Source organism: Eschscholzia californica, unplaced genomic scaffold (genome assembly GCF_041429995.1).
Source record: "Eschscholzia californica isolate CP2 unplaced genomic scaffold, dmEscCali1.0.p SCAF_5, whole genome shotgun sequence".
NCBI classification, from domain to species: domain Eukaryota; kingdom Viridiplantae; phylum Streptophyta; class Magnoliopsida; order Ranunculales; family Papaveraceae; genus Eschscholzia; species Eschscholzia californica.
In genome coordinates, this window is record NW_028238472.1 from 38,673,407 (window position 1) to 38,741,056 (window position 67,650).

Sequence of the window (67,650 nt, forward strand, 5' to 3'; positions counted from 1 at the left end):
TCTGTTTGTCTTGAGCATTGGAGAGGTTTCCGAGCTCATTGTAGGTTTTCCCCCAGGTTTCCAGGAGCTGGAGCTGGAGTAGGACTGATCGTAGCGGGAATCAACGGAGCAGATTCATTCATCACAACATAATCTAGCATTAGGTCATCTTTATTCTGACTGATATATACCGAAGTGACAAATTTTGACATCAGCACTTTCAAAATCCATATCTATGTATTTCGAATATATGAATAAAGATTAATTAGTCATTAAGAAATCTTCGTGATGACAATTACAAAACCGCTTCGAGGCATTGAAACAATGTAACAGGGTAAGCCTTGCCAGACAGGCACTAAATAAACGACATAAACCCTGATAATTAGGCAACGTATTAAGCCCTCCAAAGGCAGGCACAAACTCAAAAGTGCAGATAATTGAGCAGAAAAATATTCTCAATTATTTAGGCAATTCAAAAATGTAAGCCCGGATAGCCTAAGCAATAACCCAACAACCTAAAAAACTGTTAGTCGGGATAGCCCAAGCAATAACCTGACAGTCTCAAAGAAAATAAGTCCGGCTTGTCAGGCTTCCTAAAGTCCTGGTAACCCATGCTACAATTACGCACAAGGAGAAGTCCTTTCGAAACTTAAAAAGGAGAAGTCCTAGTTGAAGCTTAACAAAAAGAAGTAGCAGTCGAAACTTAACAAGGAAATCCTAGTCGAAACTTGAGGACGAGAAGTCCTAGTCGAAACTTAATAGGGGAGGTCCTAGTCGAAACTTAACAAGATCCTGGTCAAAACTCAGCAAGTTACATCCTCAACGTGTTAAGTCCTGAAAATAGGCAGCGTCTTAAGTCCCGCTTGTGGGGCGCCTAATATGAATCCAGGCATTCTCAAGCTGCGATCAAACAAAATCTAAGGCAAAAAGCCTCCCAAAAATAAAACCAAGACTCGTCGCTCAGGTCCTTAATAAGCTGTACTTCACAGGCTCCCCAAAATAAACAAACCCTGAGTAGCCCAAGCTATGATCAGGTTATAGAAAGAAAAAAAACAAGTCCCGCTTTTGCAGGACAATCATTGGACCATTACCTATGAGCCAAGGTGACAACCAAATAAAACCAAATCAATCAAATAAAACCATATGATTGAAATTCAAATAGAGCCCTGCCTTGTAGGACCAAGTCAAGGCAAAAGCCTTGGTAACCCAAGGTTTGACCAACCACGAAAAAAGTAACTACATCGAAAATCAAGCCCTACCTTGGCGAGCACCACTATGAAATATTATGAAAAAATTACAGGTTAATACAAAAAAACAAGAACTATCCCTTTTTTCCTTTTTGTAGGAATACAGGTAGAAAACTTCTTCACACCTTAGTTACTTATAACTTAAGACATATATCTTAGTAAGCTTAGGTCATGTTTAGTCACACTAACTCACTAATGTTTTCTCTCTAAGTATGAATATTGTACAGGAAGTAAATTTTATAAAAATGCTCAAACGACATTGAAATAAGATTTTTATTCATCATAAAGAGAATTTACATATCCAGAGAAGCAGAAGAGGAAGAAGAAGATAAAGTGGGGACGAGAAAGCGTCTTTGAAGGGTTAATTGAGCCACCAACGCTATAGATCTATTCGCTCCTCGCGGTCACAATAAATATCCCAAGACCCTGAATGTAACTTCCCACAAATCACTGGGAGTTTCTCGAACCGTGTGCTCAAGAAGATATACAAGATAAGCACGAAGTACCAGTTCTAGATTAGAAAAAACAATCAGGTGACCAAGGCGAAGGACCCTGATAAACCCAAAATCCTCTGCTTCAACTTGAAATTCGTGAACAAATAAATTTGGGCCCAAAACGACCGCGTAAAAGGTAATTCAATGTTAGATGATAAATAGATGATAGTTTTCGGATTTTCAATTTGGACCCAAATAAATTCAGAAAGAACGACATGAACCACGAGAATATCAATGATAAATAGATGATAGTTTTCGGATTTTCTGACGAATTGATTGAAAGGTACATTTGAGTAATCAAAGCTAATAAATGCCATGACCCAAAGAAGTAAAGGTTCATTAAAAGTTGAGCGAACCTCAAGAAAGAAAGCATGGAAAACCGAAACAAAAAGATGTAAACGAAACGACGTCAGTAACAGAGCAATTCGGGAGCTTTAACTACCGTCGAAGGCGCTTCGAAGCACACATTGTAACTACTTAACAGTTGAGTCAATGAAAGATGGCTCAGGTTTAATGTGCCAAATAAAAGAAAAGGGCTAAAAAGAAGCTCGATGGAGCAAAACATAAAATAAATTTTCAATTATAAAAAACATTGGAGAAAATTAGACAAAGATCCAAGAAAATAAATTCAACAAGCATAATACAAGACAAAGGAGGAAGGAAGAATTTAGTTTATAATTGAGACATCTATAGAAAAATTGCAAACAAGATAAACAGGTTCAAATATTCGAGTCCATGACAGTCGAAGTTCAAAAGGTCAAAATAAGACTTGATCGGATACGGATGCCAAACTTCATAAAAAGATGAATTCGAAATCAATGGTCTCAAACTCCTACTAAGAGTAGGAACGACAAAGAGAGAAGAAGTTTCCCAAAGTCTTGTCAAGCGGGGACCTAAAGAATGGAAGATGTGAATCAGATTCGTCACCCAAAGAATATAAGAGATAATAAAAGCTCAAAGGACCAAGTGGAACCCCCGAAGAAAAGAAAGGCATCTAAAACTCGATATCTAATATCCATTTAACATGAAACAGATAGTGAAAGAGATGCAATCTCGGATTAGCTCTTCCGCCTTACTTCATTTCAAAAGTCGGAAGAGATAACGGCAAAAGATCGGTTGCACATCAACCATCTCACCACCGTCTCCTTGGACGATGATGATCTACGGGGCTAATATGGTTTCCTTGAATGGCTTCCTCATTTAGCATGGCTTCCTTGAATTGAACATAGAACGAAAAATTTCAAGACTAAATTCAAATAAAAGTATCTTCTTAAACTTAGAGAAATCAGAAGGTATTAGAAAACTCTCAATGAAGAAAAACAACTTAGGAAAAGTTGTTTATGAAGAAAACCCAAACATTATTTGTAGAAGAATAAAGAATACCGCAAAAACATGTGAAGCCATCAATGATAATAAATAAATCGCGATGAATCTCTGACTAATTCAGACATGGCGTTAATGTAACAAGAAATGACTAAGGCTTTGAGGAAATGGAAGAGAGATGCGTGTCCCACGCATGCTAGAAAATGTACCATAAGCAGTTACTGAAAAGGTAACTTAGAAAGCACGATCAGAAGATCAACCGGTTGAAGTCACAAGATAAAAAAAGGGGTAAGAAGGAAGCTCGTTCTTCGAAAAAATTAAAGGAATTCAAAAATTTTAGAAATCAAGGAGTCGTAAGCAATCCTTGGAACCAACCCTGGAGGCAGCACCTCGAAGCATCTTGCTACACAAAATAACTAGGCTTCACGAACAGCTCTAGTTCAAGTATATTCTAAACCGTCAAAGATTTACCTATTTAGACTAATCATGCATCTTCTTAGTTACATGTGAATTACTTGCATGCAATTATATGTAAAAATAAAGGAACGACTTTTAAGTTCTACTCCTTAGTTTTTCTACTTTCGACTAAGGAGTGGTAGGACTCGTGATGATCAAAAAAATGGTTATCAGTTGACTACGGCCAATAAATAAAAAAAAATACCAAAAGCCCAAACGGGTGAACCCGTATCAAGTCAACATGAAGGTTGAATCCGAAAGAGGTCTTCCACTCAAGCCCAGAACTAAGGGGTCAGTACGATAGTCCTTGGAGCCTAAGTCATGCCTTGGCTCAAACACAACTAGTCTGCTCTGGGATTTAAGAGAAGACTAAGGGGTTTGCGTAAGTGGGGTCTATACCTGAATCCCGAAACATGGAGGTAGAAGTGTGCCTAATGCTTTACCAACTTAATCACGAAATCTTATCAAAGATCCCAGTGGGTGAGGATTTCAAGTATTTATCAAATTTGGGCCTCAAGAGTCCCACAAGGAGGAAACTTCTCCTAAAGAACCTATAAGCTCGGAAACACAATATATCAAGTATCCTTGAGCAAGGTAACTTCTATAAACCAAAGATACTGGATAATCCTATATCTCAAACCTACAAACTAGTAGTTTTGATCCAACACAGTCAATCTCAACCATCTACAATTGGACAAAGCAGCCTATAAAAGGTAACCAAACCGCCTTGAAGAATGCACAAACGAAATTGACGAGTAAGTCATAACTTTATAAACTCTGATTTACTCAACATTGAATATTATAACAGCAAGGGCAATCTGATTGTCTTGAACATTAGAGAGGATTCCGAATTTTTTACAGGCTCCGTCCCCCGGATCGAGAAGAACAAAGTGGGGTTCAACGCAACAGTCTCAACCCCTTAACTAATTTCAGAAAGACAAATTTTAACATCTGTATTTTCGGTCATTACAAAAATTTTTAGGTTTGTGATTAATAACAAAGAGCAGAAGTTAGCCTAAATAATCAAAACAATCCCAGCCCCATCACATGCAACCATGTGATAAGAAACCCTTCTTTTTTATTTTATTCAAAACTAAAGGTAAGGGGATGAGTGAAGTTTATGGTCCCCTACACCCCTTTACTTGTATTGTTTACCCCACTATTCAAACTTCTATTCTCTCTCTATATATATATTATGTATACAGAGAAATACACCAACAACAATGATAATATGGTGCACCATTCCACTATTAAATTTAGCATTCCTCCTACCATTGCTCAATTATTTTCATTTATCTTTTTGTTAGTTCATAAGATGATCTTGACCGTTGGATGTTAAACTATAATTTGTAGCTTTTTGAAACTAACCAATTAAAAATGACGCCCGTGTTTGTTGGTGTTGTGATTGGTAGCTAGTGATGGAGTGGGAGTCCAGATGTGAAGTTTGAAGTAGACCCACTTGACTGACTATCTTCACCACCTCAGATCCCACCTATTCTGTTGCAGATTGACATAATTCGGTTGGTGTTTTTTGGAAGTTTATTGGGATCACCAAGTGGATCAATTCATTAAAAATTAAAATAAATGAGATGAGTTCTGGTAACCACATTTGGATTGCTGCTTCACTATAACCATACCACCTTGCCTAGTTGCCTTTAGGCTTTTTATTATTTTTCTTTTACCATTACATTGATGGGAAATCCCACCGAGTTTTTTTTTTTTTGGTGAAATTCAACCCACTGAGTTAGGCAGATAAAACTGGACCACAATTGACAAAGAAAATGAAAATTTAGATAAAATCTGAGTCGTTTATTTTATGGTCCAATTGTATTTGTCTACTTTGTGAGTTGAATATGTTTTCTTTTTGAAGTTAAACTTGCATTCAAAAATAGAAATACATAAACAACCCAATTAGTTTATATAGGGACTGAAAAGTAAAAGAAGTTAAGAGAAGGCTATAAGTAGCATTTCGCTAATTATAAGGACTAAATGATGAAGCCAAGACATGTGCCAACTCGTCGCGTGATCTTTGGAAATATTTGATCGACATGTGCCGTTGAGATATCTTATCACGTACGTCCAGGATTTCATCTAGCAATCTCCAAGGGATGTGATCCAATCCGTCCGTTAAATATCGAACGATCAGAAGTGAATCCCCTTCCACTATATATCCGTTCAACCCCAATTCTTCGCCTAATTCAACGCTCAACCTAAACGCCTCCAGTTCACCGTTAAGAGGAGAGAGGAGTGATAATTTTGATTCTTTGAGCTACAATCTCTCCTGTTATAAATCTTGCTACTGCGTTTGCTGTAGCTTTATTTATTGAGAATGCTCCATCGACATTTATTTTCGTTGTTCTTGTTGGAGGTGGTTCCCAGTATCTTACCTGCACTAAATCGTTAGTGTAATGGGGGTTATAAGTTTGAAAGAGACAATACCTTATAGAGATGGATGTTTGGTGGAGAATCGTGGAGATCTCTATCTGTTTAGAATTAAAATGTCTCTCATTCCTAGACTTCCACCAGAACCAGAGGAGACAAGTATATTCTAACAAAATCTCTTTTTTATCATCTCCTAAATCTAGTAAAAGATGTAGAGTTGCAATAAGATCTGTAGTAGCATGAGTTCTGATATCGCTTGCCTGTTGAATTAATAATCTGAATTTATTACATTCCCCAAATAGATGAATAATAGTTTCATCTTCATTCTGGCATAAAATACATGTCTGATTTATAGAATGAATTCGTTTAGCTATATTATGAAGTACTGCCAATTCATCTTGTATGAGACGCCAAATAAAGAGTTCAATTTTCGGTTCCATATCTTTTTTATTCCAATTTTTTTGCATGGAAAGCTGCTATAGTTGTGATTGATAGTATGGTTGGAAAGCATAGTAGTGTAAAAGGATTTAGTGGAAAACTTACCAGTTAGAGTATTTTTCATTGTCACTATTACGAACATAAGGTATATTTATCTCTGAAACAACCTGAGAGGTTGGTTGATCAAAGAACTGATTGATTAATTCTGATTTTCAAGTCTTTGTATCTTGGTTGATCAAGTATGAAACCCTTTGAATATGTGAAGGAAGATTGAATATTAAATTTGGTATTTGATTGGTAATGTTGGGAACCCATGGTCTGATTTGATATTAATACTTTTACCATCTCCTACCAACCATAAACTGTTCTTATGAATAACTTCCTTTACCTGTAGAATAGAATTCTAGAAAGATGTATGAGGTTTTGTTATTGTTGCTTGACCAAAAATCTTCTTTATTGTAGTACTTACCCTTCATAATTTGGACCCACATAGCATTTGGGTTATTAATGAGTCTCCACACTGTTTTAGCCAGAAGAGAGTCGTTAACATATTCTAATTTTCTAATACCTATTTCAACTTGGTCTTTAGGACAGCTGATTAAGTCCCAATGTAAGAAATGGATTTTATGATCTTCTGAATGATGACCCCACCAATAATCACGTTCTAATTTTTCGAGTTTGTTAATGACATGTTTTGAAATTTTCTGAATGTGAAAAGGATACGAACAATAAGAATTAAGAACTGATTTTATGAGCACCGTTCAACCTTATTGAGATGCCAATTTTTGCTTTCAGCCCGATAAAGTCTTATTGAATTTGTCTATGATCCAATTATATGAATTGATTCTGTTCCCTGATTTGAGGATCAATGTCCCTAAATATTTTGCTTGATCTTTCATTATAGGTGTTTGGAGAGTAGAAGTGAATAAGTTGATCATGTCTTGAGGCACATGCTTACCAAAATAAATAGATGACTTGTTGAAGTCGATTCCTGACTCGAGAAGGAAGATTAAGTACCAAGGAGATCTTTGATTGAATCAATAGAGGAGACCGTCGAATAGCCGAATATTGTGAGTTGAATATGTTGTGTTATCACCACTTTTGTATATCTATAAACATTTTATCCAGCTTTAATCTTTTTTTAACGGCGACTGCTTAATTTGAAGAATATTATGTTGTAAAAGTACTTCTTCTCGGCATGACGTTGCTGGTCATAGATAGAAAAAATTTCTCCCATCAAAATCTAGTGACGTGCTCAATCAAGAATGTCAGTGATAGTATTTGCTTCTCTCCTTTATAATAAAAGGCATAGACCATCCCTTACAATTTCGTGATAAGAATAACTTGCTCTGCTATAAAGATTAGTTAGTAACATTTGCTAATCAGATATATTAAAACAGGTGAGTCCTTTTTTATTAAGAACTTGATAAAGGTTGAATTTAACGGAAGAGAACTTTTAAAAAAATACACTTCGGAATTTTTTAAGTAATTTTAGAAACACCCAAAGCGTGTTACAAGCATCTCCAATGGGACACTCAATCTCTAACACTTAGAGTGTCACATATGACTTTTTTGAGTTTTTGTTAAAAAATCATCTCCAATGAACACTTTGTTACACACTCTATTATGAGTTGGACACATTTATTATAGAGTGTCTAGAGAGAGAATCTCTAAAATGAGAGTGTCTACTTGAGACTCTCTAAGTGTTACTTTATTATTTCAACCAATAGAAAACTTTGCTTTTCAACTACTTTTTATCTATTGAATTGAAGAGGGACATGTGTATTAAGTAAGAGATTTTAGAGATCTCCATTGGAGACCAAACAAATGTAGAGTGTCTCTATATTGACACTAGGAAAGAGAATCTTTATTTGACACTTGACAACTAGATTTTTAGAGTGTTTATTAGAGTGTCCCATTGGAGATGCTCTTACAATGATATAGAAATATGAGAGAAAAGGAGGAAATGGTTGCAATAACTACCTATTTCCAACTATTTCTCTCTTAATTTTCTCTTCTAATTAATCAAAGAAAACAATATGATTGAAGATGGGAACCTAGTAAGAATTACAAGAGAATGTTATAGTGTCAAAAACAGAAGCTAAGAAAACGATCATGATATTATGCCTAGGCACTGCCTTAACATAAACTCTGCTTCATATTCAACACTACTTTGGACTCAGCCCTTCCAACAGGTCCAAAATTTCGCGGGCCGCAAATCGATTAGATATCAACTAATATTCAAGACACTTTTAACAGTCGACAATAGTCGCCTAAGCATCTGCGCCATGCTCTACCTTACAAAAGTCAAGTGAAGAAACTAGGTCATCACTAGTAAGAGATCTGAACTACGTCTCCGAGTAGTAAGTGAGATCTGCAGAAATCAGCTCGTCACCTCGAACTCCATTTGCCTCGAGACATGAGAATGTGGACCTTTCTTTTATTGGAGGAGAGAATACAAAACCTTTTAGAGAGAAAGTAAATGTGAGAGTAACAATGTACAAAGAGAAAAAATAGAGGGAGGGGAGAGGAAAAAAGATAAACAAGAAGAAAAACTTACATTGGAGGAACAAATGGTTTGGCTTTTTACAGAAACTACTTTCTATCAACTTCAATTTTTTGTTCTCAACAAAAAAAAAAACTTCAATTTCTTGTTGGCTGAAAAAATACTCCCTCCTTCTCATATTAAGAGTCTCACTTTGGAAGTCCAACTTTTTTTCACATATTTTGTTCTTCCATTTGTACCGTTAATTATTGTAGAAAAAAGTCTTAAATTTAAGAGAGTCACATTTTCCCACCTCACTAAACATCAAAGTGTCTTTATTGCAAATACTAATTCCAACAAATATAGTTGAGTGAAGGTAAGGGCATTGTGGGTAAGTAGATGGATTTTATATGATAAAAAAGGAAGTGGGACTAGCATCTCCAATGGGACACTTAACAAACACTCTAAAAATCCCAAGTGTCAAGGGTCAAAAGAGATTCTCTTTCCTAAATGTCAATATAAAGACATTCGAATTTTTGTTAGTCTCCAATGGAGATCTCTAAAGTCTTTGTACTTAATACACATGTCCCTCTTCAATCCAATAGATAAAAAGTAGTTGAAAAACAAAGTTTTCTATTGGTTGAAATTTTAAAGTAACACTTAGAGAGTCTCAAGTAGACACTCTCATTTTAGAGTTTCTCTCTCAAGACACTCTATAATAAATGTGTCCACCTCATATTAGAGTGTCTAACAAAGTTCCATTGGAGATGGTTTTTTAACAAAATCTCCAAAAAGTCATATGTGGCACTCCAAGTGCTATAGATTGAGTGTCCCATTGGAGATGCTCTTAATATGAGACATCTCTAAGAGGAAAGTGATATTCTTAATATGATACAGAAGGAATATGTCATTATTTTTGTTTAATATTGGGGCAAGCTATGCTAACCTCAAAAACCCGTGTAACTTTATGTAAATTTATGAAAACCCATGTAAACTCGTGTATTCGTCAACAAAAAAAAATGTTGTGTAGCCATTTTCTAAAAGGTTATTGGACGAAGGTTTCTTATAGGCCGCGACTTTGGGGCATAAAGAATAAACTCCGGGGAATAAATTCTCTAGGGAATCCATGTTTTTATGTACATTCTCGAGGGAATATTATTTTTTAACCAAAAAATTAACTTAATCAAATATTGCCTTCTAATCTTCATCCTCTCCATCACCATCACCACCACAACTTTTCACTACCACCGTTTTGACTACCATTTCCTCTTTTTCTCTCTCTTTTCTTCTCCTCTCTCACTTACTGTTACCCTCTCTCTCTCTCAGTCTCTCCCTCTCCCTCTCTATTGATCTCCCTATCTATGTCTCTCGATCTCTCATTGTTTCTATCTCAATCTTTCATTGTTTCTTGATCGATCTCTCATTGTTTTTTTTTTCTCTCTCTCTCACATAAAGACACTGTTCCGGTGAAGGGAATACAGCCACTATTCCGGCGAAGGGAATACAAACACTGTTCCGGCGAAGGGAAGTGTTCCCTTCGCCAGAACCAGACCTCGAGGAGGATTTTTGGGAAACCCTTCGAGTATTTCGTGGCCACGAAACATTTCGTGGACACAAAACGTTTTGTGACCCTGGCCATTTCGTGGCTGCAAAACGTTTCGTGGCTACAAAATGTTTCCTGATCACGAATTATCTGATCTCCACAGACAGATCTATACATACTGCAAGAGAGAGAGAGAGAACAAGATAGAGGCTGCGAGAAAGAGAGATATAGACTGCGACAGAAAAAAAATAATCTACAAAGAGATATATCTACAACGAGAGGGATGGGAGTGATCTACAATGAAAGAGAGAAAGATTTAGGGTGACAACGACAAAGAGATAGTCAGTGAGAGTGAAAGAGGTGATGAGAGAGAGGACGAGAGGGAGAGAGATTGGACGAGAGAGAGATGATGAGAGTGAAAGAGATGATGAGAGAGTCAGTGAGAGTGAAAGAGATGATGAGAGAGTCAGTGAGAGTGAAAGAGATGATGAGAGAGAGAGTGAAAAATGCCCTCTAAATCAATTTTTATTGACAAAGAGATAGTCAGTAAGAGTGAAAGAGATGATGAGAGGGAGAGAGAGAGGGGACGAGAGAGAGAAGATGAAGATTAGGGATCAATGTTTGATGAAGTCAATTTTTGGATTAAAAGAGAAAAATGGCCTCTAAATCAATTTTTATTGACTAATTTACTATTCCCCGGAGAATTTTCTTTATTCCCCAAAGCCACGGCCTTCTTATAAACCATTGCTGAAAGTAGACAACATCGACAACGGTATCTTTGTTATCACATACCATGTATTTGTTTTTTGAAAACCACCCACAATGGTATGTATTTCAACAAAAAAACAGAAACGTTAGAATCACAAAGGATTTTGACAAAAGAAGTTACCCAACTAATGTGGCGGTTGTGATTGAAATTTTGACTAAATCTGGAATCAGCTGGGCAACTTCTTTTGTTAAAATCATTTGTGATTCTAGCATTTCCAACAAAAATTGACAGTGATATGTATCACTGATATTTACCAAATAGGTTTATGTGAATCTTTACAAATCAAATTATTAACTAAACATAAGTTGTTCAATTATTTTATGTCTATGGGAGTTTTGGAAAAAATTTCCATCCTTTTGTTATTTTCTTAGTGGTGTTGTCAGTACGTTAATTTAACAAAAGCTCGATTCTTTTATTCCACAGGACGAGTCCCATTACATTTTTCAATTCTTTTATTTTTGCCTATATCAGAAGATCGGGTTTTCACTTTAATTAATCTCTCTGGAAGTACTTTTATACTAAAGTTGCGTGCAAAGGGATATTATTTAATGTAAGTAATGGGGTATGCCACTCAAGTCCGAAATTGGAGGTCGTCGCAATTGTCCTAGGTATTTTAAGTCCTGTCCTGATTCAAATACAACCAGATCTACTCTTGGATTCGCGAGAAGGTTAGGAAGTATACGAAAGCAAGGTTCGATGCCTTAAACCCTTAATTTGAGAAGGCAGAAGCGTGTCAAACGCTTACTGACTTAATCTTGACTCTGGTCAAAGATCTCAGTCGGTGAAGATCTTAAGTATTTGTCTAACTTGGGCTTCAAGAGTCTGTAAAGGAGGAAACATCTCCTAGACTCGGAAATATATCTATCGAGGATCCTAAAACAGAGGAACTCCTAAAGATCTAAGATACAAGATAACTCTGAAAGGGAAATCCTAAAGCTTCTAACTACAAAAATAGTAGTTCCAGCACAACATGATGGATATCAACAGCCTCATCATCACCGTTTATTGATAGGTGGTCCAAAGATGTCTATAAAAGATCATCAAATCACCTCGAAGAAGGTACCAAATCCAAGGTTCACTTAATACTCAGTCTTTGATCTGCAAGGGCGATTTGACTGTCTTCAGCACCAGAGAAGTATCTCCTTCCAGATTTTCCTCCCAAGTTTCCAGGAGCAGGATTGATCGTATAGAGGATCAACGCAACAGAATCATCTACTCAGACATGATCCAACATCACGTCTATTCACTCTGAAGGATAATCAGATTGACAAATTTAGACATCGGCACCAATTATTGAATGCATATATTTAGTTTAGGTAAGAACTTTCGCATGGAGAACTTTTAGTAATAATATTTCACCCACTCAAAAATTATTGGATTCCCTTCATGCTTTTAAGTATCGTTTTTTATTATTTGGTCAATCTTTTTTTGAAATTGACTAAGTACTAATTGGTCAATTTACTTTCTGTTATTTTGTTATTCGTCTTTTTTCTTTGTTGAGAGTGTCACTGGTCTTTCTCGCCATCAATGATTAGTGGATTACATCTTGCCTAGTGTAAATTATTAAACAATATAATAAAAATGTAATACGGATCAGATATGACTCAACTCATTGCCAAAAAAAGGGACATGGACGGCTACACGTATGACTAATGGCGTTACAAATATTTTGGGGGACAAAATTAGTCACGGTTTTTGCTTGTTCCAATTGATTTTAGGGACATCAATTGGCCGCAGTTTAGTGTCACTAATGTAGATTGGGGACGGCTGAGAACGGTCATAATAATTATTCTGTTGTGGATAAATAATTGTCCTCAATGTTATAAGGGGTAAGTAAACATAATGATAAACTACACCAAATCTTCGGCCGGAACACTATTGAGAACATTCATAATCTTAAGAAGATTCTTCATGAATTCTGTGAGACCTCGGCAAATGATAAACTACACCAAATCTTCGGCCGGAACATTATTGAGAACATTCATAATCTTAAGAAGATTCTTCATGAATTCTGTGAGACCTCGGCAAATGATAAACTACACTAAATCCAACATTTTCTACTCCAAGAACTCGCATCCTAAATTTAAACGTCTCATTATGTGTGCACTCAAAGTCAAATATGCTTCCACCTCAGAGAAATACCTTGGTGCTCAACTCTTTATTGGTGCCCAAAAAATAAAGTTTTCAATGACATCCTTGATCACATCAAGAATAAGCTTAATAAATGGAATCATTCCCTTCTATCCCAAGCTGGTCGCACAGTGGTCATTTCGGCCATTGCTGCTGTTGTACCCCGATACTGATGCAGTGTTTTGCTATTCCAAAAAGAGTGTGCAAACGCATCAGGTCCGCTCAATGGACTTTTTGGTGGGGTAAGTCGAAAGGTATATGCACCAAAGCCTGATCATATATTTGCCTTCCGAAGAATCTCGGAGGCCTAGGGATTCACGTGCCGGAATTTGACAACACCGCTCTGAAGCTTGCTTGAAGGCTCAAGACTGAACCAGAAGCATTGTGGGCAAAACTCCTTAAAGCTAAATACTTTCCCCACTCTGAAAAACCTGGTCCAGCAAAACCTCATCACTCATGGAGCTGGAAAACTATCAGGAAGCACTACAATCTCATTGATGATCTGGCCACATGGGAAGTGCACTATGGTGAAGATATCAACATATGGGACGACAATTGGATCCCTGAAGTCAATGGATCAGTGACGAACATCAATCAATCCAGTTTAAACAAGGTGGCCCAACTTATTATGAACAACAAATGGAACAACGAGGTTCTCAATGCGAACTTTGATATCACGACTCAAAATCTAATCAAAGCTATCCCGGTGGACAGCGAGGGTAAAGATCAGCTTAAATGGGAGCTCACCAAATCCGGTAACTTCACTGGTAAATCTATGTACCAACATCTTAGCACTAACAATATCAGGCCCACTCCTAACTCGCCTAACTGGAATTTCATCTGGTCTCTTCCTACTATTCCGCGAATAAAAAATTTCATCTGAAAAATCTGTACAAAAGCTCTCCCCTGAGAGATAGAATAGGTAAATATATCGACAATAACATTACCTGCCCGAATTGTCTGAACACTGAAGCAAATGAACATGCACTGTTACACTGTGCAATGGCTAAGAACATTTGGTTTAATTTTAATATTATATCTGAAAACATTACATCGATTTCAGATTGGATTTTCTCGTGGCAAGACAATAACCAACTTCGTTACACTAGTGAAAATATTCATTTTGTAAGCATCCTTTGGATCTTATGAAAAGTGAGATGTGGCCACTGTTTCCAACATGAGATAAATGATCTTGATGAGATCATCAGAATAATCAAAGCATTTCCAAAAACAAACAAAAAACCTGAGAAAAACAATCAAAAACCTCCTGGAAAATGGCAACCGCCAACAAAACCTTTCATTAAGATTAATGTTGATGCATCTTTTATTGCTGTAATATCCAATTCTGGAATCAGCTTACTTGCACATAATGCAGAATCCAAATTTATAGCAGCTCAAGTGAAAACCTCGAGGGCGAGAAATAGTGAAGGAAGTGAAGCAATGGCCATCTTAGATGGCCTCGTATGGGCGAAATAACCATAGAAAACGATAACTTGAATCTAATCAAGCACATCCAGAATAAAAGGCATTTAGTTCACTGGCAATCTTTGATCCACATCCGAAGAATTTGAGAAATCAGAAGAGAATTTGAAGTAGTTCAATTCAAATACACCAGAAGAGAACTCAACTCACAGGCAGACAAGCTAGCAAAATAGACAAGAAAGAAGAATAGAAGCAAAACGTGGGATAATATCCCTTGTATTTTAGTTGATAATATTGTAATAACGTTTATTTCAATTAATGTATGGAAAGTTCAACAAAAAAAAAAATTAATAAATTTAATTTTTCTTTAAATTGTATATGTGAATATAGTCCCACATGGACGGAGGATCTAGCAACCAACAATATAACGTCTAGGTCCCTCCACTCAATGGAGTTTGAGTTGGATGACCACAAACTTAACATGACATTTGTTAGGTCTACATATGATAAGTTTAAAAGTCACACGTGCCTCAAGTCACCTGAAAAGAAAAAAACATGTGTTAGGCTCACAAGAATGCCACAAGTGAGGGGGCGTGTGAGAGTAGTCCCACATAGGAGAAAAGAGATCTAACAACTAAGAATATAATGTATAGGACCTCTCCACTCATTTTCAATTGGTTTTGAGTTGGATGACCACAAACATAATGGTATACATAAGAATTTTGTAGGCAAATAGTGCATTAACATTGCCTGTTACATAAAAGCAAATAATTTCATTGTCATCATATTAACTTTAACAAACAATATAAATTATATCAAATAGAACTCAATTGAATAACCAACCAAATTCAGAGTAAAACTTTTACTTTCTATAACTAAAATAAGAATGGTTTTCATATGCTAAACTAACTAAAATACTATTTTTTTTTTTGTTAAGAGACTAACTAAAATACTAGGTAAGCAAAATTACATCTATGTAACAAATGACATAGGCTTTGGTGCCATGTCATAACTTTGGTTTATAAATCTCGGTCGTCCAATTTTTTTTCTGTAAATCACGACCCTTCTTTTTAACGAATAAAGGTGGAAAAATGAGAATAACTACCCACTCCCTCTAAACATCTCTAACTATTTTTCTCTCTTTCTTCTTTTCTCCCTTCAAACAACTCAATATAACTTCCAAAAAAAAACTCAATATAATCAGAGTTATTATTTTAAATATATTTTTATTACTTCGACATTTGTATAATATCAAAATATTTAATAATTTTGTATAACATAAATATAGAAATTTCCGTGCCCTACATACCCTAGTATGAACAAAAATAAAACATAGATGATATTTCCCTTTACAAATATCCAAATGACATCCCCTTCTTGACACTGATACACACACTCAAACTAAAGGAAATGTAACATAATAAACAAAAGGGATATTTTGCGTAAGGGTCGTACATAAGTACCAGGTTTTGCGAAAGGGGCATGACCTTTTATTATTTTGCAAAGGGGTCGTGGACTAGTATTGACCAGTTAAGTTTTAACGCCGTTAAATTTGAACACCATTAAATTTGAACACCGTTAATTCTACATTACTTAAAAATTTATGATTATATTTAAGTAAACTTTATACAATTTATGACATTTTCTATTATTTTTTCTAGATTTTTAGCTACTTCTGTTAAGAACTCAGGTAATTTCGGTTTTCTTCTAAATTATTAGATCAACCAAAATGATCTTATTAAAATAGTTGATAAATTGGTCATTTTAGTGCACAAACAAAAAACTAATGTTGTGCACTACAAATCTACAATGCATTGTAGTCACTTCCATTGTAGTCACGAATTGTACAACATTCATTTTTTTATGCCTTGATAACTCCAAGCAAATAAATAACATAATGTATACATTCCACATAAATTAAGATTTTAGCCATCCATGTGGAGGAATAGCGCCCATCGAATTTACTTAAGGTAACACCGTTACATCTACATAAGGACGTTAACTTTTCATCTAACGTGAAGTTAATTCTAACATTTATTTACCAGTCAATCCTAGTCCACGACCCCTTCGCAAAATAATAAACGGTCATGCCCCTTTCTCAAAACACGGTACTTATGTACGACCTTCTCGCAAAATAAATTAATAAAGAGTACATACGAGAGCATGTGCTTAACATATCAGAGAATGATGTAAATTTATCTGGGATCATGTTGACATGCATTAACTCCAAACCTACACGAAATTAACGGTTCTTACATTTTTAGTCAATTCTCTCTCGATGGAAAGTTGATTCTTGTATGTGTTTGTAGCAGGTCTACTTATGTAGCCTCTTCTATCATTTTTCATTAAAGAATAGGAGATTCGTGACTCTCTCTGAAACCTAAATCTCTCTCTTTAAAAACCTAGTTAATCTCACCCGGTGCATTCTTTTATTCCGACTATACGCATAAAGGCGTAGAATTGCATTTAATTAGATAAAACTGAATTAAGAATTAACAACGAGAAAGATATGCTGCCAATCTATACCCAAAAGAAAGACTAAGAAGAAGAAGAGTCTAATATGTATACTTACATGAACCAAATTAAGCTGAGTGATTTAAAGAACTAATAAGAGTAAATCAGACCCTCTCCCTATTTTCCCACAGCTTTATTGAACCACAATAAGTGATATATATATATATACAATCAACAATGCCGTTCAAGAAAGCTGTGGAAGAATATAAAGAGGACCATGTATCTGTAGAGACATCATCAGTACTTCTGCATATACTAGAGAGAGAGAGAGAGAGAGAGAGAGAGAGAGAGGATAATTGTAGGTTGAAGGAGGTAGTACTTGGATGTACATTTATAATAGTTTTAGTGGAGAGAACTTAGTTCTTGTTTACTTAATTAATCCCTAGAAGAATATTAGGCAAACCTTTTAATTAACCATGCATGAACCTACTAAGAAGTTGTTAACTTTTCAGAAATTGGTAATAATTAATGCAGAATAAAATTGAAAAAACAGACATGCACTAACATGGATTCCATGGGTAGTTCAGCTGTAGGACCCACATCAGATCTACCTAGTTTTGTTAGAGTAGTTATAAATTTTGTTTGAAGGAATAGTGGTAATTAAGAAAAATGTACTTTACATGGTTGATCACTTAAGTGATTACTAGATTTAATGAGATAGTTGAGAGAAGAAGAATAGAGATAAGAAAGAAGATAGAAGAAGAAGAGAGAGAAGAACTCTTTTTTTCTTTTTAAGTTTGGGGGTCACCAAAAATTTGGTCGGCTGACGGTCTTTATCGGAGAAGATGATGAAGTGGCGAGAGAGATGACGTGGATGAAATAGGAGATGAAATGGAAGAGAGATGAGGTGTCTTTAATGTTTTAAAAATTCCATTTTGGCTCCCTAATTTGTTCTAAATAAATTGGAATTTATTGAGAATTAACCCATATTTAAAAGGGGACCAATTTTGAATTTATAAGATCATTTTTATAACAAGGGCAATTATGAAAACAAAAAAATTTATCATTAAAGTTAACTGGCGTTAACAAAAGAAGACTAATTTTGAATTTACGAAAAACAGAGAATAAAAAAGGAAGCTGATCACAAAGTAGGGGGCAAAAAGAAAATAACTCTTCAAAATAAGCCCAAGTAATTTCTGTAGGCTTTAGGCCATTTAATTTCGTCAAGATTTAGGTTATTTAATTTTGTCAGGCTTTACGCCAGTAGCATTTCAGAAGTTATCGTGTTTATCACATCATTTCGATATGAATGCCTTTTGTGTTGACCTTTGCAGTCGATATTCAGAAAGATATATTGACTTTGATTGAGACTAAAATTAACAAATTGCGTCAATCCAAATCACCACATACGGACCTTAACCAAACCAAATTCATTTTAATCCCATTCATAATAGACCAAACAAAGTTTTTTTAATCCAAATTTCAATTGAAGAGAAAAAATCAACCGTATCAAACCAAATAGTTTATAATTTCTTTTGATATATTGTCATATAAAATCAAACCCCAAAATCTCTAAAAGTGAGCCATAATATTGTTCAAATGAACAAATAAAATACTCCGAAAATCCATAAAAAGATAGACATAATCTTCAAATAACCGTTTTTAGATTTCAACATACAATCATAATAGGCATAACGTAATTATGTTTTTAGATGATCATGGTCACACCGAAAAACTAAAACATAATCACGTAGACATAATCTCTTACAGATGCAGAGAGATAGGAGAAAGCATAAAGACACATTTTGATCCATAGCATTGTGTAGTTGACTTGATTGGGGTTACATGACCGTGACCATTTAGTTCATTTTTCCTTGTAATCTCTCTTCTGACGAAGGAATATCACACTCAAACAAGAAATTGGAGAAAATGAGAATGGAGACCGTGACCGCTATAAATAGTTGAAAATATTTTTCTTATTTTTAATTTGACTTCTCATCAAATTAGAAATCACTTAATGGTCTTTACATATTTAATTCATAACAAGTTGATAGTTATGGGTCAATAGTCAATCGTATTAGACCACCATATGACTCGACCATACATGAAGATAGTCATACACATATCATACATTAGATTTTTCCAACAATCTTTCACTTTGGTCATATATGTTATTCAGAGAGGTGCATATCTTCACGAGTTCAAATTTTGTTACCATATATATATATATATATACAAGACATCCGTTAGTCATAGAAATATAGGATCAAAGGGACTCGAATCTTTCTTAGTGTATTGATGCCCAATTTCTATCTTGAATCTTAAATTATGAAAACTGCTTAAGAAAATATTTGTCGAAAGTATGTAATTAACAAGATGCAACATCTGGTTTTAAGTCAAACTTTGAGCATGAATGCAAGGAAAAGAAGCACTTATGAAATATGAATGGAAACAAGATATAAATGAAAACATTTTATAAGACATATTTTATAAATGTAACCAGTACCCGTCCAGATTGTACTGATATAATAAGAACTTTATATATCTAGTAGAAAAATACCCTATAAACCAAAGTCATCTCCTAAATCTTAATTAAATAGCTGCAGTAAGGAGCTTAAACCTTAATTAAATAGCTGCAGTAAGGAGCTTAACCCAAATTAACAATAGTAATTAATTTATAATGGAAATGATCACATGCATGCATGTGAGCAGTGCCCATCCCAATTCATAGAGAAGCAAGGTCCTGCAAACTGCAGTAGGGGCGGCATGGAAGACAGTACAACTTTGTTGTACTTGTGAAAGCCAATGTTGAGTATGCATGTTAAGTACACTGGATTGGCTGCACACTTTACATTATGTTAATCATAAAAGAGCTGGCAAATATTCTAAGAAGTAATGCTAGACTAATTTTCTACTTAAGACTTTTTAAATTAGGGTTATTTCCTTAATGGCCCCCAACTTTGTGACCAGCTTCCCGCCTGGCCCCCTACTTTACGAAAAATACCCATATGGCCCTCTTCCGTTATAACACCGTTACTCTCTCTCTTCCATATCTTTTCTCTCTCCTCCAACATGTTTTCTCTCACTGCCACCTCGTTAAAACCAGCTACATCATCGTCTTCACCGGCCGGCCAAATTTCTGGTCGGGACCTTCAAACTTTTTTTTATCTCTCTCTTTTCTCTAAAAAAAAAACTAGGTCTGTTCATCACGAACAGACCCTGATCTGGTCTGTTCGTGATGAACAGACCTAGCTCCGGCGAAGGTTTCCCTTCGCCGGAGTTTAGAGAGAGAGAGAATTTAAATTTTTTTTTTTTAGAGAGAGAAAAAAAATATATGAAGGTCGCCGGCCGGAAATTTGGCCGGCCGGCGACCCTGCCGGTGAAGACGATGATGTGGCTGGTTTTAACGAGGTGGCAGAGAGAGAAAACATGCTGGAGGAGTGAGAAAAGAAATGGAAGAGAGAGAGTAATGGTGTTATAACGGAAGGGATCCATATGGGTATTTCTCGTAAAGTAGGGGGTCAGGCGGGAAGCTGGTCACAAAGTTGGGGGGCCATTAGGGAAATAACCCTTTAAATTATTATATGCAAACGTTTAGGAGTAACATTTAGGGTTATTTCCCTAATGGCCCCCAACTTTGTGACCAGCTTCCCGCCTGGCCCCCTACTTTACGAGAAATACTCATATGGCCCCCTTCCGTTATAACACCGTCACTCTCTCTCCTCCATCATGTTTTTTCTCTCTGCCAAGTCACGCCACATCATCTGTTACGCCACCTCATCATCTTCTCCGGCATGGGCCATGGGTCGTCGGCCGGCCAAATTTCCGGCCGGGGACCTTCAAATTTTTTTTTTCTCTCTCTCTCTCTAAACTCCGGCGAAGGGGTTTCCCTTCGCCGGAGTTCGATCTGTTCTTGAACAGACTCGAACTCTGGCGAAGGGTTTACCTTCGCCGAAGTTTAGAGAGAGTGAGAGGAGAGAGAAATTAAAATTTTTTTTTAGAGAGAGAGAGAAAAGAGAAAGAAAAAAAAGTTTGAAGGTCGCCGGCCGGGAATTTGGCCGGCCGGCGACCTGCCGGTGAAGACGATGATGTGGCTGTTTATAACGAGGTGGCAGAGAGAGAAAACATGCTGGAGGAGAGAGAAAAGAAATGGAAGAGAGAGAGTAACGGTGTTATAACGGAAAGAGGCTATATGGGTATTTCTCGTAAAGTTGGGGGCTAGACGGGAAGCTGGTCACAAAGTTGGGGGCCATTAGGGAAATAACCCTAACATTTATTGTGGATTTGTCCCCTACACTTCGGTGCATTGTTGCACACCTTGCTTGAAGTTTATGAGGTTCTGATATCAAATCTTTGTAGGAGGAGTTTATCATCAAAATTTATTTCATGTAAGCAAAACAATAAATAAAGTAAAGATAAAAATAAATTGACTTTCAGATTCCTATCATGACCCAAAATGTATAAATAATGACAGTTATAGTGGTAATTATATTAATTATGTATTTCATATTATATTCATAATGTATCAAAAATATTGTGGATTTATAATTTCATATCCCAAAATAATTGAGACAAGTCGACTAAGAGGCTAAATAGTGACTTGGTTTCTTATAATTTGAATGTGATTCATCAGTCAGGACTACCTAAATCATCCTGTGTTGTATTTTATTGAAAATGTGAAATATATTAAAGGCATACCTCAAAACAGAGTTAGCGTACTAATTTTTGGGTTCGTAGTAAAAAAATTTACACCTAAACACACATTTAGTCCACCCTAATATTAATATAGGATTTTAAGCCAAAAAAATAATTATAATGGATATTTAGTCCAAATTGACCCATCTGTATAGGAAAAAACTGATCTCCATCATTTCTATTTAATAATAATACCCATTATAACTTTTTATATAAGAAAAAACCCACTTTTGCAAATCAATCCCCGAAATTCTCTTTCTTTTTTTTCTCAGATTTTTTCGAATTGATTTCAAACTTACTATATGTTTCGAAATATACACGTTATTTAGTATCAATTACGTATATTTCTACAGCAAAACACATTTAGTATAGTTAAAGTATGTCTAGATGTCAAAGTTACAGTGTTTTTCTGTTTATTGATTCTTGTTTTATTTCATAAATAACGTGTTATTTACTGTTAAAGTTTCATACTTTATTTCCTCTTTTTATATGTGTCATACATAACACATAATGTATCAACAATGTTAATTCCAAAAGGGAATAGGATTAAAATCCTATTTTTGGGAAGATTGGACCTTAATCCTTTTTTGAATTTTATTTTGGGCCTATAACCGGTGGACCCTTACCGTACATATGATAAGGATAAGGTGGAAGAAAGTTCCATATTCTTTCCTGGTCATCTATTTTAATTTTTTTTCGATAGATTTGCTATACTATCAAAATATCGAAAGATGTATGAAAAAAAATGAGTTATTTATTTTTTAGCCCCTTACTTTGTGTCCAGCTTCATTTTTCATTTCATATTTTTTATAAATTTAAATTTGGCCTCTTTTTGTTCACAACATCAATTAACTTTACTGGTTAATCTTTTTGTTTTCACAATTATCCTCCTTATAAATGTGATTTTTTATTTTAAAATTGACCCCCTTTTAATATGATCAATTCTAAAAAAACTTCCAATCTTTTTAGACCAAACTAGGGGCCAAAATAGAATTCACTTAAGAAAAAAATTTAAAAACATTGGACACCTCATCTCTCTCTCTCTCTCTCTCTCTCTCCTCCATTTTATCACCTCACCACCTCGTCATCTTCTCCGCCGAAGGTCACCAACCGTTAAAATTTTCCGGCGACCTTCAAATATATATTCTGCTCTGGCCTTGTTTTCAGATGAAACCAGATTGGTTTCGTCTGGAAATTAGTGCTTCGGCAAAGAGGGTCCTCCCCTTCGCCGTAGCTTTAGAGATAGATAAAGTAGAGAGGGAGAAGAGAAAACAGAGAAAAGAAGAAATTTAAGAAAAATTTGAACGTCGCCGAAAATTTTTACCCGCAGGCGACCTTCACGGAGAAGATGATGAGGTGGCGAGAGAAATGATGTGGAGGAGAGAGAGAGGGTGATGAAAACATTTGAAGTTCACCGGAAAGTTTTCATCTCTATTAGTTTTTTTCTTTTAATTTTTTGCTATATTTGTTTTGTAACTTGAATTTATCTACAATCTGATATCTTGTTAACAATTTCATGTCTCGGATATTCTGCCTCTTCCTTCCTTGTCCGCCTCAGAATATTTATTCCTTCGATTTCGACTGGTGGGACAAAGTCGCATTGATTGAATCGGTTCTTTTATTCTCAAATTTTCATCCGTGTGTTAATTTTTTTTCTTTCAATTTTTTGTTATATCGCCACGTAATTTGAATTTATCTACGATCTGATACCTTGTCTAAAATTTAATATCTCAACATTTATTCTCAATTTCACGAGTAGATTTTTTTTATTTATCAGTTATAATATGGAGCGCCCCTTATTAAAATTTCGCTCCGGACTCCCAAATTCTCGTCAACACCACTAAATACAGATCATATAATTTTTCTTCATCCAAGTTTTGAGTCTTGGGACTAACACTTTGTTGCATCAAAAGAAGGGGTAATAGGGGTGAGAGAAGTGTATACTTTAGATCCGTTTTTGTACTTATTCGTTCTTGTGAAGTTTTTTCATTGGACAATCATTAAAGAGGTCAAAATAATATTGAAAATAAGTAGAAAATCACAAAACATTTCATAATTATTATTCAGGTTAAAAAATATACAAAGACTAAAATACCTTTATGTCATTTTGTGTAACTGATTCTTTTATTTTTTTTAAACTTTAAATCTATATAATTTTTCTTGTCACGTCAGATTTTTATGAAATTTATATATTTAGAAAGTATTTTCATTAGCCTTCTCAACAAGAGTCACTTTCAATACCTTTTTTCGAAATTTTTTTAAGAAAAACGTCATTTTTTATGTTTTTCTACAAACTAGGTTTGCAAAATGTAAATTGCAAATTGGATTTGTAAGCTTTGCAGAATGTAATCTTCGATTCAGATTTTGCAAACTCGATATGTAAATTTTGCAAACTCGCTTTGCAAATCGAGAATAAATATTTGAAGCTCTTCTTCAAATTTGAAAAAAAAAATCTTCGTCAATCAATGATATGCAATTAGGTGGAAACACCATATGGATTGGACGATCGATTAAAACTACAGAGAACTAATAATATCACCAACTACATAGAATTCATACACAACTTCATAAAATTAGGTGAAAAATTGAAATTAGAGTTTGTTCTTCATTTTGTTGCAAACATTCATTCTGCCAATTTCCTAGTTGCTAAACACGCAAAAATTCTTCTTTGATTATCAGAAGAAAGACTTTTTTGACCAAAAAGAAGACGAGTCGATGAGAGCAAGAAAGAAAAATCAAGAAAGAGTATTGTGATGTTGTTGTTGGATACTATGACTAATATTGCTGCCATAAAAAGCCTAGTGGAAGAACATGCCATGACCACCAATATCGTGGTTTTATCCATGGTGCACTCTCAATGGTGATAACATTCTTATTGCCCATAAGGTATTCTCCAATCCAGTTTCAAATCCTAACACGAAGAACAATCTTTGAGTTTGCTAACCTGTTGCTTCCTAAATATAAATACTCAAAAGTTACTTACAGGAATATGAAACATCCATCTGATATCCTAATGGAAGTCTATAAGAACCATGAAGTTTTGTTCGATTAAGATGAAGATGAAGAAGAAACGATGCCTTAACAAGTAAGTCTTGTCACCATCTGGATTGCTTCTTCTGATTTCAAGTTCATGAAGCATGTCCTCGAAAACCTCGATTGATCGCTAAAGAACACACATCTTGGAGAAGATTCGAAAAAAAATAAGAAGAATCAGATAAGAGACATCGAAGAAGAAGAAGGATTCGAAGAAGAAAAGTTGAATAAGAAGAAAGAGTAACTCCAAAAAAATCATGGGTTTTTTTTTTAGGGATGAGTTTTAGGTCCAAAATCACAGGGTCAATGGGTTTAGAACCCAAAGATAATATTGGATAGAAAATAAATACACTAGGAAAGTAGTTTACATGTCCAACCTCTCTTTTTTCTACTACTACTTAACCTATCTCAGGTTAAATAAAACTATCTAGATTAGAAGATACAAATGTCTTTTCAGTTTCATGAAAATAATTTCTCAGTAAGAAGTTTTCATCCCCACAAAAAGTTGTCTTTTCCTTTTAAATGAATGTTTTCATAATCTTTTGACTAAAGAAAATTTATTATAACTCTCTCTTCTTCAGTTCACCGAGAGAAAACCAGAGAAATTGCATAGAAAAATCATCCACGCTTTTTAGTCTTCACTTGGAGAAAACCTAGAAGAACATGATGCTCAATGGATTAAATTTCTTCTTTTACCATATTCTCGTTTTTTTCAACGTTAGACTATTGCACCGTGCATAGTTTTGTTGTTCTTATTCTTAAAGTTAGAGTATCAATCTTTTTCTTAAAAAAATTCTTCAGATCTTGTCCCTCTGTTTCTCTCTCTACAATCTTGTTTTCTTCAAAAAATTTACATGAAAAGTAATTAGATATTTTGTATATTCTCATAACATTTTCTTGATTCTAACAACATATTTACGTTTTATAATTTTCCAACTTACCCAGAAAATCATTTACGCTTTGTAGTTTTGAATGAACGAGTTTGTTTATGCAGTCGGCAACGCCGTCAAATTTGTTGTAGCACTTCTTTTATTTTGCATAAATCGTGAAAATTTTACCAACATTTTCTAAAATCTAACAAAATATAACAAATTTATAAACATAACAGCGTTACTCTCAAAATGACTTTATCGGTAGTAGAACTGCACAGATTTTCCGTAAAGTTTTACATTTCAATTCTTTTACCCTATTTTATTTTATCATTCCATGAAATACAAATACTTGTTTGAACACTAATATATTTTACAAATTCACTGACGAGATTGTGGAAGATTGTGGTTGTATGTGATTTTGCACGTAGATGAATTTGTGGTCGAATTTAACTATAAGCGATTTTCACACGGAATGTTAGCCAAAGAATTAACAATACAAGCGCATAGGAAGAGGTTGAATTAACTAGGTTGTTACTGGATCAATTGAAGGATAAATGAAAAAAAAAAATCTTTAAGTTATTAGTTCTTGTAATGGATTATGTTGTAATTTATTATATTGTAATGAGTTTTTCTTAATTTTAATTACACCAAGTTTTAGTAATACGTTAAAATTGTTGAGAGTTGATGGAAAATGCTAAAATAAATCACAGAATTGTTATAAATATCACAACGATGTCGACAATATTTTTTATTATCTTTGAGTATATACATATAATGCTTGACCGACATGGGTGAATATAGGACCAATGTGAAAGAATAAAAATGTCAGAGGCAGTAGAATTTTGTGCTAACATCTATTTCATGATCGGGTAACATGTTTATTTACATAATAAAAAAACATTGAATGACACGAAAGCATCAATGTAAAAGAATAAAAAATGTAAAACTTTACGAGAAATCTATATGCTTTTATTGTAGTTAAATCCAACTTATTTATGTTTGTAAAAATATGATGGATTCTTTAGAGTTTAGAAGATGTTGGTAGAGTTGCCAAAATATATGCAGACATCAAAGAAACTCTACAAGAAAATTTATGAAATTTTTTTAGCAACAATTATTATTCTGTTAGAATGAATAAAATGCTACAAGAATATTGAAAGTGTCAGAAAAATATATATATTAGTTTACATGCATATTTTAAATGAAAACAAGATTAAATTTTTATTTTAAGATATAATTGTGTTCTTAAAATCAGTAAAATGCCTAAAAACAAGATTGAATTTTAAATTTGTAGTTTTTCGTACTGATAATGTAATTATCGAGAGCATCTCGGAAGGCTTCAGCCCTACCCTCAAACTCTTGACCGATGTGGGTGAAAATTGGACCATATGCATCTGCCTTAGTTATTTTCCAAGTAAGGTAACAACTATAAGAATTTGCATCACTGAAGTTCATTAAATGATTGAATAACAGTCCATAAAAATGTGAAAGCATTACGTGTAATAAGAATAAAGAAAATTTTAGAAAAATGTTTAAAATGTTGTTCTCCGAATTTAAGTAATATAGGAGAATCAAAGAAATGGTACAAAAATGTTAAAAAGTTGGTTAACATAATGTAAGTAAGTCGGAAAACGTATGATACATTATTGTGTTGTTGTTACGTCGATTCATCACCTAAGTTGTTTTAAAAATTCGGAAGTATTTTTGAGTGTAGGTATATAATTGTTTGTTTAAAGTCAATAAAAAGCTAGAAAAGAAATTTAACATTCTGTTATATCTAAGAAGTTTGTTAGAATCAAGAAGATGCTAGATAAATAATCGAACTTTTATTCACCTACTCTAACTAATTCGTAACATATGTCACGCATATTATGCTAATAAAATCAATAACATGTTAGAAAAATACTGAAAATGTCAGCAAAATAAATATCAATTTACATTATGTTTTTTTTATAAAAATAAGATTGCAGAGATAGAAATCAACATCTTTTCTTACGAAAAAAAGTGATAAAAAATGTAAGTTTAAATATGTTGTTAGAATAATATACTTGTTTTAAGAAGATTCGAAATTTAATCAACATATATATTATTTTCATAACGATTTTCATGATAAAATAATTTTTAGATGTATAAACGTTGTAAGAATATTGAGAGGGGAAAGAGAAGAGAATCTCGTTTTTAGGGCAATAACGGCTAATTTGGTATATTGGTCTTGACAACAATAAATTTTGGAAATAACTATTGTGAATAAATTTTAACCATAAATTTTCTCTCTTAAAATTTATGGAAAGAATATATCTATTAACTCAACCAAAAGAAACCTTTGGGTCCAGAGGTGCTTTCGGTACCTGAACAACTGTAGCTCGGCTATTGAATGGCAGACAGAGAAATTAATAGACAACATCCGTGAGATATCAGGCCACTTCGTCTCTATCAGATTCGTCCACATTCCCAGAGACCTTAACAATTGGGCGGATAAATTAGCTAAGTGGGGTAGCCACAATAAGTGTAATAGGATGTGGAACTCCTGGGGGGAGCTAACGAGGGAGTTAGCGCTGTAAGTGGTGTGGGTTGCTTGTGTTCTTTTGGTTTTTTCCTTCAACAAAAAAAAAAAAAAAAAAAAAAAAACCTTTGGGTTGTGTTTGATTGCAAATTGGGGAAAGGAAAAAAAAATAGAGAAATATTTACTCCGAGAAATATTTACTCTAAAGAATCATTTTCTCCATATTTTTTTTTCTTATTTTCTGTTGTTTAGTTCGCCATGTGTTTTTCATTTCCACTTTGGTTAACGAAAAGGCCGCGGCTTTGGGGAATAAATAAAATTCTTCGGGGAATAAAGAATTAGTCTATAAAAATTGATTTAGAGGGCATATTCTTCTTTTAATCCAAAAATTGACTTGATCAAACATCGCCCCATAATCTTCATCTTCTCTCTCTCTCACTCCTCTCTCTCTCTCTCTCACCATCTCTTTCACTATCTCGCACCATCTTTTTTACTTTCATTGACTACCTCTTTGTCGTTCTCACTCTAGATCTCTCTATTTCATTGTAGATCACTCTCATCTCTCTCTTTCATTGTGGATCACTCTTATCTCTCTCGTTGTAGACATATCTCTTTGTAGATTAGTTTTTTTTTCTCGCAGTCTTTTATCTCTCTTGCTCGCAGCCTCTATCTCGTCTTCTCTCTCTCTTGCAGTATGTATAGATCTCTCTATGGAGATCACAGGGTTCGTGCCCACGAAACGTTTTGTGGCTACGAAATGTTTTGTAGCCACGAAATATTTTGCAGCCACGAAACGTTTTGCAGCCACGAAATGGTCAGGGTCACAAAACATTTTGTGTCCACGAAATACTTGAAGGGTTTCTCCAAAAACCCTCCTCGAGTTCTGGTTCTGGCGAAGGGAACACTTCCTTCGTCGGAACAGTGTCTGTGTGTGAGAGGGAGAGAAAAACAATGAGAGATCAAACAAGAAACAATGAAAGATTGAGAGAGAAACATCAAGAGATCGAGAGACATAGATAGGGAGAGCAATACAGAGATATAGTGAGAGAGAGAGGGTAAGAGTAAGTGAGAGAGGAGAAGAAAGGAGAGAGAAGAGGAGGATATGGTAGTCAAAATGGTGGTAGTGGAAAGTTGTGGTTGTGATGGTGATAAAGAAGATGAAGATTAGGGGGTAATGTTTGATCAAGTAAATTTTTGGATTAAAAAATAAAATTCCTCCGAGAATGTACAGAAAAACATGGATTCCCTAGAGAATTTATTCCCCAGAGATTATTCTTTATGCCCCAAAGTCGCAGCCAACGAAAATCATGCATCTCTCTATTCAATGATACTTCTCTATCTACCAGTTTAATCTATTGAAGATGAAAGAAACCTGTTTCAACAAAAAAAAAAAAATGAAAGAAACCTAACCAACTTAGAAACAAACCTCAATTTCTTTCATGTTCATCAAATCCAAAATCCTACACTACCCATCTCCATTACCTATTTTCTTTTTACTTTTGAACTCCTCATTTCCAGACCCCACCTTACCTAATTTCTTTCTTTCTCATTTTATTTTCTCTCTCTAGAATTAAACCCTTAACTGAAGTTCTAGGGAAGTTATAGTTGTGTTAATGGAGGTGCCACCAAGAAATCAAGTTGATCAATCATAACTTATACTTCAAACACCATTAATGGCTTATAGATGCCACCCAGCCTTACGAAACCTAACGGTGAAGGATCATCATTTTCTATTTGAAATTTACAAAACCTTCTTTATTGAATCAATAATTAAACAGAATGGAACATGGGATTCTTTTTTTTTTGAAATAGGAACATGTTATTATGTAGAATATAATTGAGATCATAATTCTGCAACCACTAATTTAGAAAGAGAGTTTGGTTTCAACTTCTATAGATTTGTATATGAATGTGAATTTGAACATAAAGAAGGTTTGTTCCAGAGACCATTTTGGGAAACAGTTTCTCCTGTGGGAGTCGGGTAAGAGTTTCCCCCGTTTTAAGGAAAAGTGGAGAAATTTATGTCACGTGATTGCAGATTCCACTTTCCCTAAAATGGTTACCAAACTACGGAAAATTTTTAGATTAGAGAAAATCTTTCTCTTTTCCCCGAGAAAAATGGCAATCAAACAGAACCTTGGTCCACTCATTCAAACTCATCAAAGGTTCTAAGAGCTATTTCGCGCTTAAGCTGGACATGTCTAAGGCTTTTGATCGAATCGAGTGGAATTTCCTTGAGATTGTCATGAGCAGGATGGGCTTTAGTCCCGAGTGGATTGGCCTGGTCCATTCCTGCATTTCCTCTTCATCCATGGCTGTTCTCGTGAATGGTCGTCCTGGGCCTTCCTTTAATGTCAGTAGGGGGATCCGACAAGGTGATCCCTTGTCTCCCTTTCTCTTCACTTTAGCTATGGAAGGTCTTAGTCGCCTTCTTGAAAACACCAGTCATCCCACTCCTTTTCAGGGCTTCCCGATACCTAAATCTGACATTACTATTAAGCACCTTCTATTTGCGGACGACTGTATCATTTTCGGGCGTAACTCTCTGGACAATATCACTGCCCTTAAGAATATTTTGGACACTTTCTGCTCGGCCTCGGGTCAGATGATCAACTTTACCAAATCCACCATATTCTTTTCTAAGAACACTCATCCGAAATTCAAACGTATGATCATTCGTGATTTCAGGGTCCATCAATCTTCTAACCTTGACAAATATCTTGGTACTCACCTATTCATTGGTGCTAATAAGCGGAAGTTATTCTCTTCTCTCATTACCCAGATCCAATCTAAACTTTCTAAGTGGCAGAATTCTCTCCTTTCTCCAGCTGGTCGCGCTATAGTTATCAAAACAATAGCTGCGGCTGTTCCCCGATACCAAATGCAATGCTTTGCCATTCCTAAGGGCATAAGCAATCGCATTGAAGTTCTTCAACGAACTTTCTGGTGGGGAAAATCCAAAACGATTCATACCATTAACTGGCCCGCTATCTGTCTGCCTAAGAAACTGGGAGGTCTCGGCTTCCGCTTTCCTGTGCTTGATAACCAAGCTTTTTTGAGTAAGCTGCTGTGGCGTCTTCTCAATGATACTGGTTCCCCGTGGGCTAAGATTCTCCGCGCAAAGTATTTCAACCAGGATCATAAACCTAAGCGTGCCAAAAACCATCATTCGTGGTTCTGGAAATCCATCTCCAAGCAGGTGGATAATGTTACTAAATTAACCTTCTGGGATGTTAATAAAGGTACTAACATTAACATTTGGTCGGACTATTGGATTCCCAACCACCCTCCTCCTATCGCTAACACTACTAATAGCGGCCTTTCTAAGGTTTCCCAACTTATTATTAATAACCAGTGGAATACGAATATTATTACGCAGTGTTTTAACAGGGATATAGCTAACTCTATTTTGAGCATCAATCTGCAGGAATATATGAATGACACGGCACAATGGTCTCTGACCAAATCGGGTAAATTCACTATCAAATCCATGTATTACTATTTACGCACAGAATATAATGAGTATTATACTAAGGACTGGTATTTTATTTGGTCTCTTCCGATTCAACCAAAAATCAAACTATTCCTTTGGAAATGTTGTACCAACAGCTTACCGGTGCGTAGTATTATTGGGCGATATTTGGATCTTAATTTTGACTGTACTTTTTGTCATGAACCTGAGACGACTACTCATGTTCTGTTACATTGTGAACTAGCGTCAGTGGTATGGTTTCACTTTAACATTTTCTCACGCAATATTACTAACCTTGTTGATTGGATTATCACCTGGAAGGATCTAGATGAACAGATTAGCGGTCTTTTCGCTATTATTCTCTGGCAGTTATGGAAAGCGAGGTGTGATAAATGTTTCTCTTCCACTAAGGTTTCACCTATGATGATTATTGATCAGATTCACAGTACTCCTACTCTCCGGAAGGAACCGGTAATCTCACAATCTCAGGAAAGGAACACCCTATGGTCCCCTCCGAGGGCGCCTTTTATCAAGATTAATGTAGATGCCTCGTTTGTGGATGGAAAAGAAGTGGCGGGTATAAGCAACGTAGTGTACGATGATCAAGCATGTTTTCTGGCGGCGTCGGCATGTAATTTCAGAGGACAAACTGCAGAAGAATGTGAATGTTGGGCTATTGTCAACGCGCTACAATGGTCGGCTTCAAAGAACGTTGAGTACCTTCATATCGAAAGTGATAATTGTAACATTGTTCAGATGCTCAATCATAACCAGGCAGAGATTGGATGGCAAACTTTTAAGCTCTTCGACCGAATTCGTCGGCTTGAAGGTAACTTCAAAAAGATTATGTACACCCACATCAACAGAGAAGGAAATACTAGAGCAGACCAGTTGGCCAAATGGAGTCGTCTGCACGGGGGAAAATGGATTTGGCTTGCGCGATCAGACCTTCCGGTTTCCCTACAGTCTTCCTTTGTGTAGTTCTCGTTTAAGTTATTTTCTCCTCAACAAAAAAAAAAAAAAAAAAAAAAAAAAAAAAAACAGAACCTTGGTTTACGATAGGTTAAATTATATTTATAAAAGGGCAATATGGAAGAAAATAAAAGGCTTGAAGTATGGGGCCCACCAAAAGTACACTTTTGGACTTAGTTTCCATTTCATGTTTTATTTTGGTCTTATAGTGTCTATTGGTTTAGGAGAAGATATATGATTAATTACCCCCTTATTTTTGGATCTTAGATTCAATTTTTTTTTTCCAAAAATTAGACTTTTAATGTGTAAGGTATTTTAGAAGCAAAAGTATTTAGTAAATAGAAAAAAAAATTGACCTTAATGACAATTACTTGTATTATTTTTACACTTTATCTATCATTAATCATAACATTTTGACAGATTTTAGTAAATAGAAAAAAAATGTAGGCTTTCTTGATTATTATGACAATTCAAAAAGTCATTTTCTCTTTTTCACTAGAAACTAGCAAAAGCTTTTATTCAATACTTCTTATCTAGGGGTGAGTCATATTCACTACTACTCATTAACAAAAAAAATATTCACTGCTACTCAATCAAAACACGAAGGTGTTGTTCTTTATTTTTTTTGGGATTTAAAAAAAAGGAGAGACTTCTTTATGCTAACAACTACGCGAATAACATAACAAGAAGTTTTTTTTCCTTTTAACAAAAAAAAAAGAGAACAAGTTTTTTCTCCTCTTAATAGTTTTTATCTCTATTGTTGCCACTACTTGTTTGAATGGCCGAAAAAATAGTGGTTTCAAGTTATATTCGACTCCTTTGAGGGGTCATAACTATATTCCGTGGTGGGGGATGTCATGTTGGCTCCAGGTGGAAAAAGAAAAACAGGTTTATTGATGTTAAAATTATATGCCTTGACTTAACCGATCCAAAATACGATGATTGGGTTAGGAATGATCAACTTCTTCGTGTACTACAGGGGAACCAAGCCTTAATTCTAAAAAAACTTTTTGATTTTGGCTCAATTTCCCAAAAAATAACCTTTTAATAAGAAAAAGGGACAATAACTAAAAGTAGGTCAAAATAATATTGAAAATACTTTTTCTTAAAAAAAATATCGGAAAAAATTGAAAATACTTTTTCATTAACTTTCAAACTAATATTGAAAATACTTTTTCATTAACTTTAAACAAGATTCACTTTCAATACTTTTTCTTAAAAAAAAGCACAGAAAAAACGACGTATTTTTACCGTTTTTGTTTCTGCAAACTGAGTTTGCAATATTTCTTCTGCAATATGAATTTGCAACATATGTTTTGCAAACAGAGTTTGCAATATGTATTCTACAACTGAGTTTGCATCTGCAATATTGCAAACACAGTTTGAATTTGCTTTTTGCAAACTGCATTTGCACAAGGTCATAGTTGCAAACTGGGTTTTGAACTCTGCAAACTCGGTTTGCTAATTAGTTTACAAAAAATTTCCAGACTATCAACTTAAGCACGACGACCATCATCAATTAGATGTAAAACCAAACCAGGGGGAGAGGAAGAAGTAATCAAAACAACAATGAAACGGAAGATAGTATAATTACCGAACAACAAAAATAACAATGAAATCAAACACTCGATTACATTAATAGTTGTAAATGCTATAAGGGTTTAGTTAAACTAGTTAGGGAATTTTCACCTGCTAATGGGAAATGGAACACCAGATTGTAATAAAACAAGTCCATACAAAGAATATCAGATTAAACTAAAGTAGTTGAATAGGAACACAGAGACAAACAAGTAAAAGAAGTGGGAAGAATTAAGCTAAATTAGAGAATGAACTAATAAGATTTGAGATTTTTGATGTAATTAAGGATTTGATGAAACATTTGTGTTTCTTTCACATTCACTTTTGGAGGATCCATCACTAAGCTTCTGCAATGATTTACTTGAACCTTTGTCATACATTCCTCTAAGAAATTTGATCAAACCTTTACTTGAACCTAACTATACTCTCTACTTAAAGAAATTAAGGTGTTCAAACCCAACTATCCTCTGGACTTTGATGATAAAAAAAGGATAAAGCAGAGACGTGATGAAATCTAAAAGGCGTTCAAACCCCACTATTCTCTGCAATAATTTACTTGAACCTTTACCTATATTTCTGAAACCATTCTTCTGTTTTGTAATCTTCAATATTATGGATTGATTCAACAGACAAAGGCAGTGTGATTTCTTTATTTATGTTTCCCAAAGGAACACCACCAAGCTCTTGTTGTGCTCTACACAAACCCCTCTCAGCTTTTTCTGAATCTGCCTCCTATAGTAATCGAGCTTTTGAGGTAACCACCATGTTCCTTGGATCGAAGAAGACGAAAATAAAGAAGAACAATTGAAGAAGGCGAAAAGGAATAAGAATGGTGCTGAGAAGAAGAAGAAGAATCGAAATGAAGAAAAGAATGGAGAAAAATAAGAAAATTGGGGAAGAAGAAGAAGAAGAAAAAACCCTATAATTTGGAGTTTCTTGAGAGAGGGAAAGAGAGTTTTAGTGGCCAAGGGCATTTAGGGAATGAAAAAAATAGATTATGACCTGATTAATAATTACCCATATTATTTTAAACTTTATGCATCATCATTACCCATAATATGTTGATAACTTTTAGTTAATATAAAAAGATAATGGTCTTTTTAGTTATTACGAGTAATTTTTTGACTCAAACAACCACATTCTATAACAAAAAAATCTATGTAAGAAAAAATATACTGCAAATCTATCTTAGATGTCAGGGGCTCAAATATTAGGTTGGGGATGACTAAAGTTAGCTATGGATTTGATAATGTCACATCTTGAGGGGTAAAAATGTAAACCTCATATACTATACATAAGTTTGTGCACATGGGCTATGTCAGGTGCACATGGCCTGTGTTAGGCGCACATAAGTTACGTCATACGAGAAACATTGGATTATGTACAAGACATTCCGAGATGTCCTGTGCACAGATTTTTGCATTGTGCAAAATACTAGATAAAGGAAATGACGTTTGAAAATTTAATGTGCATAAGAGAAATATAGTGTTTGCACTTTACATTATGTGATGCATAAGGGAAAGTGTGATTTATTACTTACGAGAACATAGAATTTTTTCTAGCGCAAAAGTTCGTTGGTGTCATTAGACCTACTCTTTATTTTATATTTATCTGATTGGAACATCTCTCTTGGTAACTCTATCTCCACGGGCATTTTGTGCAATCACCTTACTCCTTTTTGCAGTTTCAAGTTACGATAAAAAAGTGCCAGCCTAAGCCCAAAGCAGCCAAAGTAGTTGTTTTGAGCCCAAAAACGTTAGAGGCCTCACTAGTAAAGCTGTTTCAATTATATATATATAAGTAATGCCATAATTAAATCAAGTTATAACTTCAGCCTAATGGTTAAGTATGTAGTTTTTAATTTTTAAGGGGTTGAAGGGTTAAAGGTTCGATCCCTACTTTCATTTTTTTCTACTTATTTTCCACATTCTTCAATTACTTTTCTACTTATTTTTCAATTTCTTTAATTATTTGTCCACATTATATGTTTTACTTTAGTTATGAACCCAATAAAGTTAGCCATTGAAGACTTTTTTGTTTATCTTTCTAATTAATTGATTGTTGTTGTGTCCTTATTTTTAATTAGGGGCAATTTTTCTATATTTAGTGGTTAAGTGTAGCCTAATATATGTATATCCTATATATTAAAACAGCTCAGCCGGTTATGTGAGGTATAAGTCTGGCCGTTCATTTTTGTTGGGAGTTTGATAAAAATCACATCCGAAGAATGATATAAATTACTTTTTTACGTGAGGTATTTCTCTCCCTATTCCCCCCCTCCCCCCTCCCCTCCCCTCCCCCCCTCCCCCTCCCTCCCCCTCCCCCCCCCCCACCCATGGATTAAATCCAACTGTTTACACACGAGCTCACGATTAAAAAATTTCATTTTTTGGAACTTATCATAACTACGTATGTAATCCAGTATAGACACTCTCTCTCTCTCACTAACCGTCTTTGCAGACAACTAAAAGTTCTTCGTGCATCCGGCAGAGGGAGGGGTTCTTCCGCCGGAATCCCCTTCACTTTCGAAGGGGATGTTTTCTGCTTTAGTGTTTTCCATTAGTTATTCCATCCATTTAAGGTATTTGGAGTTTATATGAGAGTGAAGAAAGATGAATTCAGAAGTTAGAGAGAAAAACAATTAGTACTTTTTTATCTTTTCCCTTTCTCCATCTTGCACTCTCTAAGTTCCGGCGAAGGGAACGATCCCTTCGCCGAAACTTTCCAGACAAAGGAAGGATTTCTTCGTGAGGTTTTCTAAACGAAAGTCTTTTAGTAGAACCAGACAACCTCGTCTGATAAACCAGACGAGGGTTCCAGTGAGGGGGTCTCCCTTTTGTGGAAACTAGAGAAGAGAGTAAAAAGGGAAAGAAAGAGAGAAGAGATAAGAGAGAGAGAGAGAGAGAGAGAGAGAGAGAGAGAGATGACGGTCGAAGTTGTTGTTATCGGAGTTAATGGTCGCCGGAACTGATGATGGTGGGAAGGAAGATGGAGGAAGAAGAAAATAAAAACACCAAAAGTGGGTAGTGTGGGGAGGAATTTTCTATAATGGAGTTATCCATAAGTGAAAGAATTTCATATCTTCAAAAAAAAAAGTGAAAGAATTTCATATCTCCAATTGATTCATTGAATTAAATTAGAGGAAATCATATAGACATAGCATAAATAGCAGATTATGATTTTTAGTAATTTCCTTTAAAATTATATTCTTAAAAATATTTATATATAATCATTAAATTACACGTCTGTCAACGGTTTAAAGGGTATCAAACGATCCTCAACGCCTACCCGGCAACAACGGATCTAAACCCATACGCGACTTGGGTGACGTACCATAATTCAAGGATTATAATAAATTATTTTTAAGTACAAATTTCTAAAAGGAAATTTCTAACTATCATAATTCGGATTTAGTCTATATCTACATATTCTCCTCTAATTCGGATTTAAGCTATCATGGCTCTGATACCAAATTTAAGAAGGATCGTTTAACATAAGAGATAAAGAGAAAACTTACAAAGATGAGCCGAAACCAGACTTAATCTTCAAAATACCGATAAAGAGAAAACTTACAAAGATGGGAGAGCAGAAACCAGACTTAATCTTCAAAATACTTCGGCTTTATTAATCTTCTAGCTTTAATTACAAACTACTATTACAGAGCTTGATAGAGAAAGAGAGAAGAAACTAAAAACTTGAAAAGGAAAAACTTAGAAGAAAAAACTTAGGTTTAGAATGAACCAACATTCGGAATTTATAAAAATTTTTAGATGACCGGAACAGTTCCGGTTTCCAGGTCTACTTCGTCGTCTTCTGATGAATAGTGAATAGTAAAATTGACTTTTACTATTTGCCTTTTACTATTTGTCACAGTAAGCCGCCATCTACTGTTGGCACAGTAAGTCGCCTTCTATTATTGAGAATAGTTCTTGACTCTTTCTGTCGAAATAGTTCTTGACTCTTCCTGTCAAAATAGTTCTTGACTCTTCCTGTCGAAATAGTCTTGACCTTTACTATTTAAGCTGACAATCAATATTTTGAATAGTGTCTTCTAGATGCTGATACTGTCGAATAATACTGAAATACGGATTTACTGTACAATTGTACAGTAACTGTAGCAAACTACTGATCTTTTTGTTTGCCTTTTGCAGATTTTAGTAACTTCTGAGAATGCACTTCGATGATAGCATCCCAGTAATCTGCCATTGAGGTATCCGATTTTGCTGATTTTGAGTCATCGAAATCCTCATTCGGATCTTGGCTTTCTCCAGCCAATACAGCATACTGATTTTCTTGAGATGACGAGTCATCTAGAATTTCAGTCTCTATATCTTGCTTCTGATGATGAGCTAGGAATTGATTTTTAATTATTTCCATAGCTTTAATCTGTTGATCTACAGATGAAAGGTTCGGATATTTTTTCTGAATATCATCCAATAAAAATTGGAAAATATTATCAGAAGGTGAAATAGATACGGATTTTTGAGTAGCCTTATAGGCATTTTCATACTCAATTACAGTTTGACAAATGAGTTTATGGGTATCTGTAATAGGAAATCCATCCCACCATTTGTAATGAAAAGTTCTGCTAATACATGGAATTAATAGATCATCAAAGTGAAATTCTAGATCCCATCTCCATATCCATGGTATTTTGAACTCTGCCATATAACAGAGTGCTGATAACCCCAAGAAGGATCGTTTAACATAAGAGATAAAGAGAAAACTTACAAAGATGAGCCGAAACCAGACTTAATCTTCAAAATACCGATAAAGAGAAAACTTACAAAGATGGGAGAGCAGAAACCAGACTTAATCTTCAAAATACTTCGGCTTTATTAATCTTTTAGCTTTAATTACAAACTACTATTACAGAGCTTGATAGAGAAAGAGAGAAGAAACTAAAAACTTGAAAAGGAAAAACTTAGAAGAAAAAACTTAGGTTCAGAATGAAACAACATTCGGAATTTATAGAAATTTTTAGATGACCGGAACAGTTCCGGTTTCCAGGTCTACTTTGTCGTCTTCTGATGAATAGTGAATAGTAAAATTGACTTTTACTATTTGCCTTTTACTATTTGTCACAGTAAGCCGCCATCTACTGTTGGCACAGTAAGCCGCCTTCTATTGTTGAGAATAGTTCTTGACTCTTCCTGTCGAAATAGTTCTTGACTCTTCCTGTCAAAATAGTTCTTGACTCTTCCTGTCGAAACAGTCTTGACCTTTACTATTTAAGCTGACAATCACTATTTTGAATAGTGTCTTCTAGATGCTGATACTGTCGAAAATACGGATTCACTGTACAACTGTAACAAACTACTGATCTTTTTGTTTGCCTTTTGCAGATTTTAGTAACTTCTGAGAATGCACTTCGATGATAGCGTCCCAGTAATCTGCCATTGAGGTATCCGATTTTGCTGATTTTGAGTCATCGAAATCCTCATTCGGATCTTGGCTTTCTCCAGCCAATACAGCATACTGATTTTCTTGAGATGACGAGTCATCTAGAATTTCAGTCTCTATATCTTGCTTCTGATGATGAGCTAGGAATTGATTTTTAATTATTTCCATAGCTTTAATCTGTTGATCTACAGATGAAAGGTTCGGATATTTTTTCTGAATATCATCCAATAGAAATTGGAAAATATTATCAGAAGGTGAAATAGATACGGATTTTTGAGTAGCCTTATAGGCATTTTCATACTCAATTACAGTTTGACAAATGAGTTTATGGGTATCTGTAATAGGAAATCCATCCCACCATTTGTAATGAAAAGTTCTGCTAATACATGGAATTAAGAGATCATCAAAGTGAAATTCTAGATCCCATCTCCATATCCATGGTATTTTGAACTCTGCCATATAACAGAGTGCTGATAACCCTTTTGGGGTTTTTTCTGCAGTTTTTCCCTTGAGCTTTGGATGATACTCATACCATTTTAGCCAAGGGTCTTTCAGTGTATCTGGTAAGAAACTCAGTTCTGGACCGAATTTCTCCCACCAATGCAGAAACCAGAGAGGGAAACCTTTTCCTTTAACAATTTCAGGGTTAATACTGATAAACCAGGAGTGTTTCCTGATCGGATTCTGATAATAGAACATGAATGACCATGCCAAAACATAATCCCAATAATTATAGTTTTGACCATTCAATTTCAGGCTTCTGGGTCTTGAGGGGTCAAGAGCCCATTCTGTTATATGTAAGACTTTTACTATATAACACTTAGAATGTGTTATAGGAGACTTACTGTCTTTCAGATTATAATGGTGGTGTACCATTTGTACAGATTCTGTTTCATTCAAAATGGCTTCATAGATATATTTATGCTTGCCATCCTGGATAGGATAGTTTTGTACTCCTAAATACCGTTCTTTGATGTGCCATGGATCATGTCTCCACTGGACATCTTCTAAGGATACAGATAGAATTTTTTCAGTTATTAACTTTTTAGCATAAATGATTTCCTTTTTTAGGATATCTTTAGCAGTTAGTTTCGGATTGGGTTTATCCTGAGAGGATGATCCTACTACAGGGAATTCTGATAGAGAAGAAAACTTCCCTTTTTTCTGATTTACTTTCTTCGGATATCTAGATCCTCCTGCTCCTTTATCAGGTGGTTCCATCTTTATCCTGCAAAAATTCACGGGTTAAAAAATCAGGAAGAGAGTTCTGATTTCCTTTAATATATTCAATTTTAAAATCGAATGCAGATAATTCAGATTGCCATCTTGCAAAAATTTGTTTAGAAACTAAATTTTTAACATCCTTTTGCAAAATATCTTTTGCAGCACTACAGTCAATACGGAGTAGAAAAGATTGATTTAATAAATCATCTTGAAATTTAGAAATGCATTTGACTATTGATAACATTTCTTTTTTGATGGTGGAATAGTTTTTCTGAGCATTCTTCCACATTCCAGATGCGAATCTAAGTAATTCTTCTTTATTAGTAGAAGGGTTTTTCTGTTTTAGAATACCTCCATAACCAATATCAGAGGCATCCGTTTCAACAATTTTGAACCATTGAGGGTTTGCTAACCCTAGACATGGTAATTGTTTTACTCTAAGTTTGATTTTTCTGACTGCTTGGGTATGCTGATCATCCCAAGGTAATGGATTCTTTTTAAGCCTATCATATAAAATAGCACTATCCATTGCTATATTCTGGTAGTAGTCTGCTATATAATTAAGACTTCCTAAAAATCTTTGCAATTGATTTTTGTCTCTAATTTCATCAGGAAATTTAGAGGCAAATTCAATGCTTCTGTCAATAGGGATTATTGTCCCTTGACTAATATTCTGTCCTAGAAATCTAACTTCAGTTTGAAAGAGTTTCATTTTAGGTGCAGATATGACTAAACCATTTTTTCTGATAACATCTTTTGTAATTCTAAGATGTCTAAAATGTTGATCTATATTAGATGAAAATACTAATATATCATCTATATAGACAATAGTAAAATTTGAATACGGAATAAAAATTTCGTTCATAATATTTTGAAATTCTGAAGGGGCATTTTTTAAACCAAATGGCATAACATTCCATTCATAATGCCCAAAGGGTACAGTAAATGCAGTTTTATATCTATCTTCTTCAGTTAGTTGAATCTGATAGTATCCAGATTTAAGATCAAATTTAGAAAATATTTTTGCAGAATGCAATCTATCTAAAAGATCTTTTTTGTTTGGAATAGGATATCTAATCCATTTCAGAGCATCATTCAAAGGTTTGTAATTTACTACAAGCCTTGGAACACCTCTTTCCTTTTCAGCTGCTTTATTCACATAGAAAGCGGTACAACTCCATGGTGAATAACTTTTTCTGATAAGCTTCTTTTCTAATAAATCTTGAATTTCTCTCTTACAAAGTTCAAGATATTCAGCATTCATTTGACTAGGACGAGCCTTAGTCGGAATCTGAGTTTTTTCATCAAATTCAGGTTTATAAGGTAAAGATACAATATATTTTTTCCTTTCCCAAAAAGCATTGGGAATATTGCTACAAACTTCGGTTAGAAATTGATTTTCAATTTCTTTGATTTTTAGTTTTATTTCTGGGGAGTTCAATTTCTCGGAAATATTCAAATTATGTATTTCTTCTTGTAAGAAGTTTAAATGAGCAGTTTTAGAATTAATTAAATATTCTAACTCATTTAAAGTCCTGGTTTCAGGGCTAGTAATAAATTCAAAATGTATTTTATGATTCTGAAAACTAGCATATAATCCGGTTTCATCTATCTTGTCATAAGGGAAAAATAAATTAATAAATGGAGTTCCCAGAATAACTTCTTGAGATAAATTTCGGATTAAAATAAAGGTTTGTGGAATACAGATTCCTTTATTACAAATATAAGCTTCAGGTAGCTTATAATTAATTGGCATTCTATCTCCACTTGCAGAATGTAGAGATTGTACGGTTTTTTCGAAGTATTTAGTCGGAACTAAACCTTCTCTAATACAGTTCATGTCAGCTCCGCTATCCACCAATGCTACTGCATTAGTAATGGTATATTCTTTGTTGATAACAATATTAATACTTATATACCATTTCTGATAGGTAATTTTCTGCATAGTATTTAAAAAGATAAGATTATTATCTAAAATACTAGATGGTTCTGTGTTTAGAATAGCAATCGATTTATCTTTTGATTGATGTTTTTCAGCTAGACTTTCTAATTGAATAAGTCTGATATTCTGGTTATCTAACTCTTCTCTGATGAGTTTTATTTCAGATTTAACTATATTTACCTCACTTCTTAAATCTTGAGAAGTAGAAGGTTTTAAAGAAGTTTCTGGTTTTCCTTCAAGTCTTTGAAGTACTTCTTTCATACTGTAATGTTTAGTAATATTCGGTTTCTCAAAGGAACTAGGAGAGTTTTTTGTCTGTTCTAAGCAAAATTGTAATATTTTACTTTTTAGCAGAGGGTCTGTTACTTTATCTATCATAGATATTATTTCTGATTGAGTATCCGTTAAAACATTAATACTCAAGCCATTCATTTCTACAATGGCTTTCCAATAGTCTTGGTTTTTAGAACATTGTCCTGAACAAGGTTCCTTCTCAGATATATCTTCTGATTGGCTAGAAGATAGAAAGTCAATTTCATTGACATCCTCAGAGTCACTAGAAGATGAAGATTCTTCTTCAGTATTAGAGGTCAGGAAAACTTTGCTTAATTCAGCTTTTAGATTGTCATCAATTTTTAATTCATTCAGTTTTCTTTTTGTAGAACATTTATTAGCATAATGCCCTATTTTTCCGCATTTAAAACAAGTTTTATTACTTGTTTTTTGTCCTGATTTTGTTTCAGATTTATTAGGAATATAATTTCCTTTAAATCTTTTCTTATGTCGAGGCTTCTGATAATAAATTTCTTTATTCTGTTTGTATTTTCTTCTTTTCTTATAATAAGATTTTCGAGAATACTCTTTCGAATCTCTAGAATTCCTTTTATGAGATTTTGGATAATCAATTTTCATATCATATGCAAATTGACTACAGAATTCACCAATTTCTTTTTTCCCATGCAAATTCTGTTTTTTCAATTGGTATTGTAATTTCATATCATTACAAATTTCTAATCCAGTTTGAACACAAGTAGTAATTATATGTCCATAAGTTAGATAACTATAAGAGATGATGTTTTCATTATTTTGATCTCTTAGTCTTTGTCTAACTTTTTCAGCAAAAAGAGGAGGAAGTCCATCAATGAACTTAGCCTTCCAATATTCAGAATTAGCATCATTGCGTTGCATAACTTTACAGATAAAGACATCTTTATACCATCTAAAATGGGTTAAAGATGGACATCTAAGGTTCTGTAAAAGTTCTCGACTTTTCTCTTGTCTTTGAGGATGACTCCCCACAAAATGCAAAAGAATAGTCTGAAGTAAAGTATAAATATTACAATTTTGCTTAGAACAGACAAAAAACTCTCCTAGTTCCTTTGAGAAACCGAATATTACTAAACATTACAGTATGAAAGAAGTACTTCAAAGACTTGAAGGAAAACCAGAAACTTCTTTAAAACCTTCTACTTCTCAAGATTTAAGAAGTGAGGTAAATATAGTTAAATCTGAAATAAAACTCATCAGAGAAGAGTTAGATAACCAGAATATCAGACTTATTCAATTAGAAAGTCTAGCTGAAAAACTCATCAGAGAAGAGTTAGATAACCAGAATATCAGACTTATTCAATTAGAAAGTCTAGCTGAAAAACGATCCTTCTTAAAAATTGGTATCAGAGCCATGTTAGCTTAAATCCGAATTAGAGGAGAATATGTAGATATAGACTAAATCCGAATTATGATAGTTAGAAATTTCCTTTTAGAAATTTGTTCTTAAAAATAATTTATTATAATCCTTGAATTATGGTACGTCACCCAAGTCGCGTATGGGTTTAGATCCGTTGTTGCCGGGTAGGCGTTGAGGATCGTTTGATACCCTTTAAACCGTTGACAGACGTGTAATTTAATGATTATATATAAATATTTTTAAGAATATAATTTTAAAGGAAATTACTAAAAATCATAATCTGCTATTTATGCTATGTCTATATGATTTCCTCTAATTTAATTCAATGAATCAATTGGATTCTCGAGACTTAACTGAAAGTTCTATAAAGAACTCCGTAATTGAAGAGTTTGACCAAACTAAACAATTAAATCAATGGACCATACCCGCAATAAAATCAAATAAAATCTATAAAAAAGGATTTTTTGATTTCATTAGTCAAAATAATATCAAGACTCTTGAACAGTCAATCGGACTTGACCAAGAAGTCAAAACCCTTAGACTTTTGAGTCTTAAAGATATTGAAAAGTATTTAAAATCTAAATACAACTACCTGCACGTTGGATGCATTCAAATAGCATTCAAACCTTTGACTTTGGCCGGATTAAATGCCAGTATCTTATCCTATTTGCGAGATGCTAGGTGTTTGGATTTCTTACCATCTTTAATGGGAATAATCCAAACTAGTTTATGCCATGGACCGGTTTATTTTAATGTTTACCCGAATTTGACCTTATCTTTGACAGATAGAAATCTGTTTGAAGCCGTGTCCCTGCATATTCAAACACAGGGATATAATTATCTCCCTGGATCTGAGACAATATCAGTAATATATAGGATTCATTATAAGGTAATGAATACCTTGACTCCTAACGCAATACTGCGTAGTGAACCAGGCAAGACTATAGTAATAGATAGTAATTGCTTGACTACTAATATTGCAATTCCGAAGTTAATTAAATGGGAAGAAATTGACTTTCCACATGAATGGGTTGTACAGGATGCTGTACCACCTGTCAATATTATGAACAGGAATTTAAATCAAATAACCCAAACACCTGAGGGAGATGTTGAAATAACATTTGCCCCTAATAAAATCAGTAAACTAAGCTTAACTAGAAGCTCTTCCGCCAAAAGGATAGAAGACTATAAAGTCTCATATCCTAGTAGTTTATCTAGATACTCTGTATCAAATGATGAACTTAAAGAGCAGATCATCCGAGGATTAAAGATTTCTGATCAACAAATTCCACATGGAGTCTATGTTGAACAGACAACTGAACAGGAGAAAGAACAAAGGACTTCTCCGACTCAATCAGAAATGAGTTTCCATTTATAAAATTTTATGGATTATAGTCCAGGATCAATACCTAGACAGTGGCTTAATCAGGAGCTCATGATGACAAAACATGAAGCTTTCCGAAATTGGTTTTTTGCAGCCTTTAATAGTAGGACTCTTGAAAATATTAAAAATATTTATTATCAAGAGTTAGAAAGGGACCAAAAAATGACAACCTTTACTATTTGGTTTCATAATTGGTACCCTAATCAGAAAACTATCCATGTTATAGAAGATTATACAAAAATGTGGACTAAGAGTGATGGAACTAAGATTAATTCTATTCATCCTCCACCTGAAGCCTTGACTCTTAAAAATGACAATGAAAGTAAAGCACTAGAAGCAGTTCCATATGCTATACCTAGTGAATCAGTAACTACCGTCATAAAACAGCACAATCATACCAATCTAAGTCTTCAGACTATTGGTAGTCAATTAATCAGAATTGAAAATACTATTCATAATCAATTGAGTAGTATTGAAGAAAAACTTAAGGATACACCTAAAGTTTTATCTACCAAGGTTGAATCCACTTCAAAAAATAAAGACAAAGAAATTGTTGAAGTAGATGTTAAACCTAGTCCAGAAATCAAAGACTTTAAACTGTCTGATAAACAGGATATAGACTTTGCTAATTTAATCATTGAAAGAATGAAAAATTTAAAGATTAATATTATTAGCCAAGATTCTAGTACTGAAAACTCTGATCTTGAGTCTGGACCAGATATCAGTAAAGTTCAAACCATGTTATATAAACTTGGTAATGAACCTAATACAGGTTTTAAGACCTATTATAAAAGACCTACTCCTCAAGATCTCCTCTTTGAGGAAGACTTTTATCAAAATCAGAATTCTTATAATGGTCGTTCCATTTATGAATGGAATATTGATGGTCTTTCAGAATATCAAATTTATGAAGTTGTTCATAAAATGTTAATGTATGCCAGCATTTGCAAAGCTAGTGGTAATGATGATTCGGCTGTGGCCAAATTCATTGTTACTGGTTTTGTTGGTGCCTTAAAAGGATGGTGGGATAATGTTCTCACTGTTGCCCAGCAGACTGAAATTTTCACAGCTACAAAACCTGAACCAAATACTGCACAAGTTAAACCTGATGCAGTTTATACTTTACTTCAGACTATTCTTTTGCATTTTGTGGGGAGTCATCCTCAAAGACAAGAGAAAAGTCGAGAACTTTTACAGAACCTTAGATGTCCATCTTTAACCCATTTTAGATGGTATAAAGATGTCTTTATCTGTAAAGTTATGCAACGCAATGATGCTAATTCTGAATATTGGAAGGCTAAGTTCATTGATGGACTTCCTCCTCTTTTTGCTGAAAAAGTTAGACAAAGACTAAGAGATCAAAATAATGAAAACATCATCTCTTATAGTTATCTAACTTATGGACATATAATTACTACTTGTGTTCAAACTGGATTAGAAATTTGTAATGATATGAAATTACAATACCAATTGAAAAAACAGAATTTGCATGGGAAAAAAGAAATTGGTGAATTCTGTAGTCAATTTGCATATGATATGAAAATTGATTATCCAAAATCTCATAAAAGGAATTCTAGAGATTCGAAAGAGTATTCTCGAAAATCTTATTATAAGAAAAGAAGAAAATACAAACAGAATAAAGAAATTTATTATCAGAAGCCTCGACATAAGAAAAGATTTAAAGGAAATTATATTCCTAATAAATCTGAAACAAAATCAGGACAAAAAACAAGTAATAAAACTTGTTTTAAATGCGGAAAAATAGGGCATTATGCTAATAAATGTTCTACAAAAAGAAAACTGAATGAATTAAAAATTGATGACAATCTAAAAGCTGAATTAAGCAAAGTTTTCCTGACCTCTAATACTGAAGAAGAATCTTCATCTTCTAGTGACTCTGAGGATGTCAATGAAATTGACTTTCTATCTTCTAGCCAATCAGAAGATATATCTGAGAAGGAACCTTGTTCAGGACAATGTTCTAAAAACCAAGACTATTGGAAAGCCATTGTAGAAATGAATGGCTTGGGTATTAATGTTTTAACGGATACTCAATCAGAAATAATATCTATGATAGATAAAGTAACAGACCCTCTGCTAAAAAGTAAAATATTACAATTTTGCTTAGAACAGACAAAAAACTCTCCTAGTTCCTTTGAGAAACCGAATATTACTAAACATTACAGTATGAAAGAAGTACTTCAAAGACTTGAAGGAAAACCAGAAACTTCTTTAAAACCTTCTACTTCTCAAGATTTAAGAAGTGAGGTAAATATAGTTAAATCTGAAATAAAACTCATCAGAAAAGAGTTAGATAACCAGAATATCAGACTTATTCAATTAGAAAGTCTAGCTGAAAAACATCAATCAAAAGATAAATCGATTGCTATTCTAAACACAGAACCATCTAATATTTTAGATAATAATCTTATCTTTTTAAATACTATGCAGAAAATTACCTATCAGAAATGGTATATAAGTATTAATATTGTTATCAACAAAGAATATACCATTACTAATGCAGTAGCATTGGTGGATAGCGGAGCTGACATGAACTGTATTAGAGAAGGTTTAGTTCCGACTAAATACTTCGAAAAAACCGTACAATCTCTACATTCTGCAAGTGGAGATAGAATGCCAATTAATTATAAGCTACCTGAAGCTTATATTTGTAATAAAGGAATCTGTATTCCACAAACCTTTATTTTAATCCGAAATTTATCTCAAGAAGTTATTCTGGGAACTCCATTTATTAATTTATTTTTCCCTTATGACAAGATAGATGAAACCGGATTATATGCTAGTTTTCAGAATCATAAAATACATTTTGAATTTATTACTAGCCCTGAAACCAGGACTTTAAATGAGTTAGAATATTTAATTAATTCTAAAACTGCTCATTTAAACTTCTTACAAGAAGAAATACATAATTTGAATATTTCCGAGAAATTGAACTCCCCAGAAATAAAACTAAAAATCAAAGAAATTGAAAATCAATTTCTAACCGAAGTTTGTAGCAATATTCCCAATGCTTTTTGGGAAAGGAAAAAATATATTGTATCTTTACCTTATAAACCTGAATTTGATGAAAAAACTCAGATTCCGACTAAGGCTCGTCCTAGTCAAATGAATGCTGAATATCTTGAACTTTGTAAGAGAGAAATTCAAGATTTATTAGAAAAGAAGCTTATCAGAAAAAGTTATTCACCATGGAGTTGTACCGCTTTCTATGTGAATAAAGCAGCTGAAAAGGAAAGAGGTGTTCCAAGGCTTGTAGTAAATTACAAACCTTTGAATGATGCTCTGAAATGGATTAGATATCCTATTCCAAACAAAAAAGATCTTTTAGATAGATTGCATTCTGCAAAAATATTTTCTAAATTTGATCTTAAATCTGGATACTATCAGATTCAACTAACTGAAGAAGATAGATATAAAACTGCATTTACTGTACCCTTTGGGCATTATGAATGGAATGTTATGCCATTTGGTTTAAAAAATGCCCCTTCAGAATTTCAAAATATTATGAACGATATTTTTATTCCGTATTCAAATTTTACTATTGTCTATATAGATGATATATTAGTATTTTCATCTAATATAGATCAACATTTTAGACATCTTAGAATTACAAAAGATGTTATCAGAAAAAATGGTTTAGTCATATCTGCACCTAAAATGAAACTCTTTCAAACTGAAGTTAGATTTCTAGGACAGAATATTAGTCAAGGGACAATAATCCCTATTGACAGAAGCATTGAATTTGCCTCTAAATTTCCTGATGAAATTAGAGACAAAAATCAATTGCAAAGATTTTTAGGAAGTCTTAATTATATAGCAGACTACTACCAGAATATAGCAATGGATAGTGCTATTTTATATGATAGGCTTAAAAAGAATCCATTACCTTGGGATGATCAGCATACCCAAGCAGTCAGAAAAATCAAACTTAGAGTAAAACAATTACCATGTCTAGGGTTAGCAAACCCTCAATGGTTCAAAATTGTTGAAACGGATGCCTCTGATATTGGTTATGGAGGTATTCTAAAACAGAAAAACCCTTCTACTAATAAAGAAGAATTACTTAGATTCGCATCTGGAATGTGGAAGAATGCTCAGAAAAACTATTCCACCATCAAAAAAGAAATGTTATCAATAGTCAAATGCATTTCTAAATTTCAAGATGATTTATTAAATCAATCTTTTCTACTCCGTATTGACTGTAGTGCTGCAAAAGATATTTTGCAAAAGGATGTTAAAAATTTAGTTTCTAAACAAATTTTTGCAAGATGGCAATCTGAATTATCTGCATTCGATTTTAAAATTGAATATATTAAAGGAAATCAGAACTCTCTTCCTGATTTTTTAACCCGTGAATTTTTGCAGGATAAAGATGGAACCACCTGATAAAGGAGCAGGAGGATCTAGATATCCGAAGAAAGTAAATCAGAAAAAAGGGAAGTTTTCTTCTCTATCAGAATTCCCTGTAGTAGGATCATCCTCTCAGGATAAACCCAATCCGAAACTAACTGCTAAAGATATCCTAAAAAAGGAAATCATTTATGCTAAAAAGTTAATAACTGAAAAAATTCTATCTGTATCCTTAGAAGATGTCCAGTGGAGACATGATCCATGGCACATCAAAGAACGGTATTTAGGAGTACAAAACTATCCTATCCAGGATGGCAAGCATAGATATATCTATGAAGCCATTTTGAATGAAACAGAATCTGTACAAATGGTACACCACCATTATAATCTGAAAGACAGTAAGTCTCCTATAACACATTCTAAGTGTTATATAGTAAAAGTCTTACATATAACAGAATGGGCTCTTGACCCCTCAAGACCCAGAAGCCTGAAATTGAATGGTCAAAACTATAATTATTGGGATTATGTTTTGGCATGGTCATTCATGTTCTATTATCAGAATCCGATCAGGAAACACTCCTGGTTTATCAGTATTAACCCTGAAATTGTTAAAGGAAAAGGTTTCCCTCTCTGGTTTCTGCATTGGTGGGAGAAATTCGGTCCAGAACTGAGTTTCTTACCAGATACACTGAAAGACCCTTGGCTAAAATGGTATGAGTATCATCCAAAGCTCAAGGGAAAAACTGCAGAAAAAACCCCAAAAGGGTTATCAGCACTCTGTTATATGGCAGAGTTCAAAATACCATGGATATGGAGATGGGATCTAGAATTTCACTTTGATGATCTCTTAATTCCATGTATTAGCAGAACTTTTCATTACAAATGGTGGGATGGATTTCCTATTACAGATACCCATAAACTCATTTGTCAAACTGTAATTGAGTATGAAAATGCCTATAAGGCTACTCAAAAATCCGTATCTATTTCACCTTCTGATAATATTTTCCAATTTCTATTGGATGATATTCAGAAAAAATATCCGAACCTTTCATCTGTAGATCAACAGATTAAAGCTATGGAAATAATTAAAAATCAATTCCTAGCTCATCATCAGAAGCAAGATATAGAGACTGAAATTCTAGATGACTCGTCATCTCAAGAAAATCAGTATGCTGTATTGGCTGGAGAAAGCCAAGATCCGAATGAGGATTTCGATGACTCAAAATCAGCAAAATCGGATACCTCAATGGCAGATTACTGGGACGCTATCATCGAAGTGCATTCTCAGAAGTTACTAAAATCTGCAAAAGGCAAACAAAAAGATCAGTAGTTTGTTACAGTTGTACAGTGAATCCGTATTTTCGACAGTATCAGCATCTAGAAGACACTATTCAAAATAGTGATTGTCAGCTTAAATAGTAAAGGTCAAGACTGTTTCGACAGGAAGAGTCAAGAACTATTTTGACAGGAAGAGTCAAGAACTATTTCGACAGGAAGAGTCAAGAACTATTCTCAACAATAGAAGGCGGCTTACTGTGCCAACAGTAGATGGCGGCTTACTGTGACAAATAGTAAAAGGCAAATAGTAAAAGTCAATTTTACTATTCACTATTCATCAGAAGACGACAAAGTAGACCTGGAAACCGGAACTGTTCCGGTCATCTAAAAATTTCTATAAATTCCGAATGTTGTTTCATTCTGAACCTAAGTTTTTTCTTCTAAGTTTTTCCTTTTCAAGTTTTTAGTTTCTTCTCTCTTTCTCTATCAAGCTCTGTAATAGTAGTTTGTAATTAAAGCTAGAAGATTAATAAAGCCGAAGTATTTTGAAGATTAAGTCTGGTTTCTGCTCTCCCATCTTTGTAAGTTTTCTCTTTATCGGTATTTTGAAGATTAAGTCTGGTTTCGGCTCATCTTTGTAAGTTTTCTCTTTATCTCTTATGTTAAACGATCCTTCTTAAAAATTGGTATCATTCTTTGACCCTTACAAGTTAGCTTTATTGTATTTTTTTTTTTTTTTTTTGTTAAGAAGCTTTATTGTAAATAAAGTCCCAAAATCATCAAGGCCCCGTCCCTAGAGAAAAGAGGCTAGGGCTTCCTTTCTGGTTCACTTCAGTTCAGTAAGAAGGGGCAAGAGAGAGTAAAGAAGAAGAAAAAAAAGAGCGAGAACCGAGAACCTATCTTAGATTCAGCTTCCATCGCCGTCGATCATCAACTCATTAGGTACTCTTCCTCCGATTTGTTACCTAAGGGTCCATTCAATTTTCCTATTCCCAGACTATTTAATTTATTACTCTTAATCACTCCCAAAAGAGCTTTCTTCGTTTCAAAATCTGTAATTTATCATTCCAATTTTAGTTTTGAACCATTTTCGGTCTGAATTGTTGTATTTCAACTTAATTCTGTGATCGGAATTGGGTATCTAGCATAATTTGTGCTTCAGTTGATGATATGAACAACGATCATCTTTAATTAAAAAAAGAATTTCCTAGCAAAATTTCACCTTTCTACTTTTTTTTTATTCGTTTAACATGCATGAAGAAAATCTTGAACAAGGGTACTAGTAAAACTAGATTAGGGTGTTGTTTTGATAATCGTAGAGCTATCTGAAATACAATTTCTTATACTTCTGTTTCTGCTCAGGTAAATATGGAGAGAGTACGAAGAGCATCACATGCAGGATCATGGTACACTGATAATGGTAATTGACTACCTGAGTTTCTAATTTCTCTTTGATCTCTATCAGAGTATTAAATGTCTTTCTTTTTTTGAGATAGGGTTTATTTGTTTATCGGCATTAAATCTAGGACGTGGGTTTTTGGTTTGTGAGATATTCCATCTGTTAGAAAAAAGGACCCTTCTTTCCTTTCGAAACACTGATAATATTACTAGGTTTATCTATTGCTTTTTTCAGCCCCTTTGAGTTCACCGACTTTAATGTCTATGCCATCATTCAAATGCTTTAATTGAGTGAAAAAGGTGTAAATTAGAGAAGAAGATTGAATTGGGGAAAACAGGATTCCTTGTGCTTGGGCAGACAATTCACAGAGGATTTGTTTTGTGACTATTATTTCCTTAGATATTTGATTTTTTTCTTTGCTCTCACTGCTTTCGTTCATATCTAGAATAGTTTTCCTGTAGGCATTTATCTGAGATTTATTAGTCGGTCTTGCGCTGACTTGCCGAATTACTCTTGGACAGTCTCGTGCTCGAGGGCAGCCCGAGCTAATTCTAGGCCGAGACTACGAGTCAAGGCTTTGACGAGTCTTGCACGAGTCAAGGCTTCGACGAGTCTTGCACGAGTCATGAGTCACCTGGGTCGATGATCCACTCTATGAGTTGTCTAGAAACCCATTTCTTTTGAGATAAATGAACCCTAAGTTAAAAGAAGAAAAAATAAGCGGGACACAGGGGGAAGCAGTGTAGCAACCAAAGAATGACTTAACCCTATGTTAGACCCACTTCTTCTACAAATGCTTCTAATGCTATAAGAACTGTTGTATCTATGGCAGCAGCAGGACCTGCTGCTTTTATAGCAATGAAAGAAGCTGTGCTTTAAATAAGCTTCATAGACTTTAAATAAAATAAATAATAACACAAACTATCACCGATAAGAATTGGCCGAGTTACTCGGCCTAGTTCCTAACTTCACCTTGGGCAATCCTTAGCCGAATTACTTAGATGCTGTTTGATACTGGTGAAAGGAAACTGATATCTTCCTACTGTTGAGTGTTGACTATTCATTTCCTCTGACCTCATTCACACATTCCGGCCGCTACCTCTTCCCTTGCATGCAGAGGATCTGGAAATCTGTCCTCCATACTTGCAAACTTGCTCTTGTAAATTACAAAAACACATCCAGTTTTATGTAATTGGTAACTCTGATCTTCATCAGATCTTGTTGACGTGAAAATATTTTAGAGAATGTTTGAGGTCTCCTCTAGAGATGGAGTAGCAGTTAACAAGGCCCATAGGTTGCCACACAAATATTTATTTGATTCTAGATCTGGGTGGAATCTTTGGTTAATGCCGTCAAACTCAATTTGACTAGCTGGGTTAGTCCTGAATTGGCTCGAGATCGAGGGACAGCCATAGCCGATCCCAACCTGACGAGACAAGGGTTTGGCGACTAAATGGGGGAGTCAAGCCGATTCTCACACTTACTGAACGAGTTACCTGACTCGACTTAAGAATAAACAGAGAGAGAGAGAGAGAGAGAGAGAGAGAGAGAGAGAGAGAGAGAGAGAGAGAGAGAGACATATCTCTCATTATGTTTCTCTCCTCCTCCTCTCCTTTTTTCACTTGCTTTTCTCAATTCAAACTGCTGTCTTCTTTTTCTTGATTCCAATTGGGTTGTTTCGGATGTCTTTAAAGCTACTCATACCTTTTCACCTATTTTTGCAGGCTACACATCTTTTTCTAACCATTTTACAACAATTTCTGCTACCTATATGCTTTTTGCAGCTACCTATTGCTGCAATATGCTTTAAGTTTTTTGTCTTTCTTGATCTATAGGTTAAAGACACAATGTCATTGCTTGCTTCTTACTCTTCCTGTTTTTATCCTCATTTATTATGTTTTCTTTTTTAAGTATATTTTTAAATATATATATATATATATATATATATATATATATATATATATATATATATATATATATGAAATATAAAACAAGCTTCAGTCAACTCGGCCAAGTTACTCAGCGTGGCCCTTTGCCAATTCCGAGCTACGTCCGAGTTAACAGCTTAGCCTTCGGTGCTAGAGAACGATCCATCATACCTGATGGATCAGTTCACAGATGTGAGAAATTTGCCTCATTCTAATAACTAGTGAAGCTAGGTAACATACGACAAGCTCCAAAAGGTTTATAATTTATAAAAGAACAAAGCATTGACTGGGAAGTGGAACGAATTTAAAGCCACTTCTCTGTATCTACGTAAGCATTCATGTTAGAATGACATACAATGTTCCCCAATTCCTCTAACAGTCCTTCACTCCTCTGGCAGCCAGTAAACTAGGAGCAAACCTTGATGAGTGGCTTAGAGCAACCGGCCTTGCTAAATCACCTGATGTGAGAGGTGTCATTGCTCCGTAAGTTAGTTCAAATCAGCTTCAACTTAGGGTTTATCATATAAAACTACTCTAATATATTCCATTTGGTGGACTGTACAGGCATGCTGGTTATTCATATTCAGGTCGTTGTGCAGCCTTTGCATTTTCTAACATAGACCCTACAAACATGTGAGGCTGTGGTTATACATGTTTATTTATTGTTTCTTTCATTGTTCTTGTTTTTATGTGTCGTGACGTTTTACTACTGCGATGTAATCCAGAATCACATCCTTAAAAAATGGAATTAGGTTGAGAAGTAACTTTTCTAGTGTCGGTAGAATAAATAAAAGGATTGGATGCCTACTCGAAAGAATAAATAGATTGTAGTATTGCACGCTATCATATTTCTACGACCTAATCTTAGATCTTGTGTTGCTTTCTGAATACAAGCTAAGTTTGGCTATATGTTTGTCATTTAGTTGATTATACACATCGCTTTTGTGCTGTGAAGGCAACGAAGCGATAGTTGTCACAATTTTTATTGGTTTCGTTCGACTCATATGACAAATTATGGTCTTCACATACGACGTAAGAAAAAAATGTTCCAATGAACATTAGTGGGGGAACCTCTTGTAAGCAAGGTTGTCAAATCGTAAATCGTTTTTCATTTTACTAAATCTTATCGTATATGTGAATTGAAAATCATAAGATATATATATATATATATATATATATATATATATATTAATTCATTGACTATAATAGCTCATGGTATTTGCTAATGAAAACATTCAATGTAATATCTAGCTTAAAACTAAGAATTGTATATCAAAAACTCATAAAAGATACAAAATGTAAGATGCTCTTTGTTCTTCATTCTCATTATCAAGATCAAGAATATTCAAATCTATGTCTTCATTATGTGCATCATTGGCCCACTTTGAAGATTGATCCTCTGATTCTCATCAATAAGCTATTTCTCTTTGCCGTTTCCTTTCATTGACGTTGTTCAGTTTCTTGGTCCTGCACCAAAAATAAAGGTCTTCGATAAGCTTATTTGTAGAGTTGAAACAAGTTACAATCATATTGTGTTTTAACTTACCTCGATGTCTAGAGTTTTTCCTTCTTTTTGGACAAAACAATCTCCAACATCCAAACATGTTGTGTCTTCTGGTCTAAGAGGGCTGCTCGAAGTTACGCTAATGAAGAGATTAACTATAACTTGCTTTTCTTATACTTAAAGAATCAAGAAAGTGGCGATATCACAGGGATATATGACTGGTCTAGAGGGCTGCTCGAAGTTAAGCTAATGACGAGTCCTGATTGGATTTTAAAGGCCAACTCTAGATACTCCTACTTGATCGTAACATTCATAGGAAATTTGTCTTTTTTGTTTTAACATTGATTGTAAAGCTGTATGACAAATGATTAATGATATATATATATATATATATATGTACATATAATGTTGCTGAAAATAACTGGATATTAAATAGCAGAAGGCCTGGGAAAACCCTGTATTGTTACTTGTCAGGCAAGGGTGCAAGGCCCATGGTTGTTGCCCTTGCGTAAGTATTATAAAGGTTCATTTGAAACTTGAATATTCTGAACTGCTTGTGTTATTTAATACTAGCTCGATGGATTTAAAATATCTAATCTGTTAACTCATTATTGGGTACACAATTTCAGTTCTCGGGTCTTCCTTCTTGGTCCATCTCACCATTACTACACTCCAAAATGTGCTCTTTCAATGGCCACAGTTTACAAGACACCTTTGGGGGACCTCCCAATCGATTTAGAAGGTATTGCAACCCATCTCTATATTAATGCGATTTTCATCTTACTCGATTTGCAGATGCACGATTGGAAATGAAAGTTTTTGTCTTATGTTCATAAGTTTGTCTACATATTCCGTTTTCCCGAATTTTGTACATTAGGCATGGAAATTAGTTTCTTTTTTCTTCCTTGCTAAATGAGTTTGCCGAATTGCTTGTATTGAACAATCAAGATTTATACGTTTTTGCTTTGGTCAGATGTTCACATGAGTTAACCCTCGTCTTAAAACAAGTGAACTGAAAAAGCTCCCTAGTTTCTGTATTACGAGTTTCAAGAGATGCTATGCCACCCAAGGGTTTTTGCTATACAAATACGAAGAAACTTTTCTATATTGAAATGATTTGTTTTGAAAACTTTGTTCTCTAAGCTTGTGTAATGAATTTCAAGAGATGCTTTCTCCACCAAAAATTTTCATATCATGGTTTTTTTCTGCATATTTGGCCGATTACGATATTTTTTGATATCTAAATATTTTTCGGACATAGATACAAATAGAAAGATATAATATCCGGTCCAACACGAAAAAATTTCAGGCAGTTTACGGATTGTGAAGTATGCAGACTGATAAGAACTGATAAGATATTTGCTGACAGGCCTTCCCCAATGATCTCGCTGAGAAACTATCCAGTGCTACACCAAATAACTCAATGACTCCCTTATGTTTTGTAGAAGGAGTTGCTCATATAGACAATATCATCCAAAAATTTCTAGAACACCTTCTGGAATACCCGCAGATAAGCTATTACAATTTACGAAAATTAACCAGCAGTTAATTGGTAGCACTACTAATTCAGATTGACAGCTAATAAATAAAGTCTCTTATTAAGGCCACAAACTAATAAAATTCATTTTAGAATTTAGATCACTTACATCAAATGAAAGTCAAAGTGCTTGAAACAGTTTGTTAGAGACTTTAGACATTAAATATCTCATGGATGGTTTACCTTTCTGGTTGACCAGTCATAGAGGAGCTAAAAGCAACAGGAAAATTTGAAACTATGGATCTTGAAGTTGATGAAGCAGAACACAGCATGGAAATGCACTTGCCATATCTAGCCAAAGTATTTCATGGGTAAATATTTACTTTATGTTTTTAACAAAACTTAAGTTTTTATGTCATTTTTATTATTTTCTTATACCGGACTTGTTAATACAGCTACCCTGTAAAAATTGTGCCCATTCTGGTGGGTGCTCTCAATTCAAGAAATGAAGCAATGTATGGACAACTACTAGCGAAATATGTGGACGACCCGGGGAATTTCTTTTCCGTATCATCCGACTTCTGTCACTGGGGATCTCGGTATGCGTTATTAATTTGTTGTAACTGATCTTTTTATTCTATTGCTTTTGTCATGCTTTGTTGCTCTTCTACCATAATAATGACGTTCAACGTTTCCAGATACTTGAAAAACGATTTTTAGTTAACTAGCTTTAATCTTAAGAAATTTATGGAACTATAATGTCTGAGAGTAGGTGTATTTATTATATATGCATCATCTAGTTGATTTTTTCTAGGAAAATAGTCCAAAACGTACACCTAAAGTAGTGAAGAGGTATACCCCTTGTGTACTTGGATACTCGCATGGTAGTATATCGTGTACTGGTACCCGTGGAACGATCCGCTTTCAAGGTAAGACTGAGAATATTTCTTTAACTCCAATAGAGACGTCTATTGTTAACCAATTGCAATTAAAAGTTCAGATTTCAGAAAGGCTTCTGTGCACTGTGTTTTTTTTCCTTCAAGTTGCACTAACTTCTAAAGTGTAAGCTTCACTATTTATATCTTTGACGAACATTAGGAAATAGTTGACATGGGGTGTCCTCTTTTTGATTTTGCATTTTGTATCTTCCATTTCATCTTGCATTAAAACAATTGATTGCTATTTTTAGCATCTATGTTTCATTTTGGGCACCTTCATATCGATCTCGATGTATTTGTGCGGTACCCATTAGCTGTGCAAATTATAAATGGCGCAGCTGATTAGTATGTACAAGCTTCGAGAATATGCAAGAGGCGGAATCCTTTAAGAGACAATTCCTTAACAATCTCACAAGTTATTGACAAGTGAATTCGTAATTCCTGATATTATATTAAATCATCTGAGTTGTGTAATTTGCCAGGTTTAACTATACCTACTATGAGCAGAAACATGGAGCTATCTTTGAGTCCATTGAAGCTTTAGACCGGATGGGCATGGACATCATAGAGACAGGGGATGCAGATAATTTCAAAGAGTATCTAACTGAGTTTGAAAACACCATATGTGGACGTCATCCCATCAGCGTTTTTCTTCATGTAAGTAGTATCACTCCGTTTCCAATGATACATGGCATGTCAATAAGCTGGCGTGCCATCTGACTTGTTTGTGTGGACCGGCATGAGCTACAAAAATGTGGAATCATGAAATTATTTGTTAGTTTTAGGATCTGGTTTTTATTTGTTTCAACTTTCGAAGAGTGCTGTCTTCCCAAATGTAGTATGGCAGGAAACAAGGGGTTCATCAGTTACACTTACGTTTACTCTAGCTAATAGCCCTATATTTTAACGTCATACCCAACGTGAGAAAATTTGAACCATATGCAGTAAAAATTTATGGTGTATTAGATAGAGTTCAGGTTGTCTTGTGTTTGATAAATTGTTTTGCTTTTGAACTCTTAGATGCTGAGGAACTGCTCGACCAAAATAAAGATTAATTTCGTACGATACGAACAATCAAGTCAATGCAAAAGTAAGAGAGATAGTAGTGTAAGTTATGCATCTGCAGCTGCAACCAAGGTGGAAGATAATTAATGGTGTTAAAACAAATGACAACCTTGGCTATCCGTTACAGTAAGAAGTGTTTTCTTGTATTTATATGCTCTCCTTCTCTCTTCCTACTTGATGAAATTCTAACTTATGCTCTGTATGGCTCCTGAAGTGAACTAACCTAAGGCCAACTCAACCATCTATGTTGTAGTAGTAAAGTAACAAGGGGTGTTTGCACATAATCAGCTTTAGATCTCATTGTGGTTACTTTTAAAGCTTTTAAGTATTGTGCCACTTGAAATTCATACATCTTTAATCTCGGAATCGTTCAGACCTAGGTACTTGGTTCTAAATCTTCTGATAAATCATGTCTAATCTGACTCTGATTGTGAAACTACTGATACATTTATTCTAATATTCTCTTCCAATTAACAGACCCTATTTGACCCTGGAATCCTAGAAATATATTTTTAAAGCCTTCTCCAATAATCACTGATGTATTTGGGTTGGCCTTCAGTTTCCATGGACATTTGAAACTATGAAAGCCTTTGTTAAATTCTTTTCGATGGAATATGAGTGAGAAATTTCGAAGTCTTTCAAACGGCCAGTCGACCAGTTAAGGAGTTTCTGAAATAGATTATTAGTGATATCTGAATCAAAGTGATGACATGCCAGACGATAATATATTCAGTGATGGGTAAAGGATACTTAACAACTCTAATTTAGACATTCTCCTTATGTCGCCGACTACAAAAGCATGTAAACGGAGAGGGCTTTAAAATGGTGGATACCAGTTAATACAGATGGAGGGTTTGATTTGTGTATGAGGGTCTTCGGTGCGGCCTTACGAGATCATCAACAAACCACAAAAGCGTTCTTCCATAGCAAAATTTAAGTATTTGTATAGAAATTCATACCTTATGGAGTCATTTTGAAGCTTGTGAGATATATCATGTTTACCATGAGGTCAACTAAGTTGTTGATTTTTTATTAAGACGAAAGAACCAGGAGGTTTTTGACAAATGTGCTATTGCAGAAGTACCATCGTCAGAGATGGTTTAGAATCAATAGTTCATTATCTAATGGATCTTTTCGTCTTAATACTCTAGCCGTGAGTTATTCAGAACTACCACATGTCTTGGAGCTTGGAGGCAAACTGTTTAGCGTGTAATAAGGATTCAGACTTCTTAGCTTTATTTCGTTCTACTTGTTTTTGCTTTAATTTTTTTATTTCCAAGGACCTTGTTGATTAGTGTCAGACCCTTTAACTTGCTCACAAAAAAATTAATTAATTCTTGTTCTTAATTATTCATTAATAACCTTTGGACAAGAAACACCACATTAATTTGACTTCCATAATATTAGGGTCAATTTGAGACTAATTTGCCTTGCTTAAAGGAAATCATGTAAAGGATTAGATCATAAACGAGCATTTTTCGTGTTGTTTCTAGGCATGTGTTCAGATTTTTTTTTCCACACTCAATAATAAATAATGTTCCATACCAATTTTCGTGTCTCCATTTAGAACTTCCACGCATTATTTGAGTTTTTCACGGAATGTACATAAAGACTATCCTAGTGAATAATATTGGGTGTTGCAATCTCAAATTTTACGTCTATTTTTCTTGATGGCTCGTCTGTTGATGCATATTCTATTAAACAAAATAGCAACACAAAAAATATACCAATCGAGAAATAATTTTAAGTAAAATGGGATATTAAAACAGTAGAATACTTATCTTCTCTTATTGAACTAGCAAGACACTCAATAAGAGAATCATAAACCTGTAAAAAAAGGGCGGTTGTACCCTTACTTGGGCATAAATTTCCCCTTTTGATATCTTGGACCAAATCTTAGTAGAAGAGGTTTGCCCAAGATTTATTTCATGTAATTAAGACATTAAATAAAATAATTTTAAGTAAAATGGGATATTAAAATAGTAGAATACTTATCTTCTCTTATTGAACTAGCAAGACACTCAGAATTAGAGAATCATAAACCCTATAAAAAGGGCGGTTGTACCCTTGCTTGGGCATAAATTTCCCCTTGATATCTTGGATCAAATCTTAGTAGAAGAGGTTTGCCCAAGATTTATTTCATGTAATTAAGACATTAAATAAAGTAAAAGGAGAAATGGATGTGCTCTTAGGTCTATATATAAGAATGACCTTAGGGATGCTGATATGGCATTTTGGCCTCACGACGTATTAACGATGACGACTATGGTGCTTACTCAACTTGTTATGATGAAAACAAGACACCAAGAAAAGTAATAGAGAGAGTATACAATCACACAAAACACAAAGAGATTTACGTGGTTCGTTTTGTTAAACCTACCCCACGATGAACAGCAACGTGATGATTGCCACTGTGATATGATTACCAAGTTACACAAGGAAGTGAGAATAATTAAGATATCTCCAGGGTTTCAGTTTATATAACTATTAAAAATCCTAATCCCACCGACTCACCGCCTTACCGAGTCTCTCCTTTTAATTCCGAAATCTACATGAATACCCTTTACATTTCAACCGCCTTTGCCGAAGCCCTGCTTCTGAGACTAACCCTGCTAATTGAGTCCAAAATTCCGTTCCAAGGTCGTAGGTTTCGGCGAGCAATCAACCATTTTCCAGAAGCGATATCGAGGGTTCGAAACCGGGTTAGATATCGACCCATATTCAAGACACTTTAGATAATTTTCCACCTTGACTTAAATATACCACCATCATATGATCAATGGCTTCCGCCGTCTCCAAAACATCCCTATCAAGGCTTGTTCTCCAAAAGGCCTTCAACATATGTAGATCCCAATCAAGTCTAACCAATGCTTAAACATGAAAGTTGTCACTGAGTTGGTCAACATATCAACTGGATTTTCTTCCATACATGGTTATTTTCTTCACCTTGATCTTTCCTTCTCCAATCACATTACTGACAAAGTGATACTTGATATCGATGTGTTTAATTCTCTCGTGATACATTTGATTTTTGGTCAAATGAATGACCCTATGGTTATCACAGTAGACATCTGTCACGTCTTGCTTCAAACCCAAATCACTAACTAAACCCCTCAACTGTATTGTTTTCTTCACTGCTTTGTTGCTGCCATGTATTCTCATCCCGTTGCAGACAATGCAACTACTGGTTGTACTATTACTCTCCAACTTATGACACTTCCAAGAGTGAATGTATAACTTGTCAATGATCTCTTCCTATCAAGAATTCTTGAAGAATGCGAATCCACAAATCACTACTGACCCAAAAGTATCACCAATTCTATCATACACCAGACCAACATCTACAGTACCACTCGGATATCGTAGTGTCCATTTCAGAATCTTTCAATGACCTCTCCCAAGTCTGTCCATGTATATGCTGACTACACTAACAACATGTGAAATATCCAGCCTCGTGCAAACCATAACATACCTAATGAGACCCCACTGCAGTTGCATAAGGCAATCGGGACATGTACTCTGTCTCCTCATCGTTTTCTGGTGACAATTTACCCGAAATCTTAAAATGTATTGTTAATGAAATAATCACAGGCTTTGTTTCTTGAATTCCTAAGTGTTCCAATACCTTCTCGATGTACGTTTTCTGAGACAAAAATAATTTCCAACAGATTATCCCTGCATATCTGCATATCCAAAATTTTCTTGATGCACCCATTTTTTCATCTCAAACTTACCTCTTAACTAATTTTTGAACCTGCCCGCCATCCTTTGTTGTAGTGGTAGGACATCCCTCTTAAGCCCATCAGGTCTTAGGATCGAGTCTCGGTGGAAGCAGTTTATCACCAAGATTTATCCCATGTAATTTAGGCACTAACTAAAGTAGATGTTTTCAGGCTTTAGGCTCTTTGTTGTCCGGCTTTAGGCCTCTTTAACTATTGGTTTAACTTAGGCGGTTATCGTGCTTATTACATCTTATTGATGTATCAATGCCTTGTAACAACTAACGTAGATCGTAGTCGATTTCTCAAAAAAAATAAAAAAATAAATTGAACGTGTGGATTTCAGACATGTCCTTGCAGACTATCAGCGTGTCATGCACACGCAGAAACAAAAATACGTAAGAACCATCTGATAGTTTCATCTGATAAACAGTCTGTGAATCTAATGCCTCTTGGATTTCCATGTAAAAAAAAAAAAGAATCGTCTGATAGTTTCCTGTTATAAAAACTTTTATAAGAACTAATATATCACTCATCTTCAGACATTCTTGCAGGCTATCAGCATGCCATCCACATATAAAGGCAAATATACATCGATCTCCATTCTCTACTTGGTTTATTATTTCTACTTATGTTTTAGTTCGATGAAATTGTATGACCTTTAAGGTCTTTTCATTCGCGATCTTGATGATCTTTTCATTTTATGACCTTTAGGATATTTTCTTTTAGTTTTTTTTTTGTCTTGGAACTCCTTTCTCCTCATGAGGCACTTTATGTTTGGAAGTTATGTATTGTACTTCACTTATGCAACTCTCATGTTGTACTCAGAGAGGAGTTAAACTCTCAACCATGTAATGTTCTGGATTATTGTCCTACTAATGAATGGAATTCTGGTTTAACTAAAAAAAAAAGTAAATATACATACTATGATAAACATCATATGAATCTAATGACTCTTGGATTTCCAGGTAAAAAAAAGAATCACTCATCTTCATCAAAATTAAACTTTTATAAGAACTAATGTATTAACTACCCATTAAAGTAAGTATTCCTCTTCTAACTTCTATAAGATTCTTGCTCATAAATCTTAGAGAAAGGGTGTATATATACAGAGAGAGAGAGAGAGAGAGAGAGAGAGAGAGAGAGAGAGAGAGAGAGGTAATAACCCATGGCAGGCTTAAGCAGTACTACAACATCCTTCCTAGTCTTGACTATTGTTCTACTTTTTCTCAACTTTTATGTCTCTCCTTACAATAACAATAATCATAACATCAAGTTAAAGTTTATAACTTCTCCTTCTCCTGTTATTGAACCTTTATTATCTTCAACTACAAGTGCTAGTCATGATCTGACCAAAAGCTTCTATAATGGAGAGCTTACTAAAATTACAGTGAGTTCTCTATCTTGAATTCATGTTTGTTTGATTTCATTTTTACCAAGTTCTAGTAAATTTGTACTTGTTAATTTATGCATGAATACAATTACTACAGGATAAGAGTAGTAGTTTGGAAAGAATTGAAGAAGGTCTAGCAAGAGCAAGAACTGCTATTCGGAAGGCGGCAAAGACTAGAATCTGTACACCTGATAAAGATGAAGATTTTATTCCCACCGGACCTACTTATCGAAATCCATACGCATTTCATCAGTTAAGATCTTTAGCATCATCGACCTAACTGATCTCCACTGTGGAGACTAAAGTTCGAATCTTACTGTATCGAAAAGTTTATAAAGGATATTTTTATGCAGGAGTCACATTGAGATGGTGAAGAGGTTCAAGATATGGAGTTATAGAGAAGGGGAACCCCCTCTTATACATGATGGGCCATTCTATGATCTATATTCCACGGAAGGTCATTTTATTGATGAAATGGGTAGAGAAAATAATCCATATGCAGCTCAAAACCCTGAAGAGGCTCATGCATTCTTCCTACCATTCAGCATTGCTAGTGCAGTTGGATATCTATATAATCCACTCATCTCCTTCGACAGGACTCCGATATACAACGTAGTAAACGATTATGTACGCCTCATATCTCAAAGACACCCGTTTTGGAATAGAAGCAACGGAGGCGATCATTTCATGGCTGCTTGTCACGATTGGGTATGTAACACACACTCTCTGATAACAGACTCGATAATATTCATCCTCAGTAATTTCAATTACAATCATATTTTAACTAGTAAGTTTTGCATTATAGTTTTCTCATAAATCATTGATCCTAATTAGTTAGGCAAGTGCAACAAGAAATATTTCACCTTAAAAATAAGTTACGAGTGTATAACCCGTGCTCACCGGGTGCCGACAATTATATCAAATTTTGAAATTGAGGGTGAAATATTGTAAAACCAAAGAGGGGGATATTTTTATATAAATTTGAAGATAAATTTTGCGAATTATAATCTCCAACTCTTGGAGATAAATTTGGAAGGTATATTTCGCTCCCTTATTATACAATTTCTACGATTTCTATTTGACCATCTGCCACGCTCTTATTGGTCATCTGAGGTCATTTGATAGAGATTTATATCTAATTTCGAGAATAAAATTAATAAATAAACAGTAATATAGGAAAATAGCAACAACCGTTCATTCATTAATATTGTTAATAAACTAATGAGACAAATTTAGCTTACTTTAATGTAACTTGATAAACCCATTCATTGACCTACATTGTTAATAATGAGATATCGATATCAAAGGACGCGGAGAGAGTATTAAATGAGTAATTAACAAACTGCATTTTCTTTGCATCATTGTCGAAGTTATTTATAATATTTTACCTTTTCCAACAAAATTAAGTACGACTTTCCTTCGTTTATTAAATTAATTACTTTTTAATATCAATCAACGTAACGTGTAAGTAATTATTAATAGTGTTTTCGAATTCAGGGACCCGATGCGTCAGGTGGTGATCCCAAGTTGTACGAAAACTTCATTAGAGTCCTTTGCAATGCAAACACGTCGGAAGGTTTTAACCCTAGAAGAGATGTCTCAATACCCGGAATCATGGTTGGAATTCAAAACCTCAACCTGCCTCAAAATCGTACCGCTTCTGCACATCGGTCCATACTAGGGTTCTTCGCGGGTGGAAAACATGGATACATAAGGACATTACTAATTGATTACTGGAAAGACAAAGATAGTGAAGTACAAGTTCATGAATACCTTCCCAAAGGTCAAAACTATACTGAACTGTTGAATGATAGTAAGTATTGCTTTTGCCCTAGTGGGTATGAAGTTGGTAGCCCAAGACTTACAGAAACCATTAGAGCTGCTTGTGTTCCTGTCATAATATCTGATCATTATGCACTTCCTTTCAGTGATGTTCTTGATTGGAATCAATTTTCAGTGAATATCCCAGTAGATAAAATACCAGATATTAAGAGGATTTTGCAAGCAATACCTCATGAAAAATATCTTGAATTGCAGAAGGGGGTGATACAAGTTCAAAAACATTTTACTTTAAATCGACCACCACAAAGTTTCGATTTGATTCATATGATACTTCATTCAGTGTGGTTAAGGAGACTCAACCTTCGGTTACCGTCTTTACCTCAATGATTAGCACTAGATGTCTTTGTAGTGAAGTCGGTTTGCTATTTGAATCATCTCAATTAAATATTTTTTCATATTTTTTGTAATTCAAAATAGAAATAAAGAGGCATGATTCAACAAGTTCAAATTTTGAATCAACATTAATAAATTGATTTATTCGATAAAATTCTTGTGGTGTTAAGGTTCAAAATAGATTTACTATTTGAACCATCTTATATTTATAATATGGGTTCTTCATCTTTTTAAGTTCTATAGAAGTCAAAAACGGAACCTTAACAGCACCATGAGTCTAATGTTAACGAAAAATCCTCAAAAAACCTAAAGTTAACTAATTTTTAGATCCACCAAACAAATCACATTTAACATCACACCAATATCTTATCGCATAAAGCAAAACGTATGTAACTTTACGTCTTTTGCTGTTTTTAGTTATATTTCATGCAACTTAGTTTTTGTTATGTAAAAAACAAATTTGTTCCTACACATGTTTACATTTACTAAACAAATATACATTACTGATGTATTTGT

The 67,650-nt window shown here is 34.4% G+C and overlaps 2 protein-coding genes across 2 annotated transcripts; both read left to right on the top strand.

The window, feature by feature from the left end:
- Positions 1-36,875: 36,875 nt before the first annotated feature.
- Positions 36,876-60,164, top strand: LOC147539066 (AmmeMemoRadiSam system protein B). Its single transcript, XM_086640552.1, has 10 exons — positions 36,876-37,342; positions 52,285-52,478; positions 52,899-52,956; positions 55,262-55,346; positions 55,428-55,496; positions 56,997-57,109; positions 58,104-58,215; positions 58,300-58,443; positions 59,265-59,439; positions 59,803-60,164. The coding sequence occupies exons 3-10, from the start codon at positions 52,905-52,907 to the stop codon at positions 59,932-59,934; spliced, it is 882 nt and encodes a 293-aa protein (XP_086496678.1). The 5' UTR covers positions 36,876-37,342; positions 52,285-52,478; positions 52,899-52,904; the 3' UTR covers positions 59,935-60,164.
- A 4,498-nt stretch (positions 60,165-64,662) lies between these two features.
- Positions 64,663-67,288, top strand: LOC147539067 (putative glycosyltransferase At5g20260). Its single transcript, XM_086641256.1, has 4 exons — positions 64,663-64,956; positions 65,057-65,211; positions 65,313-65,667; positions 66,457-67,288. Exons 1-4 carry the CDS (start codon positions 64,735-64,737, stop codon positions 67,126-67,128), a joined length of 1,404 nt encoding a protein of 467 aa, XP_086497382.1. The 5' UTR covers positions 64,663-64,734; the 3' UTR covers positions 67,129-67,288.
- Positions 67,289-67,650: the final 362 nt, after the last annotated feature.

Bases quoted from the DNA above. Each gene is read 5' to 3' on its own strand.
- LOC147539066 (XM_086640552.1), top strand. From the start codon at position 52,905: ATGGAGAGAGTACGAAGAGCATCACATGCAGGATCATGGTACACTGAT. The intron at 58,216-58,299 runs GTAAATATTTAC...TTGTTAATACAG, and splicing joins CTAGCCAAAGTATTTCATGG to CTACCCTGTAAAAATTGTGC. The intron at 59,440-59,802 runs GTAAGTAGTATC...TTGAACTCTTAG, and splicing joins CCATCAGCGTTTTTCTTCAT to ATGCTGAGGAACTGCTCGAC.
- LOC147539067 (XM_086641256.1), top strand. From the start codon at position 64,735: ATGGCAGGCTTAAGCAGTACTACAACATCCTTCCTAGTCTTGACTATT. The intron at 65,212-65,312 runs GTTAAGATCTTT...ATTTTTATGCAG, and splicing joins AATCCATACGCATTTCATCA to GAGTCACATTGAGATGGTGA. The intron at 65,668-66,456 runs GTATGTAACACA...TTTCGAATTCAG, and splicing joins TGGCTGCTTGTCACGATTGG to GGACCCGATGCGTCAGGTGG.